This window comes from Nicotiana tomentosiformis, chromosome 8, assembly GCF_000390325.3.
Source record: "Nicotiana tomentosiformis chromosome 8, ASM39032v3, whole genome shotgun sequence".
Lineage (NCBI taxonomy): Eukaryota > Viridiplantae > Streptophyta > Magnoliopsida > Solanales > Solanaceae > Nicotiana > Nicotiana tomentosiformis.
This window is the reverse complement of record NC_090819.1, coordinates 136,891,132-136,963,220: the sequence shown is the minus strand read 5'-3', so window position 1 is coordinate 136,963,220 and position 72,089 is coordinate 136,891,132. Positions and strand designations below refer to the sequence as shown.

General features: G+C 39.3%; 3 protein-coding genes across 4 annotated transcripts; all 3 read left to right on the top strand.

Annotated features, from left to right (window-relative positions):
- The first annotated feature begins 24,234 nt into the window (after window positions 1-24,234).
- LOC104105377 (uncharacterized) lies at window positions 24,235-29,659 on the top strand. Of its 2 annotated transcripts, none has more exons than XM_009613661.4 (4): window positions 24,235-24,396; window positions 25,383-25,766; window positions 26,613-28,496; window positions 29,386-29,659. In XM_009613661.4, the coding sequence occupies exons 2-4, from the start codon at window positions 25,417-25,419 to the stop codon at window positions 29,489-29,491; spliced, it is 2,340 nt and encodes a 779-aa protein (XP_009611956.1). In that variant the 5' UTR covers window positions 24,235-24,396; window positions 25,383-25,416; the 3' UTR covers window positions 29,492-29,659. The 2 variants fall into 2 exon arrangements, with proteins under 2 accessions (XP_009611956.1, XP_033514358.1); XM_033658467.2 differs by having other exon boundaries at window positions 24,394-24,494.
- Window positions 29,660-43,039: 13,380 nt separating this feature from the next.
- On the top strand, window positions 43,040-43,498 carry LOC138898217 (uncharacterized). The gene has a single exon (XM_070184263.1). The coding sequence runs from the start codon at window positions 43,040-43,042 to the stop codon at window positions 43,496-43,498; it is 459 nt and encodes a 152-aa protein (XP_070040364.1).
- An 11,170-nt stretch (window positions 43,499-54,668) lies between these two features.
- Window positions 54,669-58,364, top strand: LOC138898216 (zinc finger BED domain-containing protein DAYSLEEPER-like). The gene is made up of 3 exons (XM_070184262.1): window positions 54,669-55,009; window positions 57,929-58,239; window positions 58,333-58,364. Exons 1-3 carry the CDS (start codon window positions 54,669-54,671, stop codon window positions 58,362-58,364), a joined length of 684 nt encoding a protein of 227 aa, XP_070040363.1.
- The last annotated feature ends 13,725 nt before the right edge of the window (window positions 58,365-72,089 follow it).

The following is a 72,089-nucleotide window of genomic DNA, read 5'->3' as shown; positions in this document are numbered from 1 at the left end:
ACGAAAAAACAACCTTGGCGAAGAGTACTTCTACCCGGAACTATGAACTGGATCCCCCTAGGCGAAAATGTTCTACGTGGGTTAAGCTACAAAAACAAAAACCTGGGCGAAGAGTACTTCTACCCGGAACTATGAGCTGGATCACCCTAGGCGAAAAAGCTCTACATGAGTTAAGCTACAAAAAATAACTTGGGCAAAGAGTACTTCTACCCGGAAATATGAGCTGGATCCCCCTAAGCGAAAAGGTTCTACCTGTGTTAAGCTACATAAAACATCCTGAGCGAAAAGTACTTCTACCCGGAACTATGAGCTGGATCCCCCTAGGTGAAAAAGTTCTACCTGGGTTAAGCTACGTAAAACAACTTGAGCGAAGAGTACTTCTACCCGGAACCATGAGCTGGATCCCCCTAGGCGAAAATCTTCTACCTGAGTTATGCTACAAAAAACAAGCCTGGGCGAAGAGTACTTCTACCCGGAACTATGAGTTGGATCCCCCTAGGCGAAAAAGCTCTACCTGGGTTAAGCTACAAAAATCAACCTGGGCGAAGAGTAATTCTACACGAAAATATGAGTTGGATCCCCCTAGGCAAAAATGTTCTACCTGGGTTAAGCTACGAAAAACAAGCCTGGGCGAAGAGTACTTCTACCCGGAAGCTGGTAGGCTAACTGACTTTATCTCAAGACAGAAATTTTGTGATGCTGGTAGGCAAACACAACACAACTAATTATCAGATGACTCAGAGGGATGCGAGAGAAGATACAATTTATATGTACTGTAGAATAATATCAAAATGGTAAAAACTCGACAAGTAACACATTAGGCCCAAATAAATCATAATATATACAAAAATTAATAAAGTCAATGTACAAGCTCGAATTCTTGAAGTCTCCAGCAGAGTCGCCAGAGCTGTCGCACCCCTTTTTCTACCCGCAAAATAATATTGTGTGGATTAAAGGGTTTTTCCAATTAAAGTGACAAAATTGAGTAGGGATTATTTTATTTACAGAGTCGCCACTTGGAATTGATTTTGTTGGTGTTTCAAGTCACCTTTTATTTGAATCCCTAATCAAAGAAAGATTTAAGTTTATTATTATTGGTCTGCCAAAATAAAGTTCGGGTAAGGTATTCTGTTAACCGGGGAGAAGGTGTAAGGCATTCCCCAAATTTCGTGGTTCTAGCACGGTCGCTTTTATTGACTAAAATTTGGCTTGAATTATTTTTGGATAAAGTGTGTATTATTTGCCTTAAGTTACTATTGTCTAGTGCTGCTTAATAATTAATAATTTTGGCCTAGGAGCGTGCAAGCACACAAAGTCCTTATTTGATTATATGTATTAAAACAAAGAACGTGTCGGTACACATGGTTTAAATACAATTAATATTGAAAAGTCAAGGAGCGGGAATGCACACATGACTACTTTATTAAAAACAAAATCGACCAAGGACCGTGTATGAACACATGGTCTACATCTCAAACGTGCCTAAAATTGCATATCGCTTAAATTAATTAAAAAGCGCTTCTTTTTTATTTATTACTTGTTCGACTGGAAAAAAAAATTTATTATTAAAAACAATTTTCACTAATGCAAGACATTAAACTCGGGTAAGCTTATGTTAAGCTTTCATAGTATTGGGCCACTTATTTTATTTAACAAAAGACAATTTATTGGTTTTAAAGAAAATACCCATCTTGCTTTCTATTGTCATTGGGCCTACAAATTTTAGCTTATTAGGCCCATGTTGCTTAAGAGCCTCGATGACCAAGACAACACAAAATAACAAGTATTCTTCTAAGCCCAAATTGCTTCTTACATTGATGGACAAACTAAAAATTATTATTTTTCATAAAAGAAACTTACATGCTAATTATTATCTTTTATCTTCTTAACCAACTATTTCTTAGGGACTAACATAATATTTTTACTCATCTACATCAATCATGGCACTAATCAAACTACACTCATTAACAACATAAAAACCACGACTCAATATAAAAACTACAAAAAACGGTAATACTTCAATGCTAAAGAGAAGAACTATATTAAGTATAACATTGTGTTGACTATAATTCAAAGCATCAAAACATATGAAGCTAGAAGTCTTTCTTAGATAATTATACATGAACCGTGAAAGTAACTCATGGAAAAGAGCCCAAACTAAACAAACATGGTTAAAAGTGGGATCTTTATCTTTTCCTTAAACTAAGTAATCTTAACAGAATACAATTCCAATCACATATATAAAGAAGAAAACGATAATTTAACTAATTTTTAACAGATTTACATGATGATAACACTAATATAACATTCATCTTGAAACAAAATCAGATCTAATATGTTCCATTAACCAAATCGGGATCAAATCCTTCTTATTATCATCAAGAATCTGCAATATAAGAATTTGAAAGTTACCTGATTTGTGGAATAATAAAATACAGCAGTGCAGCAACAAAAAACTCAGCAGCAAATACAGTAGAAACAGCAGCAACTCAAGTATTAAGACAACCCAGAAAAGTCAACAAAGATGCTTGAAACTGGTAGCTATCAACTTCACAAATTGCCTAAGGGGTCTTTCTATTTTTCTCGAGGTTTTTGCACTCAAATAATCCTCACAAAACTCTGAAATTTCAGCTTGTTATATGTATTAAGCTGCTGATTTTTCTGAAAGATATATATCTTTAAGCAACTCTCCAAGATGTGTCTCAGTATAAAATAGAGTGTGTAATAGAGTGTCCGTCTTTTTTCAATGAGTAAAGAGCCCTTTAAATAGGCCAATAAATCAGATTTTTTGGACAGATTTTGGTTCACCAAAAGTCTGTCCAAAAGACTGACTTTGTGTGCTAAACACTATTCAAAAGCTGTCAAAAAGTATTGTACTTGTCACCACACAATGACTTTTGAGTTTTGCACTCCAAAGTCTTTGCACAGTAAAAACAACCAAACTTGTACTATTCCTTCTTTAATTTCAGCTTTTATCAACATAAAAATTCAAATACTCAAATCCAATAAAAACAAATTCACTAAGCACTTGAAACTTCTATCATAAACTATCATGACTAAGCAAATAGCTATTTCAAAACTAATGAATAACTAATTATCAGTGATTAATAACTATGAACGACTAAGCTAACATAGATTAAATACAACTAATAATAAAAATATAAATAAATAAAAAAAATATCAAAAATTATGCTAGACATAAACTAAATACAATACAATTAAAATAAATAGACAATGGAAATGAGAATAGGGGTATACCAATTGAGGGTGTCCGGGGTCGTCGCCGGAATTTGGCCGGATTTTTAGTTGCCGGATTTTCGGGATGGAATTGATATCAATAGGTAGGTCTTGATGAGTTCTATCCGTTGATGTAGGTATTGTGGGGTGGTAGTGGCCGGAACTTCAACATTTTGGGCAAAAAAGTGTCGGCTAAAGTTTCCTAGATCTAAAATTCAAGGCGTTTGAGGGTTTTTTGAAGGATTTGGTTTGGAGATATGGAAAGCAGAGGTTGTAGAGATTACATGGTGTGAATTTGGGGGTGTTTGGAGGTTGGCCGCCACCGGTGGGTGATTTCCGGCGGCGGCGGAGAGAAGAGAGAAAGAGTTATGGGGTAAATGAGGGAATTTTTCAGATTTTTGAGGCTTTAAATACCTCTTGAGAGATCAAATGTGGACCATTAGATCAAGGGGTGATCAATGAGTGAGATTTGATCTTGGGTCACTTAATGAAACGACGTAGTTTTGAGGCAAAACTACGTCGTTTCGGACCCTTTCAAGGGCAGCCCCTTATCTTGCACTTTTGGCCACTTTCTCTTTCAAATTTGGCCCAATTTTTTTCTTATTCCTATTTATTAAACTAAATTTACACAAACAAATAAATTAATTAAGTAACTTATTCAAATGATCAATTAACTATATTAATTCACCAATTGAATAGTTGGTTAATTCCTAAAATACACAAATAAAGAACGAACTATTTTTTGGTATTTTTATGATAGGAAATATGCAATCAAAGACACAAAAATTAGAAAATATAATTAAAGCAACAAAATACTAATGACTTTAGGAGGTGTTAAAATAGTACAAAAATTAGGTATTCACATTAATTGAATCAGATTGTGTTATTTGGCTTACCTAGTGGGTGATGTTAGATGCCATCACAGCTAGTTAGATTTTGGATCGTGACAAGGTGGTATCAGAGCCCTAGGTTCATAGGTTCTACATGTCATGAGCAAGTGTCTAGTAGAGTCTTGCGGATCGGTATGATGACGTTTGTACTTATCTTCAAGAGACTATAAGGCATTTAGGATATGTAACGAGCCGACCGGTCGTTTCGAGTATTAGAGCTCTGTTTCCCCAATTACTGCTCAATATGTGCTTTACAGTTGTTATATAACTTACCGGGGTATTGGTTCGGGTCCGGTGAGGTCTTGGAATAAATTGGAATACTTAGTTCTAAAGTTTAAAACATAAGTTAAAAAGGTTGGATGGATGTCGACCTATGTATAAACGACCCCGAAATAGAATTTTGATGATTCCAATAGCTCTGCATGGTGATTTTGGACTTAGGAGCGTGTCCGGAAAATTATTTGGAGGTCCGTAGTTAAATTAGGCTTGAAATGGCTAAAAATAGAAATTTATATTTGGAAGTTTGACCTAGGAGTTGAATTTTTGATATCGGGGTCGAAATCCGATTATGGAAATTTGAATAAGTCTGTTATGTCATTTATGACTTGTGTGCAAAATTTGAAGTCAATCGGACTTGATTTGATAAGTTTCGGCATCGAATGTAGAAGTTGAAAATTCTTAAGTTCATTAAGCTTGAAATGGGGTATGATTCGTGATTTTAGCGTTGTTTGATGTGATTTGAGGCTTCGACTAAGTTCATATGATGTTTAAAGACTTGTTGGTATATTTGGTTGAGGTCCCAGGGGCCTCGAGTGTGTTTCGAATGTTTAACGGATCGAAATTGGACTTGTGTAATCTGCTGAAGTTTTTCAACTTCTAGTGTCATCGCACGTGCGGTGGGGTTGGCCGTATGTGTGGACGCGCATGTGCGAGTGGAAGATCGTAGAAGCGGATTTGGGCAGCCCAAGCAGGATTCGCAGGTGCGGAAGGATTTACGCAGAAGCGGCCTCGCTTCTGCGGTGGGAAGATGCGCAGGAGCGATGTGGTCGCAGGAGCATATCCGCAGGTGCGGTCCTCCTCTCGTAGAAGCGGACCCAGGGGACTTAAGTCAAGTCCGCACCTGCGATAGAAATTCTGCAGGTGCGGCGTTGCAGGTGCGACTAAGAGCCTGCATGTGCGAAATCGCTAGGCAGAAAAGGCTAAGTTCTAGGGTTTTATTCCATTTTTAATTTTGGGACTTTGAGAGCTCGAACTGAGGCGATAATTCAAGGAATTTTCAGAGAAAGCTATTGGGTAATGATTCTTAACTTATTTGTGGTTATACTTCATTAATCTATAGTTGATTTCATCACTTAATTAAGGAATTTGGTTGAGAAATTTGGGGAAGAAGTTGGAAAGTTCTTCAACTAAGTTTTGAGTTTTGATACGGATTTTGATATCAAATTTGGATAATTTTGGTATGGTTGGACTCGTAGTTGAATGAGCATTCATATTTTGTAACTTTTGTCGAGTTATGAGATGTGGGGCCCACAGGCGATTTTTGAGTTAAATTTTGGAATTTTGTTGGAAAATTTATATTTTCAAATGGAATTTATTCCTATAATTTTTATTGACTGAATCAAATTAATTATGACTAGATTTGAGCCGATCAGATTCAAAATATCGAGGGAAAGACATTCTACTTGACTGATTGAGCGTGATTCGAGGTAAGTAGCTTGTCTAACCCTGTGTGACTGTATGCGGGGGAAATCCCCTTAGGATTTGATACTATTGTAATATTTTGTGATATGTGAGCGACGTGTACGCGAGGTGACTAGTGTGTACACGAGCTAAAATTGGAAATATCGGTTATTGCTGAGTAGTCTTCTTTTAAATTCTTTAATTGAGTTGCTTTAGTATATGTAGTGATCATGTTTAGCCTAGTATCACATGTCTACGTGCCTTAACTCTTACTTGCAATATGTGAAACATGCTTAGCTGAATTACATGCTTCTTTGATTTGATTTAAATCTTTAACTGTAAGATTTTTGCTAAAAATTTATTGCTCCTCCGGCTATTTGCTGCATATTTAATTTGGAACTACGAGGCGGTTTCTCGGGGAGATCCACCCACACTGCATATTTATTTGGGACTACGAGGCGGTTCCTCAGAAGATCCTCATGTACTGCATATTTACTTTGGGACTACGAGGCGGTTCCTCGGGAGATCCCCCTGTACTGCATATTTACTTTTGGGACTACGAGGCGGTACCTTAGGAAATCCCCTTGCATATTTACTTTTGGGACTACCATATGGTATCTCGGGAGATATCCTATTGAGCATTTACTTTTGGGACTATGAGACGGTATCTCGAGAGCGCCCATGTTGTTTACCTGTTGTGTTTTTCTCTCTTCACTCATTTCATTATACTATTATATCCTCTATCATATTTTATTATTATTTCCAGTAGGGCCTGACCTGACCGCGTCACTACTCTACCGAGGATAGGCTTGACACTTACTGGGTACCGTTGTGGTGTACTCATGCTACTCTTCTGCACATCATTTTGTACAGAACCAGGTACTGCTTACTAGCCCGGATATCAGTGAGCTACCTGTGTGCGGAGACTTCAAGATACATCTTCCAGCGTCCGCAGACCTCGGAGTCCCCCTCTATCCTTATCATGTTGTTTTCCTTACTTTAATAGACTCTAATATATAGAGATAATTAGTATTTCTCTTAGAAGCTTGTGACTTGTTTCTACCGGGTTTTGGGAGATTTTTCTTCTTTGACTTGCAGTTTCCATTTATTACAGCTATTGAGGTTTGACTTTGATACTCTTATTATGTTATTCTGTAATTTGTTAGGCTTACCTAGTCTTAGAGACTAGGTGCCATAATGACATCCTACAGAGGGTGAATTGTATTCGTGACATGATAATTTCCCATCTTTCTTTCCTTATTGTACAGAATTGATTCAGCTTGAAGCATAACTCTTTGAATTTCTTCCACGCATTAGTTCGGGTGGTTTGAATGTGACAAGAAGTTTTTCCTTGAGATGTAAAAAAACAAAAAAACTCATGTCTTATGGTAAGTTCAGACCTAGGAAGATTAAGTGATTGCGTAGTAATTGTGGCTGCAAAAGGGTATAGCAAGATGCCAATTTGAAGCTATGCATATGGATTGTCTCCTGCGGAGTAACCTACATAGATGTGTCCCTTATAATACTGAGATGGGAGTTTCTTTTCTACTAGCGGGGTATACGTGTTGAGATTTGAATTTGATTCTGGTTGAGAAAGTTGATTTGACTGTCAAGAGAATGAATGCGAGATTAGCGGATGATTGAGTATTTTATGGTAGGTGTTGCATGAGCTTGAGAAGCATTTTCGTTGAACTGACAACAGTATTATGGCAGTAATAGAGTATGAGTATTGTGAGTTATCAAGTGTTTTAATCTATGGCTTTGAGCCAAGTGAGGGGGCCTGCTATTGACAATTCAATTTCATGGTTATATGTTAAATTTTAGTTTTGGTCTGAGACATACTTGTGGACCAGTTATGACTGCAGAGGTTGAGATCGAGGATGAATCGAGTAAGGAAATTCCTAGATACAGGTTACATTGCACTTAAATGAAAATATGAAGTATATGGAATGATTAAGTTGTTATTTTGAAGGATGTAGTGCGCACGAAGCATGAATTTGATTGGTCATGTTAAGGCATGGTTACTTCTTTGAGGGTTGATTGTGCTAAAGGAGCACGTGTCTTTCAGCCCGCTTTGGCGGAGCAATTTAGATTTGACCAGAGTGGATGACTTTCAAAAGGGTTCTAACTAATTCAAAATTTATATATAGCAATTGAGAATTTTTTCGAACTTGTGTACAGATAGAATCTGAGATTTACATTTGATGGTGTCGGGACTTGCGGTAACTCTGTATGACTATGGATTTTATGTTCCATTATAAGAAAGGAAAAAATAACAATTTTAAATCCACATAATATATTTTCATAGTGGGTGTTTCGGTTGTGGTATTATAGGGGTTAATTATGATGTGATGAAATTTTACAAATATTTTGGTGGAAATATTCTTGGGTTTGGTGACCTGCATTGCTTGGTCGAGTTAGAGGAATTCAGTTCTGATAGCTTGGTTATGTGCAAATTGATTGCAAAGTGTTCTTGGTGGTTTCTACCATGGTTTGAGCCGGATATTTTCTACCAGTGTGGGGAACATGTTGTGTATTATAATTTCCTCCTCGAAAGAAGCAAGAGAAAGGTTTCTAACTAACCGGGTATATAATTTGCTGGTGACTCAGAGTTTATAATGAGATACTCTTGCTTTTTACATGATAGATGTAGTGTATTGTGCGGGATTTAGATTTATATGTACAAGGTGGAAGTTCATTCTTGAAAGGAAGATCACGAATTTTGGACAGAATGGTCAGTTTTAGATATTTAGATGAATGTTATAACTGCTCGGTAATCCCTGAGAAAGGTGTGCATTTCAAAAGGCGCATTGTGTTTTGACTTACGGATGTTCATTGGTATTGCGGTACTTACCTGGTTGATAGACTACCGGTATTCAAAATTTTGCTATGTGGAACAGAAAAATTATAGAAGTATTCCTCACGAGGTGATCGTGAAAGATGTGTTAGTCATTCGATTGTTGAAGTTGGGATCAGTTATGATGATTTATTTATTCTATGAATGTGGAGACTGGGAGTTCTCAAAAGCATATTATTTCAGGGCTGCGGCCTGTTTGGGGAGAGTATTTTATTTAAACTCAGTGGAGGCACTAGTTACATAAATTATTTGTGATAGTTGCGCATTACGAGTACGTATATATATATGAGGTTTTGAGCCCATGTGTGGGTATCTTGGCAAGTATTCCTACTCGGGAAGAATGCTTAGGTTATGATATGCCTAGAGTTGACTGTTAGGCATAAAGTTATAACGTTTCTCATATTCGTGCCTTTGTTGAGAACTATCTGGGCTATAAATGAGGTTACAAAGAGGCTAATTCCCTGAATAAATTGGGTAGTTACTATTTCTGCGTTAACTTACCGATTTGAGTTGTGATAGCACACTTTGCACATGGCTACTCTATGGCGTGTTATTTATACCAGTCCAAGAGCATGTAAATCTTATTTCATTTATCATATATGTGTGTACTTATTTGATTTCTCTTGTATGATATGCTTGGACTGGAGGCCTGTGACCATGCCAGGCGGATTATGTTATTGGCACGTGAGTTGTCCGTGTGGATCCATATACTGATACTATAACATGTGAGTTGTCCGTGCGGGTTATGTTAATGTGAGCTCTAGAAGAGCTGGTTACCGTTATTAGATTCGTGTGTCTTGGTTTTATTATATATGATGAGCTTATAGCATTTCAATTGTGGTGGTGCTTGTTGAACTTGCAATACAGTTCTCTTCTTTGAGATATTTTTCCATTTTGGGTACACAGATTGCGCAGTTCTGGCTTGAGTTTTATTGGAGTGGCATGTCTGTGGGATAGTTATGTTTAATAATATATGGTCATTGGACCTAGAATGGGTACTATTGGATTTTATTACGGTGTATTGGGAGGATAATATTGAAAGTCATCTTAGAAAGTGATTATGGTTCTGGTTGGGGCGAAAGAACTCCATGACTTATTGATCTGATAAGGGGTTATGAAATTCCGTGTGTTTCTTACATTATCAACATTGTATGAAGGTTTTGGAATGAGGTTTTGTTTGATATAGGGATTAATACCAGTACCGGGTTGGTTTTGAATAGTTATTGTGATCAAGAATGGTGTTGCGAGTATGCGGGTTGTGTAGTATGTTATGCGATTATATCTGGGGTTATGGTCATGGATTGATACAACTTGTTCAGACTTATACAATGTGTAGATGTGAGATTCGTGTCTTGAAAAGAATTTTGGATGTTGGAAATTTGGGTTCTAAGTTTTACGAACTAAAGTTAAAGTAATGATCTTCAATTATGTTGTATTGTCAGGCCTATATGGAATAGGGTGGCGTGGGATCACCCCCGATTATGTGCATGGTATGGTGGAATAGTGATTTGCTATCTTGGAAACAACTCGTGACACGTTCGAGGACGAACGCATGTTTAAGTGGGGGAGAAGAGAACGACCCGACAAGTTGTTTTGGGAATTTACGCTCCTTTTTACTATTTGAAGTCTTGAATATCTTCATACGATGTATTATGACTTGTGTGAATTATCGGTTTTTGTTTTCAGGTATTTCAGAGTTGGTTTGGAAGAATAAAATTCAAGGTTTAAAGCTTAAATTGAAAAGGTTGACAGAATGTTGACTTATATGTAAACGACCCTGGAATCAAGTTTTGATGATTCCAATAGCTCCGTATGGTGATTTCAGACTTAGGAGCGTGTCCGAAAAATTATTTGGAGGCCCGTAGCTAAATTAGGCTTGAAATGGCTAAAATAGAAATTTAAGTTTGGAAGTTTGACCGGGGAGTTGACTTTTTGATATCGAGGGCGAAATCCGATTATGAAAATTGGAATAGGCCCGTTATGTCATTTATGACTTGTGTCCAAAATTTAAGGTCAATCGAACTTGATTTGATAGGTTTCGGTATCGAATGTAGAAGTTGGAATTTCTTAGTTTCATTAGGCTTGGGTGCAATTCGTATTTTTAGCGTTGTTTGATGTGATTTGAGGCCTTGACTAAGTTCGTATGATATTTTAGGACTTGTTGGTATATTTGGTTGGGGTCCCAGGGGCCTCGGGTGTGTTTCGGGTATGTTTCGGGTATATTTCGGATCATTTTGGGCTACTTTGGTTGCTGGTTTTCTAATGTCTGGTGTTGTTCTTCGCGTTCGCCAGGAGCCTCACGTGTTCGCGAAGAAGGATTTTGTTGCTGGGACTTTGTTCTTCGCGTTCGCGAAGAAGAAATTCTTGTTGTCCGTCGTCTGACTTTGGAAGCTTATATCTCACAATATATAATGCATCTAGAGATGATCCAACAATGAAAGTTGTAGCCCTTGGTATCTAATTTTCATAAACTTAAACTATTTGTCATTTGGAGTTGTGTACAAAACGTTATGGTGGATACACTACAGGATGTCTGGGAAGAGTTTGAAAATCTCTGTTGCACATGGCTAACTTTAGAAGCTTATATCTCGCAATGTATAAGGAATTAGGAGGTGATCAACAAATATATGTTATGTCCCTTGATGTTTAGTTTCGAGAAAGTCAAACCATTTATCATTTGGAGTTTTGTACAAAAGGTTATGACTATTATACTAGAGGCTGTTTGAGAAGAGTTTGGAAATGACTTTTGAGAATTTTGTTCATCGCGAATGCAATGGGAGGCTCGCGAACGAGAAGAAAGAAGTCAGGGTAGTGTTATAAGTCCTCTATTTCGGACCTTTGAGACATTATTTCGTATTTTTAGTTGGGAACCTCGGGATTTAGCGATTTTGGAGAGGAATTTCATCACAAAACTTGGGGTAAGCATTCTTGACTCACTTGTGATTATATTTCATGGATTAATCTTCATTTTCGGCGTTAGATTATTGATTTTTAAGAAGAAATCGGAAGAAATTCTATAATTTCACAAATCAAAATTTTGAGTTTTGAATACCGATTCAGAGTTGGATTTGAATGAAATTAGTAGGGCTGAACTCGTAATTGAATGTGTTATTGGATTTTGTGAGTTTCGTTGGATTCCGAGATGTGGGCCCCACTGTCGACTTTTCGAGCGGAGTTGGAAATTTTTATAAATTGTTAATTTGTAAGCATTGGAGTAAATTGTGATTTATTTGCACGTTATTTGAATAGATACAAATCATTTGCCTTGAATTGAGGAGATAGGAAGGCGTATGGAGGTTGATACGCAAGTAATGGAATTTCCGGAGTATTGTTTAGCTTGCTCGACATCTGATTCGGCTTGATCGAGGTTAGTAACATTTCTAAACTTGGTTCTGAGGGTATGAATCAATGAATTTTGTGTCATATAAATTATTTGGAGGTGACGCACATGCTAGGTGTCGGGCGTGTGGACGTGTACCATAGAAATTGTGACTTGAATAAATTCCGTGGAGTTGTAAAATTAAAGAATCATGTTATTATCCGCATATCCTCCACGTGCTAGAGAAATTGAGTTGAGACTCATATTAAAGATCGGGTTTAGGCTACGTGCCGATATTTTTGGGACCCATAGGGTCGTATTATTGTTGAATTTAATTATTTTTAAAATGTACATTTTATACTTAGTCATGTTCATAAATTGTGATGATATTTATGGGATCGGGGCTGCCCGCGTGCAGCAGGCCATATTGGCTTTATATATATTATTATTATATGAATTGGGGTTGCCCGCATACAACAGGTCATATCGGTTTTATTATTATATGGATCGGGGCTGCCCGCCTGCAGCAGGCCATATCGGCTTTATATCACGCTTGTGCTGAAGGAGCCCCTCCGGAGTCTGCACACCCCACAATGAGCGTAGATGATTTATATTGAGGGATGGATCTTCCCTGGACATGGATCTTGTCCGAAGCATTTATATTGAGGGGTGGATATTCCCTAGAAACATTTATATTGAGGGATGGATCTTCCTTGGACATGGATCTTGTCCGAAGTATTTATATTGAGGGATGGATCTTCCCTGGGCATGGATCTTGCCCGAATCATTTATATTGAGGGATGGATCTTCCCTGGACATGGATCTTGTCCAAATCATTTATATTTAGGGATGGATCTTCCCCTGGGCTGGATTAGCCTTATACAGTATTGAGTGACTGACTATCAGTCGATGTGTATATATTATATGAATCTTTCCTGAGTTGGATTGGCCATATACAGTATTGAGTGATTGAGTATTTTGAGATTTGAGTATACGAGGTTTCCACTGAAGTGCATCACATACAATATGTACATTGGCATATAGATATAGAGATGTCATATTTCTCATATCATTTAGAATTGAGCTATTTTACTTGTACTGAGTTTAACTTGAAAGTATGCCTACATTTCTGTACTGTTATTTTATATTGGACTATACATGTTGTGCTCGTCACTACTTTCAGCTCAAAGGTTAGTCTTGTTACATATTGAGTACATGGGGTCGGTTGTACTCATACTGCACTTCTGCACCTTGCGTGCAGATTTCAGATGTTGATGTAGCTGCGTACGGCGAAAGCTGGATCTGAAGATGTACCTGCGTCCTAGTTATTGTTGCCTCTTGTTCATGGTAGCTTTAGAATTCTTATCTGTTCATGTATAATTCAAACATATGACATATTTTTATTTCACACCACCTTTGTAAATTCTGAATCTTAGAAGCTCATGATTTGTAATACCAATCATTGGGGAGTGTATTAGAGTTAGTTAAATATTAATTAAATCGGATTGTGTTATTTGACTTACCTAGCAAGTGTGATTATGTGTCATCACGGTTAGTTAAATTTTGGGTCGTGACACCATCTTTAATTCCCTCTTATTAAAATTTCGAAAGTCACAAAGTAACTGACAACCGTTCTTAATTGATAACAATCGTTTTTAATTTTAATTAAGTGACACTTGTGCCGTTTGACTTGAAAGCTCAAAAGCCTCAGCAGTCTTTGCCTTGTTATTTTGAATATAAGAAACAAAGAGGAAAGTAACTCTATGCTTTGAGTATGGCAAAAAAAGAAAAGAAGAAGATAGGTTGGAGCCTCGGAGAAAGGGGAATTGAAGATAAGGAAAAGACTAATTTCTCTTGATTGACCAGGAGTTAAGATAATGGGAATGAAGTTTTAAACTTTTGGGATTTGTAGATATCCATTATCATTACGGTTTAACAAGATTGGTTACATAATCGTCTATTAAGAAGGTTAGAAACTTAATTTTTTTTTATGCTTGCCTTGATAGTATCACAGCTAACCTTTTCCCGTACTAGCAGATCCAAAAGCAAAAACGTTCTTTTTTACTAACTATTTATCTAGCATTTTACTTTATTCAATGTTATTTATTTATTTGAGATAGTCATTATTCTTTTTGCCTTACTTTTTATTTTATTTGGTGTGCAAGTAATTTTAGTTCAACTATCAATCTTTGGTTTCTTTTTAGAACGTAGCAATAAATTATTTTTCATACCGTGGATTATCATTTTGGATGTCTGAATTTGATCACCTAAATAGCATATATTCTATTACTCAAATTATATGTAGTTTCACTTATGTAATATAACTAATTTGATTTCAATTTCATCTTCTTAGGTTCTTAGGATATGTCAATTATTTTGAATGCGAAAATTTGCTCATCTAGATAGCAACGTCTCTTCCTTGAATTATATGTACTTTCACTAATATTATAAAATTAATTTGATTTAAATTCATCTTTTTCAGGTTTCTTAGGATATTTCAATCATCTTGAATGAGAGACTTTGATCATCTGAATATCACATATTCTCTCGCATGAATGAGCTTTTAACTTTGTATATGTACTTTCACTTATGTTATATAACAAGGAAGTGAATAAATATTCATCAGTGAAGGAAATTTATATTTTTGTTAATTTTTATTTTGTAACTCAAATACATCATCTACTAATATTTATGTAATGTTAAAAAATTTATATTTATTTTCTGATATGGAGGCACGCGCCAGAAACTAATCACAAAATAATAATAAGATGTGCTTTTGTGGATTATTTTCCGCATTAATGTGAAGTGTATCTACAAAAGATCTTGATATTATTTCATGTGCATACTAATAATTAATTAGTTGGTGTGTACGTATATGTAATATACATATACAGGGTCGGAGATTGAACTCAGTAACTTTTGTTCAAATTTTGTATTTGTCTTAAAAAAATATTAAATTATGTACAAATTGTTGATTAAGAACCCAGTAACTTAAAAGAATTAGAATACTGAACCCACAAGTTTTAAATTCTAGCTCCGCCTCTGTACATATAAATGACGTGTGAGGTTTGTTTCTCTTAAATATTATGTTTATTTAAAGAAGATAATTATGTAGCTCCAATTTTAATCCTACTAAATTCGATTCTATCATATTCACATGATGATTACTAATTTTTAATCCTAAAAATGGCTTGATCAACTAATCACGGGCACTTAATTAGGCGACAAGTTGCTTGATCCGTCGCCGCACATGCTACTCATTGTAGTCAAATGGTAAATTAAGATTTTTGAATGCAAAATATAAGTCTTTTTTTTTTCTTTCTCTTTTTTCTTAGAGTTTAGAATTGGATATTTGTTAACTTGCTGGATTTGGAATTGAGAACAACTTTCTTATTAGGTTCTCAAATTAAAATTAAAAAAGAATTAATGAGCTTTGTCTATTTTTGTGTTATCTGTGCTCTGACTTATCGAGTTAAAAGTCTAAATGGTAGTATTATCCTTTGTTTTAACTAAAAAGTGATGAAAATTGAAACATCAGTCTATTATTTCTTTCCTCGCTACTACCACCGTAGCACTAATGTTCTAGTGCTACAATTCATATACATTGTGGTGTTTAGGGTTGGTTAATTTAGGTGAGTACAACCAATAAAGTAATGATAGAGTGTTAAATATTTCTTTTTCTTAATCAAATATCTTTTATTCGACATCTGAATATGAAATCGTCTTTGTTAAAAACGCTATACCTCCATTATATGAGATTTCTTGTGCGAATTCAAATTTTATCGTCTTTGTTAACGTGATTTGCAATTCTGCAACTAAGGCATAATTTCACAATTAGATTTCAATTAGTGTCACATTATATTATCACCGTCGCTTACCAATTGTCCATGCAGGAGAAATCTATTACCCTTCGGTTCTGTTTTGTTTCCTTTTCACCAAATCAAAACTTCCCAAAATCAAGGTTCCATTTTCATTATTCTTGGTCTTCTTTGTGTCTTTTCTTAGCACAAGAAGTTGGGTAGAATAGGATGAGAAAGCATAGTGTAAAATATTTATGTTGTACGTTTGTAAAGGCCGTAATTGTATCACCATATATGAAATGTTTAATCTTATTTGACTTCAGAAACTAAAAATGTCTTGATATCTTCATTGGAAATAGTAGTATTTGTATACGGTCGAAATAGATTTCGGCCTTCGCACGTCTGCTCGAGTTCGAATGATAGCTGATCGAAGTGAGACTTCGAGATGGTTTCCAAAGACGGAGCGAACAAGCCTCGAACCCGAGGAGCCGGAGACCAACCAATATCGACCCCGAATCAAGTCAAGGGTCCAAGTCAAAATCGAACTTAAGCCAAAGACCGAGAGCTCGAGTTAGAATCAGGATCAAGTCGAGATCAAAAGCCCGAGAGCTCGAGTTAGAATCAGGATCAAGTCGAGATCAAAAGTCCGAGTCAGACCGGACTCACAGACATAAGTCGTTGCAATCCCACTAGGTGAGTGAATCTTGGCAAGAATCGAGGAAGATACAATTCATCATGGGTCTTTCACTATATATTTTGTTTTATTATAAATAAAATAGGATCCCTCTACTATAAAAGGGGGAATCTTTGTAAGCATAGAGTACCTCAGACACTGTAACAAAAGATCACTTCTCATATTGAAAGATATCTCTTTGTGCTTGTTTTACTTTATCTTATTCATTCTTTTTTGCTCACTATTCTCATTCTCATTGTCCGGAATCCGATTCTGGAAATTTGAACAGCTATGTTATTTCATTTATGACTTGTGTGCAAAATTTGAAGTCATTCCGAATTCATTTAATATATTTTGGCACGAGATTTGCAAATTGAAAGTTTAAAACTCAAAGTTCGAATCAGGGTGTGAATTGTAATTTCAGTGTTGTTTGACATGATTTTAGACCCCGAGTCAGTTTGTATTATGTTACGGGACTTATTGGTATATTCGAGCGGGGGTCCCGAGTGCCCCTAAAGTGAAACGGATCGAAATCGGAACAAGAATTGGACTTAAGAAAAATCTGAAATTTTTAGTTCTGGTGTAATCGCACCTGCGGAATTTTGACCGCAGGTGCGAGCTCGCAGAAGCGAGACCATCGCAGATGCAGTCTTCGCAGGTGTGGACCTTTTGCGTAGAAGCGGACGTCGCAGGTGCGGAACCTCGCCTGGCAGCCCTACTTCGCAAATGCGAGACCGCAGGTGCGAAAATATAGCCCGCAAATGCATAAATGCTGGGCAGAATACATAAAATCGAGTTTTAGCCATTTTTACTCATTTTTGAGTTTTAAGTCTCGAATTTGGGCGATTTCAAGGGGAATTTTCACGATATTGAACTGGGTAAGTGTTCTTTATCATATAGTGATTGTATTTCCCAAATCCATGTCTATATTCATCATTTATTTTGGATTTATATGGAAGAAATTGAAATTTTTGTAAAACTTTTCAAAAATGAAAAATTAAGATTTGAAGGTCCATTTGATATCAGAATTGGACAAATTTGATATGGTTGAACTCGTATCGGAACCGGTATTCGGAATTCGTGAGTTTTTCCGGGATTTGAGACGTGGGTCCCACTGACGAATATTTTAATAAATTTCGGATTTTTATCCGAAAAATTTATAAATTCAAATGGAATTAATTCCAATGATTAGTATTGAATATATTGAATTGTTTGTGAATAGATTTGAAGCTTTCAGAGGCAAATTTAAAGAGAAAAGCTGTGGTTGAATAATTGATTGGAATTTGCAAAGCGAGGTAAGTGTCGGGGTTAACCTTGACTTGAGAGAATAGAACCCTTAAATTATTTGTTATGTGAATTGCATGTAAACGACATATAGGCGAGGTGACGAGTGTCTATACGTCGTCAATTTAATTGTTTGACTGCTTACTTGAAAAATCATAAATTATTTTTAAATATAAATTAATTATTATAATAATTGTTTCTCACTTATTCTTTGCAAATATAAATTCTTGAATTCCTGCATTAATTGTTACATACTATTTGAATTATGTGCCTTAGTTGTTATTTGACATTTAGCATATTAAATATTAAACTGCCTATTTGCTCCTTGATTTCCATAATAATTTGCTATTTGTCATTGTTTACTTCATAATTAAACCATAATTATTGTTTGCTTGTTGTCTTGTAATTTTATATTAATTGTTACATTTATTGGAAAAAATGCTTCTATAAGAATTGGTAAATGAAAATGTTGGAGGAGCGGGTTACACGCCGCAACATGATTGATTATAATGAATATATTAGAGGATCGGGTTGCACGCCGCAACAGACTTATTAAAAGTCAATATTGGAGGATCGGGTTGCACGCCGCAACAGACTTATTAAGAGTCAATATTGGAGGATCGGGTTGCACGCCGTAACAGACTTGTTAAAATGAATATATTGTGAGAGCGGGTTGCACGCTGCAAATTGAATTGATGGAAATGATAATTGGTTATGACTGGTGAGTTGGCTTCAATTATTATAAATGAGTTACTTGATTTATTTCTATTATTGTTGTTGTATCTAATATTGCGTACAGGTAATGTAAGTGACCCGCCTTAGCCTTGTCACTACTTTGTCGAGGTTAGGCTCAACACTTACCAGTACATGGGATCGGTTGTACTGATACTATACTCTGCACTTCTTGTCCAGATTTTGGAGTTGGTCGAGCGGCGTGCCATAGTTTTGCTCGGATTTCAGCTACTCGGAGGAGACTTGAGGTATAACTGCATGGTGTCTGCAGTTCTGAAGTCCCCGTCTATTTTACTTTAGCTATGTGTTTATTTCCAGACAGCTTTACTTTATTCAGACCTTTAAGTGTGTTTATTCTAGAAACTCATGCACTTATGACACCAATTCTGGGATAGTATTTAGACATCGTTGTTTGATGGATTATTTCACTATATTTCAAACTTTGCTTCCGCATTTGTTTTCTTGTTATTAATACATTTAAAAATTGTTTTAAAATGGATAATATTATTCTAACGTTGGCTTGCCTAGCAAGTGAAATGTTAGGCGCCATCACGGTCCGAAAGTGAAAATTTTGGGTCGTGACAATGTGTCACATCTAAAACGATACTACTGCTAAGGTACGACCCTTCCATATTTATTTACATTTCAAAACTAACCCCTGCAGAAGTCCGAGCAGGAGCTAAGATGGATCCTTCGATACGAAGCCATAGATCTGAAAGCACGCATTGCACTCTTTTTCCCTTAGACCAGTTTTATCCCAAATGGATTTTTCGGCAAGGTTTTTAACGAGGCAACCAATGATCGTACTGCACTTACAATAGTATCTGAGGCCTCTTTACAATCGACCTCGAATACTAGGGGGGCATTAGCCCTCAAATATATCAAGTTTCGATGCAAGAAAGTTATTTCGCAACAACTGGGTTCCAATAGGAAAGGTTGTAAGAGCCAAATGGTAAAAAGGAACCATGCTCACATAGTTGACCCGAACCCAGGCGCGAAACATGAACACATGTATAGTGACTTGCAAAGAAACTTCTTTACCGACATCTTATATCCAAGAAAAATTCCTCTATTTGCAGATTTATTACGTAAACAAAATTAAGATAAATTCGACCATTAAGCCTACATGCTATTTTTAGTTCGAGTTCGAGCAAGCACTCACTCGACCATTACGCCTACCGGCTACATTACATCGAGTTCGAATCATTCACTCGACCACTAAGCCTACGGGCTACTTTTAGTTCGAGTTCGAGCAAGCACTCACTCGACCATTACGCCTACGGGCTACATTACATCGAGTTCGAATCATTCACTCGACTACTAAGCCTACGAGCTACTTTTAGTTCGAGTTCGAGCAAGTACTCACTCGACCATTATACCTACAAGCTATATTACATTGAGTTCGAATCATTCACTCGACTACTAAGCCTACGGGCTACTTTTAGTTCGAGTTCAAGCAAGCACTCACTCGACCATTATGCCTACGGGAGACATTACATCGAGTTCGAATCATTCACTCAACTACTAAGCCTACGAGCTACTTTTAGTTCGAGTTCGAGCAAGCACTCACTCGATCATTATGCCTACGGGCTACATTACATCGAGTTCGAATCATTCACTCGACTACTAAGCCTACGAGCTACTTTTAGTTCGAGTTCGAGCAAGCACGCACTCGACCATTACGCCTACGGGCTACATTACAACGAGCTCTAATAATTAACTCAACTAATAAGCCTAAAGGTTACATCACTTCAAGTTCTCGCTCGATTATAGAGGCTACGTGCTACATTACAACGAGCTCGAATCATTAACTCAACTAATAAGCCTAAAGGCTACATCACTTCAAGTTCTCGCTCGATTATAGAGGCTACGAAGTCCAAATTTGATTAAGTATGAATGTTTTCACAAAAAAGAAGCAAGTCGGAAAAATTATCTATATACAAATTAGTCTACATGCTTGATTACAACGTAAAAATTAAGGACTAAGCTTCCTGGTCATCCTCAGGATCTGTCTCTTCTCTATCAGGATCCCCCCGTTCTCGGATCCTCTCTCACTCCCATCATCATCATCATCATTGTCATCATCATCGCCATCGCCATCGAAAACCAGGGCTTCAACATCGGCTTCAAGTTCTTTGGCCCTTTTTATCTCTTCAGCGAGATCGAAACCACGAGCATGGATATCCTCAAGGGTTTAGCAAGTTCGGAAACCCAATGTGCTCGAGCATCGGCGATCTAGACTGCCTCTCTTTTTTGGACCTGGGCAGCCTCAACATCGGCCAGATAGACGGCCACGCGTGCATCCGCATCGGCCTTTGCCTTTTCGGCATCAGATTCAGCCTTTGCAAGTATAGAGGCCAACTGAGCCTCGAGCTCCTCTATTCTTCTTGCTTGAACCAGGCCCTTTTCATTCATTCTTTGAAGTTGGGTTTCAGCCGATGATAACTGGGCTCGAGCAGTTTCTTTCTCTGCAGTAAAGCGGTCCATACCTTCTTTTCACTGCAAAGACTCCGCTTTTATCACGTCGACCTCCTCACGAAGCTTCCCGATCATCTCAATTTTTTGCTGCAACTGTGAGACCGAAAATTTAGCCATCGTTCCGGTATCAAGCCCATAGGCTTTTAAAAGTATCATTACCTGCTCAAACAAGTTAGTTTGATCTCGATAAGCCTTGGCCAACTCAGATCGGAGGTCTTTTATTTCCTCTTCTCTCTGCCCTAAAAGAAGTGTTAGGGATTTCCTCTCATCAGTAAACCCATTGAAGGTCGTCCTCGTATCGACGCAACTCGTTTTGGGATCGAGAACATGTTTCTCGATGAACTGCCGCTGCCTATAAAAGAAACATGAAACGAAGTTAACGAAAAGTAAACATGAAGATAGTACCGACAAAATAATTTTAAGGCTTACCTGATTCAAAGCCTGTCGCACCCCATGAAAAAGATCCGGTTCATCACTAGTATTGGCAACGTCCCCGACACCAGTAAACAGGTCATGAAAGGGATCCTCTCCATTGTAAGGCCTGTCTAGATCGAGGTCCCCCAAAGCTTGAGTTTCCCGAATCACCCCTTCGGAAAAAAATGGGAAAGGTGGGTGAATCTTCGATTGATGCTGCCCCAAAAGATTCACTTGGAGCATTCTCTTCGATTCGAGGGCCTTTTCATACGTATCCCCCATCTGTTGGCTCCGATGAGATGAGTCTTCGATCTCCGATAATTCGGGGATTCTACCCAAAGTTTTCTCCAGTATATCCTCAGTTCGAGACAGAGCCTCATGAAGCATCATCGATCCAGCAGCCGGTGGGGCATCAGTGGTTCTCTTTGTTCGGGATGCCAGTGCGGACCCATCATTTTCTTCTTCTTCTTCTTCTTCTTCTTCTTCTTCATCATCTTCATCCCGTAGATGCAGAAATGATTCCCCGGTCAAAGGAATGGCATTCTTGTTCGGCTTACGAACCGTCCTCTTCTTCGGTTTTGGATCTTCGGGAATGATGGCTTATTTCCTTTTATTTCCCTTCACCGGCTTTGGGACAAAGGCCAAAGTTTCTTCCTCGTTGGACAAGGGCCTCAAAACCGCATCTTTACCTAGACATGCATATGGAAAATTTTGTTAAGATATTCAAAAAACTACCTCGTTCGAACTATCAAAGAGTACAAGAAAGGGGCTTACCATGATTTTTGGCCTCCCACCGACCCTTTGACAAATCGCTCCATGAGCGCTCGCGTATGTAGAGGTCGAAACAAGAATTCGTACCCAGTTCTTGAGATCGGAAACTGCTCCGGGCATCCAGGGAACCGCTACATCACAAAAAAAGAGTGTCGATGAGAAAAGAAATGAAAGAACAAAATAGAAGCAAAATCAGGATCATACTTACGTTTCATATTCCACTCCTCGAGAAAGGGCATCTTTTCGGTCAGAATCAGGTCTGAAGTCCTCACTCAAATGAACTTGCCCATTCAACCCTGATCCCTGTCCTTATCAAAACTCGAGAACATAGCCTTGGAAGCCCGACACTGAAGTTTTATTAACCCTCCTCGAAAAAGTCGAGGACAATACAATCGGATAAGATGGTCGAGGGTGAACGACATCCCCTCAATTTTGCTCACGAAATATCGGATCAGGATAACGATCCGCCAAAAAGAAGGATGGACCTGGCCTAGGGTTATTTGGTATTGACGACAAAATTCAATAATAACGAAATCGAGGGGACCTAACGTGAAAGGGTAAGTATACACATTTAAAAACTCTTTCACGTAAGAAGTGATATCTTCGTTAGAAGAAGGAATCATTATTTCTTTTTTTTTTTATCCCAATTTCAATCTTTCTTTAGTTGTTAGAGGTGCTTTTCGGTTATCGAACATATGTACCTCGATACTGGTTCATATCGGCCAGGGACCGATGAGCCTTTATCGACCTTAAAATCAGAAGTAAGGACACACACCCCAGGAACGTTCTCCTCAGGCAATGGTTCTGCCGGTGTATCATCGGCGGCACATTGTGAAGATGAAGCCTTCTCTTTCTGAGGAATGGTTTGTGATGTTTTCACCATTTTCGAATTCAAAGGTGAGAAATAAAGGAAAGTGACAATTTGGTAGAATTGAAGAGGGGCTTTTGCAAAAAGAAATCACAGATTTACGGATAAGTTAGAGAATACGAAAATGGACTTGAAAAATTTGAAAGATAAAAGATGTAAAAGTGATAAATGATAAAAGGAAGGGTTATTTATAGGTTCAAGCGATGACGGTTCAGTATTAGCGGTGGCCGACCACCACCTGACATGCATTAAATGCCTTGAAAGACTAAATCGACGGAACAACTATCACATGCGTCACACTCGAACCCCATTGAAATTCCAGGTTATAATCCGATCGTGCCGTTAAAAAATCATATCGTTTCTCACCACATTCTTTCTGAGAAACGAAGGGACTATTTGTATAAGGTCGAAATAGATTTCGCCCTTCGCACGTCTGCTCGAGTTCGAATGATAGTCGATCAAAATGAGACTTCGAGATGGTTTCCAAAGACGGAGCGAACAAGCCTCGAATCCGAGGGGCCGGAGACCAACCAACATCGACCCCGAATCAAGTCAAGGGTCCAAGTCAGAATCGAGCTTAAGCCAAAGACCGAGAGCTCGAGTTAGAATCGGGCTCAAGTCGAGATCAAAAGCCCAAGTTAGACTGGACTCATAGACATAAGCCGTTGCAATCCCACTATGTGAGGGAATCTTGGCAAGAATCGAGGAAGAGACAATTTATCACGGGTCCTCCACTATATGCTTTATTTTATTATAAATAAAGTAGGATCCCTCTACTATAAAAGGGGAATCCTTGTAAGCATAGGACACCTCAGACACTGTAACAAAAGATCACTTCTCAGATTGAAAGATATCTCCCTGTGCTTGTTTTACTTTATCTTATTCATTCTTTTTTTGCTCACTATTCTCATTTTCATAGTTAGGAATACACATTTCTATTTCTCTAAAGGTAAAGAAGCTATGTTGAACCTTTTCCTCCTTCCTAATTCTATGCGTTCTTCCACAATTTGTAGCGCACATCCTCAAAAAGTGATGAATATTAGATAAAATAAATAAATAAATAAATATTTGTACATAAAAATGTCTTTTAAGTAATTAAAAGTATAAAGGCAAAAAGGAAAAAAGAATAATTAGAAGGACAAAGGCGGTTTACGTGAGAGGGGAAAGTTTGACATTTTAGGGCAAGTTACAGGGCGAAAGTAGTCATTAAATCAATTAGGGTTAATTACGCTCGCCTCCCTCAAGTACAAAACTACATCCGATTCAGAGCCACAAAGTTGAATCTCTCTCTTCGCGGCCCTCCCTCTTTCTCTCATCTACCACTTTACCCTAATTTCTTATTCTTCAAAACTTTGCTGCAAAAATTGCCTCATCTTCCAACATCATCAGAAAGGTACTATTATCCACTTTTCCTCAATTGCCCCAAAGATTTGATTATTTGCACATTCTCCACCAATGAATTTTCTTCAATTCTATTTCGACCTGTACGAGGTTGTTTCAAACCCATGTTTTTTCCCCCTTCTTCTTTACAAGTGTCACTCTCATATTTTAAGCTTTTACGTGTTTTTACTTTCATGGGTGTTCCATATTTATTGACTTCTTTTGTTGCTAGCTTTAAGTTTTTATTGTTTAATTATGCCTTGGATAAAGCTTTGATTTTTTTTTTTTTTGAATTGGCAATGTAGATTGATTTGATTTTCAGGGTCCATTTAAACTTATTGATACAGATGATTCATATAGCTAATACCAACTTTTTTGTTGTAATTAAAGTCTTGTTTTCGATTTTTTGCTTCCCTTTTTTGCAGTTTCTGAATAAGTTGAGTTTGTTGCTAGCTTTAAATTTTCATTGTTTACTTATGGCTGTGGTAAATATTTGAGCTTTTTTCTTGAATTGGGAATGCATGTTGTCCCTTTGAACTTATTGTTATATATGATTAATTTAGCCAATACCAACTTTGTTGTTGTAATTGATCTCTTGTTTCTTTTTTGTTCTTTCATTTTTTGCTGTTTTTGAATTATTTGAGTTTGTTGCTAGCTGTAAACTTTCATTGTTTAACTATGCATGTGATAAAGATTTGAGCTTTTTCCTTGAATTTGGAATGTAGGTTGATTTTCAAGGTCCATTTAAACTTACATATGATTCGTATTGCTTATACAAAACGTTGTTATTGTAACTAAACTCTTGTTTTTTGAGTTTATGTTCTATTGCACTGATGGTGAAAAAATGATTCATATAATCTTGTCGCATAAAAGTTAATTGCAGGTAACTCTATATAATAAGATTAATTGGTAATGTAGAATAAATTGTAAGTAATCAATGTTATAGAATGATGGTCTAAAGGAATCATTATGACCGTCTTCTTTTTTTTTTTTTTGCAGTTTTTGAATTGGTTGTGGATTTTATGCTGGCCTAATGGCTTCGAAGAAAATAATTGCAATATGTCAATCTGGAGGAGAGTTTGTGACAAACAATGAGGATGGAACTTTGACATATACAGGTGGAGAGGCTTATGCTTTGGATGTTGATGACCAGACAGTTTTGGCTGACTTTAAGAAAGAAGTAGCAGAGAACTTTCAGTTTGCTACTGAAGGAATGACAATAAAATATTTTCTTCCTGGGAATAAGAAGACTCTCATTACTATATCTAAAGATAAGGACCTCAAACGTATGATTAATTTCTTCAAGGATGCTGATCAAGTTGAGATTTTTATAATTTATGATGAAGCTGTTGTGAGAAATGTGCCCAATGTCTCTGCTAGTAGGTACGTACTTTTCTTCTGTTTTAGTTCAGTTTATTTGTTTTTTTAAACTCATATGATGTAGACAAAAGAGGTCTAAATGGAGTGCAATGTATGTCGAGAATTGGTATAATCGGCTCAACTAGTTTGGGATTGAGGTGTAATAGTTGTGCTCAGTGGCAAAGCCAAAAAATTTAACATCGGTTATTCAAGAAAAATGCAAACTTGCACAATGAGTGAATACACTTAACTATCAAGGTATTCAACAATTCATATGTAAATACAGTCAAACCTCTTTATAATGATCATCGTTTGCCCCTACATTTTTTGGCTGCTATAGTGTAATGCTATTAAAGGGACCTTGAAGCAACTGCAAAGTTGTATCCGTGTGACCTATAAGTCACGGGTTCGACTTGTGAAAGCAGCCACTAATGCTTGCATTAGGGTAGACTGTCTACATCACACTCTTTGGAGTGCGACCCTTTCCCGGACCTTGTGTGAACTGAACGCGAGATGCCTTGTGCAATGGGCTGCCCTTTTTATAGTGTAATGCTATTTAGTGAATATATAATATAAGATAACATGAAAAATCAGTTCCAAAAAAACTTGGCCGTTATAGCGAAATGTTGTTATAAAGGATGACTGTTATAGAGAGGTCTGACAGTATATACCAAAAAGGAAATTTTTTACTCTATTTGTGTATAATTTTGCGACGAAGAGGATTCAGTTGAACCCACCACCAAAAGAACTACATAATAGAAACTTTCCAAGTGCTTTGTTACGCTGATTCTTTTAGATGTGAATGAGTTTGAAATGCATGCTTTCTCTTATTGGATTCTTAAAATGTTAATGGCTTGCTTGCTTGTGCAGGTCGACAACTGCGTCAGAGGCAGCGGTTACTCCTCCCACCCCTGCGGATATGATCCATTGTGATGATCTGCTTGGTGCAAATGCTTCCGTTGACACAACTCTCCTGTGTTCCTATCCCGGCAACAATGAGGAGAACACGGAGAGGCATCGCAGAGCAGCTACACAATGGGAGAACACAATAACTGGTGTGGGTCAAAGGTTCAATAGTTTTGCTGAATTTCGTGAAGCTCTGCATAAATACTCAATTGCCCATGGATTCACTTATAGGTATAAGAAAAATGATAGTCGCAGGGTAACTGCTAAATGCAAGGCTGAAGGTTGTTCTTGGTGCATATATGCGTCAAGGTTGCCTACGACTCAGCTAATATGCATTAAGAAAATGAATGCGAAGCATACATGTGATGGAGCTGCTGTTAAAGCTGGGTACCGATCAACGAGAGGATGGATGGGTAGTATAATAAAGGAAAAGTTGAAGGTTGCTCCGAACTACAAGCCCAAGGATATAGCAAAAGATATTGAGCGTGAATATGGCATTCAATTGAACTATTCTCAGGCAAGGCGTGCAAAAGAAAAGGCAAGAGAGCAGCTTCAGGGTTCTTTCAAAGAGGCATACAGTCAATTACCCTTATTCTGTGAGAAAATTAGAGAAACTAATCCTGGTAGTGTTGCTACAATTGCTACTAAGGAGGACTCGAGTTTCCATCGTCTGTTTATTGCATTTCATGCCTCAATATCTGGTTTTCAACAAGGTTGCTGCCCTCTTCTTTTCCTGGACAGCATTCTTCTCTATGCGAAGTATCAAGGAACACTTTTGGCGGCCGTAGGTGTAGATGGAAATGATGGCGTTTTTCCAGTAGCCTTTGCAGTTGTAGATGAAGAGACTGGCGACAACTGGCATTGGTTTCTTTCAGAGCTTAAATCTGCTGTCCCAACATCCTGTCCGATAACTTTTGTTTCTGATTCCCAAAGAGGTATAAGAGAGTCATTGCAAAATGTGTTTGGTGAGCAGTGTTACCATGGCTTTTGTCTGCGTTATCTTGCTGAAAAACTTAATAATGATTTAAAAGGGCAGTTTTCACATGAAGCCAGGCGCCTTATGATCCAAGATTTATACGCTGCCGCTTGTGCCTCAAAGCTTGAGTCTTTCGACCGCTGTGTTGAGAATTTGAAAGCTATCTCACCCGAAGTTTACAATTGGGTCACTAGAAGTGAGCCTGAACACTGGGCAAATGCATTTTTTGGAGGGGCAAGGTATGGCCACTTGACATCCAACTTCGGCCAGCTTTTTTATGATTGGGTAGCGGAGGTGAACGAGCTGCCAATAACTCAAATGGTTGATGCATTACGAGGTAAAATAATGGAATTGATATATACTAGGCGTGTTGATTCCAGTCAGTGGGTTACGCCATTGACCCCTGTGATGGAACAAAAACTTCAAAGTGAAACGTCACGAGCAAGGTCGCTTCAAGTGTTACCCTCACACGGGAGCACATTTGAAGTGCACGGTGAATCTGTTGAAGTAGTTGATATTGATCAGTGGGATTGTAGTTGCAGAGAGTGGCAGCTTAACGGGTTGCCATGTTGCCATGCTATTGCTGTTTTTGAATGCCTAGGGAGGAGCCCCTATGATCATTGCTCCAGATACTTCTCAACTGAGACTTACCATGTGACATATGCCGAATCAATTAACCCCATACCTAATCTCGAAAAACCAATAAAAGGTGAACCCGATATGGACCATGTGGCCATTGTTGTTACTCCTCCACCAACAAAACGTCCACCTGGCCGACCAAAGATGAAAAAGGTGGACACTTTTGACATAGTCAAACGTCAGATGCAGTGTAGCAAGTGTAAGGGTCTGGGCCACAATAAGAAGACATGCGGGTAGGTGCTCTGCCCTTTTCTCTGATTATGGAACTGAAAAACTTGCTTCTTTCAATCAGTAAAATATATTCTAGTATAGCTGTTTGTCTTGCTGATCAAATATATTCTCTCTTGTATTCATATATTATCTTTGCCTCATCTCTAGCACTTTGATTTCCTTGACGTTCAGCGATTTCTTACCAAATCCATATTAAAAAGCTCATTGACTGGGAAATACTTATCATACTATAAAAACACATGAAAGTGTGTAAAAATCTAGTACATTCTCATAAATGCACTACACTTAATTTAGTATTTTAATACATAGGCAACTCTCACTAGAACTATCCTTTAACTTCTTTGCTTTTCGGCCTAAGTGGTTGTCTCAAGCTCTATAAAAGGGCATCCCGGTGCACTAAGCTCCTGCTATGCGCGGGGTTCGGGGAAGGGCCGGACCACAAGGGTCTATAGTACGCAGCCTTACCCTGCATTTCTGCAAGAGGCTGTTCCCACGGCTTGAACCCGTGACTTCCTGGTCACATGGCAACAACTTTACCAGTTACTCCAAGGCTCCCCTTCTTGTCTCAAGCTCTATCTGCCAGTTAAATATTCAGACTTTGAGCTAGAGGTTTTATACTCAATTAATTTGAAGATCTAATCAGTTCTTGTTCTTGTGAATAATAATTCACAAGATGAGAGGATGAGTTAAATATTTGAATCACTGTGGAAGCCTGCAGCTTCCATACGGCGTAACTGTTCCCTTAAGTAGGTTTGAAGCATCCCGTAACAGAAGTTTTTGTTACGAAGCATGAAATTGTATTTCACTTGATTTCTTTTATGTGCTTGATTTTACTGTGTGCACGACTACTGGTGTCACTGACTGAACTGTACTTTTGTCATCTGGAAACAGGAAGGTGAATAATATCGATGAATCGGACCCTCTACTACTCACAGGCTTGGTAACCGGAGAACTTGAAGGGAATACAGGATCCTTGGACTCTTCTTCTCCAATGTAGTTAGAATTGGTATATATAGGTACATTTGATAGATATCCTTTGGGACAAGAGTTGATAGAAAGATTTTAGGTAGGTAGCATGGTGATTTTTTTTTTCTATTGTAGTTGGTTTTGTTAGTTAGAATTTATGAAGTTGTGCTCGCAAATTAATTGTGAGAAAGCTTATCCACATCCGATGTTCTTCCTGAAAAGTAATAGCAGGCCTTATACAGAAAGATTAATAAGCAACAATCTGAAAAGTAAACTATGAAGCATTCTCAAAAGCTATACCACAAAGTGGTTCTTCTTAGGCTTAATTCTGAACTTAGTAAGTTGATTGCTATCTATCTTCAGGGTAGCTCTCACTCTTTTCGGTAAGATATTAGCCTCCATAAATAAAGTAGATGTTTTTCTTTGTAAACTCCAGTTAGCAAGAATATCAGCTGTACAATTGGCCTCCCTGTAACAATGAGAAAAGTGAAAGTTGCCTTCCTACACAAGCTCAAAAATTTGCTCCAGCACGAATGATATTTGCTGTTATTGATTGCATTAATGATTACTTGAGAGTCGGATTCAATAATAACCTCCTTGTAACCTTTGTCCAGGCACCATTTAAGGCCCATGAGTATGGCTTTAGCTTCAGCCATATTGTTTGAGCAAAAACCAAAGAAGCTAGAGAAAGCTATCACAAGATTTCCTCTGTGATCTCTTAGAATTCCACCACTCTGCTAGCCTTGGGTTTCCTTTTAGTATTAATTAACAATGAACTTGACCATATTAAACTTAATTTGCTCATTGGAAATATAACAAAATACTCTTAGGTTCTTTACTCCAAGGGCAACTTTGAAAAAAAAGAAGTTAATTACTTCTTGATATCTGAAAAAATCAAATATTGTGCACCATAAAAAAAAGTCAAAAAAATCACTTAAGTGGACTGTAGGGAGTAACAAAAAGGTACAATTGTCTTCTGATTCTTACTTGGCCAAAATTTACATTGGAAATCCTTGAGTTGTCTAAATCCTCCTTGGGCTGAGGTAGGTTTATTAATTTTCCATTTAATGTTGGGATCTCTAAGGGAATAACCCTAGCACATTTCCTACTATTATGAATTAGTCATAAATCTCGTCTCATTAGTTTATGGGATCTTTACGAGAAATAGTCGGCCATATGCATTATTTACTTTTTCTAACCATATACATAGTCTATATATTTATTATATATAATTATACACATATAATACATAAATTATGCATATATTATATCTTCACCGACTATTTTCAGTTTAAGCAGTTGGGTGGGCGGCTCTTACTTTTCAAGTTTATATTGGGCTTATGATACTAATTAACTATCCACTTATCTAATACTCTCTTAGTTCAAATTTATTAACGTAATTTAACATTTATGAAGTGATGACTAAGGTTTGCTTTTATAATAGGTTGGAAGTTTGAGTCGTGTGAAGAGTAAGTGGACACATTGTTATTCCTCTTGAGTGAGTGGGAAGTAAAAAGAATCTAAAAGGAATTAGAGAAAGCACAATGTCTTAGTAGATTTGTTTGACCAAAAATGTAAATCTTGGTTCAACTAATTAAATTTATGCAAATAGGGGTTAATCTTAGTTAATAATAATATCCTAAAGACAAAATTCTCGGTATGGTGATAAATAACACGTATATCTATTCTAAAGGTTATGATGGTGCACAATAATGTCAATGTTCAAGGACCCAAAAAGAAGAAATATAGCATTAAATAGTGATGAATAACAATAAATAATATTTATGTAAATAAAACGTATGGGCCACCGGAGAAAGGATGAAATCAGTGGATGTTCTTTTTGACAATGATAAAATTAGTTTTTGAATATTCGAGTTATTCTTGGATCCGATTAAGAAATTTGGATAAGAATCTTAATAAAAAGGTTATTTTTGTATGTATGTAATAAGACCAAATTCTCTAAATAAAGTCAAAGTGTATTTTACAAATGAATATTTCATGTCCTCTATCATGGTGTCTCTTTCTATTTATAGGGAACACGTTCTTAGAACCTTGATAGTACAAGTGCAGAGAATATCTGCTAGAATATTCTCTTTAATGTCCTATCTTGAAACTAGCCGTTATAACTCTATCAAGGGTATTTGACCTCGGCCTCGATCCTTGATGACTCCTCGACCTCAGTCCTTGCTGGCTCTTCGACCGTGACCTTCATTTTTCATTAAACCACTTCGACATGTGGCGGCTTGAGAATGTTTTGCTAATGCTCCTAACTTAAGTATTCTAGATATAGATTTGACCCATACAGTTAGTCCCTCGCTTATTGAGGCCGACTTCACGGGTGGGTTTGATGAGCCGATCATATTGTTGGTGGTCGAGCTAATCAAGCAGACTACACGGGTTTTGGTTGTTGCGGCGAGCATACGACGTTGTCCTCCGTGGGCCGCACATTTCAAATGCTTCGAATTCCCCGGGTAATTTGCTGGAGTTATGTTCTCCATAGGTTAGGATGACGTCATGATGTCATGCGTCATTATGACGCATATTCCCGATGCGTCGCTTCGTTTCGCGCATGACCTTCGATTATCGTGCCGCTTCGGCTCTGGTGCCAATCATGATGAGCCGTTTTTGGTTTTTGTGCCATGAGTTTTATAAATAGAGATCCCTGAACCTGATTTTGGAGTTTAAACCCTCTAACGTTTCGAAGCTCCATACCTTTCTCTTGCTCTCTCCTTCTCCGAATTTCTTTTTTCTGTTTCATTGACCTATATTGTTCTTCATTCCCTCTCGCTTGTTACTCTCCTCCACTACGTTGAATCATGTCTAACGTATCTTCCGATGCTGGTGAGGGAAGTCGTGTTGCACCCTTGGCAGTGGTGTTCCCCTCCCATGGGGAGAGTGTTTCCGCCATTGTTGAGGATGAAACTTTCCCGTCGGTGGAGGAAATAATCCAGCGTAATCCCGAATCCAGGTCCGACCTTACCAAAGCAGCAGATGCCGTGTTTGGAGTCTTTAAATCAATGATGACGCCTAAGGAATTGGCGGAACTTAATGTCACATTCGGCCTTCCAAACCATGTTGAGCTGATCCCGGCTGAGGGAGACATAGTACATGTTGATCGTCCTGGATACTACTCTCTTTATGTATACCCCTTCCTCATCGGCTAATCTTTCCCCCTCCTCCCGCTAGTGGAGGAATTTTGTCGCCATTACGGAGTCTGCGCGGCTTAGATTGCATCGTATGTCTACAAGGTGATTATGATGCCGACCAAATTCGCCAAGCTGGCCGGGGTCAAGCTGATACTATGACACTTGATACATCTATTCGCCCCTGGCTTTTATAGGGGGCGATCTTGAACCTTCACCATCAAGTAGGCAAATGTTTGGTGGTGAAGATGGACGACAAAGCCAATCGTCAGTTCTGGCTTAACTTCTTCTTTGTCAGGACCAAGGACGTCGTGGCTAACGTCAATGGCTTCCCTGAAGCTTGGAACTACACTCGTAAGTGCCCTGTTTCTTTCTACGTTCGTTTTTTGTTTTGAATTTTGATGTTTTTACTTTTCTCTTTCGTAGACAACGACCAGCCTCCTCCTCTGGCCGTTCATATCTCTGACTGGATCGAGTGACTCCTCCCTCATATCGTAGGGATCCATGATTGGCCATGTTTTTTCAAGAAATTCAAGCCTGCTCTCCCTTCGGCTGGTAATTTCTTTTCTTTGATCGTGGCCGCTCCATTTCCTATTTTGTATGGATTCATTTTGTTAACTTGATGTTGTCTTTTTCTCAGGCAGGGGATCTTCTTGGAGGAGCCGGTCACCAGTGCCCTCTTTCCGAAGGACGGTTGTTGCATCTTCGGCTTCTACTTCCGTTGCGACTACTATGTCTTCGGTACCTGTCTCAAGCTCAGCTGCCATAGTTAGAGAGCCTGTCTGCATTCTATCTGCAACATCTGCTCCTTGACTCTTTTCACTTGTTGATGAGGACGACATCTCTCCCGATGAAGGTGGCCTAATGCCTCATAAGAGGAGAGCCGTGGATAGGGGGGAGAGAGGCCGGCAACTGTTGATGTGGGAGATTGTGGCTTTGTCTTTCGAGAAACGACCACAATGCATATTGGAGAGAGCCCTGAGGCAAGTCCCGAGGCCCCTCACTTGGAGGAAACGAGCATGCGTCTTTTGGGGGACACGGTCGAGGGCGTGGTGCATAATGACGACCTTGCACTTTAGAGGTGCGAGGAGGACTCATCTTCCGGGGTCGTGGCGGATGTCCCTTCTTCGACTGATGATAGAAGGATGGCCACCGCTGAGGAGGACGTTGGATCTGACTCCGACATGGACATGGACGAGTTGAGGATGATCGATGAGGGACTCACTCAACTTGAAGTGAGGTTGGAAGGGGGTTCAAGGACTATTGCGATCCGGATAGATCGTAACCTACTTGTAAACACCGAGGGAATTATCCCTGCCCTTGGTCCTCTTTGTTCTAAAATTAAGGGTACGACCCTCGAGATGATAAATGACAACACTTTGTCTAATAACATTGGTGGCCTTGCTCTCCGATTAAGTACAACTATCGTTCGTTCTTTTCTTTATGTTTTGCTTTCTTTCGTAAGCTCTAATTTCTTTTCTTCGTTTTGCAGACGATTATTTTGGAGATCGAGAGTGCTCGCCGGGAGAAGAAATGTAAAGATATTTACGTGAAGTTGAAAGAAAAGTACTTTAAATGTCTTGAAAAGTATCAGGAGCTCCAGTGTCGGCTCCACGAGAGCGACGATGTGCACCAGCTGGGGGAGGATTTTAAGGAGCGGGACGAGGAGTTAATGCGGGTCGTGGAGAAATGCAGCGTCTTGGAAGAGACATTGATGGGCAAAGAGGAGGAACTCAAGCTTAGCAGGGGCGTAGAAGCCAAATGCAGTGATCTCCAAGCCCAAGTGGTCCTGCTGCAAGGCCAACTCGAAGAATGTTAGTTTAGGGCGGAGGCTCTTAGTGGAGAGGTCGCCGAGAAGCAAGAGGAGTTAGAGAAGGCGGAGTCTGCTCGATCAGAAGCTATGAGGAGGGCGGAGTCCCTTGAAGTGGCGATCCAAACTCTTCGTTTTGAGCGAGAAAATGACTTTTCGATGGCAAGGCTTAAAGAAGAGCGGGTTGATGAAAGGATTGGGGAGTTGGAGGAAGAGAACTCTGACCTTTATGATTGGGTTGCTGCTCTGGAGGCCGAGAAGGCCAAACTACTTGAATGACCTTCTTCATTTGTGGTTTCTGGCTTCCCCAACATTCCTTGTGAGTTGTACGAAGAGTGGATTCATGCCGAAGTCCGATTGGATGTGCTTCGTGAGTTGCATGTAGCAGGCTCCATTTCTGCCGTAGACTTCGATGATGCTTGTGTCAAGGCTCGCAAGGCTCGGATTGCTTGTGGCTATGATCCGACTACTCCTCTTCTTGGTGAGGAAGATGAGGGCAATGAGGATGCTATACATCGCCTTGAGGACAAGGCCTGGTATAATTCCATATACCTTTCGGGAGAAAACTGGATAGGGCACTGAGGGTTAGACCTTTGAGGGTGTTGCGGGCCGTGAAGGTAGTGATCAACAATAGTTCTTTTTTGCTTTTTCTGAAGTTTTTGTGTATTTTTCCTGGCGTCTTTACGAGCCTTTGTAAGAAACCTTTGTTTATAATATCAGAGTTGGCTTTTGCTTTTATTTGCACCTTTCTTATTTGCTGTGGTTTGTTTCTGTATTTTGCTGTTTTTCTCCTTTATGTTTTTTTTGTTGTCCTTGTATATATCAAAGTTTATCGGAATGAGGCCGAGGATTAATATGCGTTATTCAAACTTGGTCGAATCTTTACTTCCTTAAATCGTGGCCGAGGGCCGGTAGGTGTTGTTCGTACTTGGTCGAACTTATCTTTTATTAATCTCGACTGAGGGCCGATGGGTGTTGTTCGAACTTATCCTTTTATTAATCTCGTTCGAGGGCCGGTAGGTATTATTCGAGCGGGGTTGAATGTGACCTTGTCTTAGTCGTGGACGGGGGTCGATAGGCGTTATTCAAGCGGAATTAAACATAACCTTTTCATAATCGTGGCCGAGGGCCGATAGGTGTTGTTCGAGTGGGGTCGAACATAACCTTTTTGTAGTCGTGGCCGAGGGCCGATAGGTATTGTTCGAGCGTGGTCGAACATAGCCTTTTATTAAATCGTGGCCGAGGGCTGATAGGTGTTGTTCGAGCGTGGTCGAACATAACCTTTTGTTAAATCATAGCCGAGGGCCGATATGTGTTATTTGAGTGTGGTCGGATATAACTTTTTGTTAAATCATTGTCGAGGGACGATAGGTGTTATTTGAGCGTGGTCGAACATAACCTTTTATTAAATCATGGCCGAGGGCTGATGGGTGTTGTTTGAGCGTGGTAACATAATCTTTTATTAAATCGTGGCCAAGGGCCGATAGGCGTTGTTCGAGCGTGGTCGAACATAACCTTAACTCAAAAAATGGTGTCCTGATAAATGTAAGATTCTTATTACTTTAACGTTGTTGCTTTGGTTACATACTTGGAGAGAGTTGCAGATTTTAGGTGTTGACTGGCATCCCTGTCCCAGTCTACATAGTCCTTTCATTGTTCGACTTTGAGAGTATCGAGGAGTCATGCAATGAAAGAGTAAAATCCCTCCATCCCTTGCGTATTTCGACTCGATGTGTTCCATTTGTCGCCTCGTTAAAAACCTCCTTGAGAAAACCCAAATGGGAAAAAACTCAAGTGAGGGAAAAAAAGTACGACTTGGGGGACACTCTTTCTCTTAGAAGTTGAAGTATTTGAGGTGGCTGATGTTCCAATTGTTTGGTAATTGCTTTCCTTCCATTGTTTCTAATTGGAATGAACCCTTGTTTGCTTTGACTGTGATTTTGTACGGACTGTCCCAGTTTGTTCCCAGCTTGCCTTTCCATGGGTCTTTGCTCGCTTGAGTTTTGGCTTTGAGCACGTAGTTCCTGACTTTAAGCGGCCAAACCTTTGATTTCTTGTTGTAATAGAGTTCTACTTGCTGTTTTTGGGCGACCATTCTTATGTATGCCATATCTCTTTGTTCTTCGATTTCGTCGAGTTCCTGCCTTCTACTCTCATCATTACTCGTATCGCTTTCGTGAGAGTACTTAGACTGGGTTCTCCGACTTCTACTGGTATTACTTCCTCGGTCCCATAGACCAAAGAGTAGGGCGTCTCTCTTGTGCTCGTCTTCAGAGTTGTTCGATACTCCCATAATACTTCTGGCAGTATTTCCGGCCACAGTCCCTTGGCGTCTTCGAGCTTTTTCTTCATGATGTTTAGTATGGATTTGTTGGAAGACTCTGCTTGTCCGTTACTCGCTGGGTGATATGGAGTTGAGTGTATCCTCTTGATATGCCATTTCTCAAAGAATTTAGCAGTTTTCTTTCTTGTGAACTGGGGTCCGTTGTCACAGCTAATCTCCTTGGGTAGGTCGAATCGACATATGATGTTTCTCCATATAAAGGTGATTACCTCTTGTTCCCGTATTTGGGCGAACACTCATGCTTTCACCCATTTAGATAAATAGTCAGTTAAAACCAAAAGGAATCGTACATCGCCCTGCTGGGAGGGGGCCCATGATGTCCATTCCCCATTTGATAAACGACCATGAGGAGGTGACCGAGTGGAGGTGCTCGCCTACTTGGTGAATCATCGGGGCGTAATTTTGGCATTGTTCGCATTTCCTCACGAATTCTGAGGCATCCTTTTTTATGGTGGGCAAATAGTATCCTGCCCGTATGAGTCATCTGACGAGTGCTCGATTGCCGGAGTAAGCACCGCAATGGACTTCATGGACTTCTTCGAGGACACGTTGAGTCTGGTTTGGGCCCAAGCATTTTTCTAGAGGGTCACCGTAAGTCCTTGTAAAGGTCGCTATGGATGAGACTGTATCCGGCTGCTTGCATTCTTAGTTTCTTGGCTTCTTTTTCGTTGTGTGGGAGTGTGCTATTCTGTAAATAGGCAATAATACAATTGCGTCAATCCCAAGTTAAACTTACAGTTCTTTACCTCGATTTGGTCTAGTGATGAGTTGAGGAGGTGGACTACACTTTTATCCCCGGTCGTGATGCTTTTGGTAGCTGCAAACAGTTTGGCGAGGCCATCCGCTTCAGCATTCTGTGCACGTGGGATCTGTTCGAGCTGACATTCGTCGAACTCAGGCAGTAGCTTATAGATCTCTGTCTGATATATTTGCAACCTTTGTTCCTTAATTTGGAAAGTTCCTGTGACTTGGTTGACTACAAGCTGGGAATCACAACGGAGTTTCATCCGCTTCGCCCCATACTTGAGTGCTAGCATCAACCCTGCAATTACAACCTCATATTCGGTCTCGTTATTAGTCATATCTGGGCACCTTTTGGACTGGCGAATTACTTCGCCCGTGGGGACCTCGAGTACAAGTCCCAGTCCGGATCCTGATGCGTTGGATGCGCCATCGGTGTATAGGACCCAGAGGTCTTGTGTTTGGATGGAAGCTTGGACGACTTCCTTTTTGTCTTCAGGCATTATCTTTGCACTGAAGTCTGTGATAAAGTCGACGAGCACCTGTGACTTTATTGTTGTTCGTGGCTGGTATGTGATATCGTGCTCGCTTAGCTCGATGGCCCACTTGGCCAGCCTCCCCGATATCTCGGGTTTACGCAAAATGCTCCTCAGGGAAAAAGTTGTAATGACCAACATAGTGTGGCACTAGAAATAGGGTCTAAGCTTTCGTCAAGCTACGACCAATGCCAGAGCCAGGTTTTCGAGGTGCAGGTAACTCGTCTCGGTGTCGACGAGTGTTTTGGTAATACAATAGATGGGAGATTGCATACCTTTGTTTTCGCGGATCAGGACTGCAATTACCGCTATTCCAGATATGGCTAGATAGACGAGGAGGTGTTCCCCAGGTTCGGGCTTTGAAATCAGAGGTGGTGATGATAGGTACGCCTTTAGTTCTTGCAAAGATTGGACACACTAGGGGGTCCATTCGAGACCGTTGTCCTTTTTGAGCATTCCAAAAAATTTATGACATATATCAGCGAGATGAATCTCGATAGGGTGGCGATTAGAGCAGTCAACCTTTGGACTTGCTTCTTGGTAGTCAAGAGTTTCGGTATCCCCTTGATAGCTTTGATTTGGTCTGGGTTGACCTCAATCCCCCGTTGTGACACCAAAAAACCCAAGAACTTTCTGGAAGGTATGCCAAACGCGCATTTCTCCGGGTTTAGTTTCATTCCGTACCGTCTTAGTATGTCGAAAGCTTCCTTCAAATGATCGATATGACCCTATACCTTTGCGGACTTGACCAACATATCATCTATATATACTTCTATAGTCTTGCCGAGCTGGTCTTTTAACATCTTCGTGACCAATCTTTGATATGTAGCCCCCGCGTTCTTCAGCCCAAACGACATGACCCTATAACAATACGTTCCTTGGTGGGTGATGAACATGGTTTTTTCCTCCATAAGTATTTGGTTATAGCTTGAGTACGCGTCCAAGAAACTCAATAACTCGTGCCCGGCCATTGCGTGGATGAGTTGGTCGATGTGCGGTAACAGGAACGAATCCTTCGGACATGCTTTGTTCAAGTCTGTGAAATTCACGCATATCCGCCATTTACCATTTTTCTTTTTGACCATCACCATGTTGGTGATCCACTTGGGGTACTTCGACCCCCTGATAGAGCCATTTTCTAATAGTTTCTCCACCTCCTCGCGGACGACATTGTTGCGGGGTTGAATTTATGCTTGACCTGCCTTACTGGGGGTTAGAATGGGTCGACGATTAATTTGTGTGTGGCGACCTCCCTGGGGATGCCTCACATGTCTGCATGGTTGAAGGCAATCAAATCTGCATTGGTTATTAAGAATTGACTGAATGTACCTGGTTCCTGGAGTTTGTAGCCGATGTATGCCTTTTTGCTACAGTCATTGAGGTCCAATTGAACTGGGTCGAGGTCTTCTATGGTCGAATCCGCAGCCTCGACCATATCAGGATCCACGATGACGTCCCTGGTCTCTTCTTGCGTCGACCTCAACCCTGTTGATTGCTATGCCTCTTTTTCCTTGTCCTTTTTCTGTTGGGTTGTCGTGGTGTCTAAGGCAATGCGGTAGCACTCCCGGGACGTACATTGTTCTCCGCATATGTTGAATATTCCACATGGTGTTGGGAATTTAATTACTTGGTATAGGCTGGAGGGGATGGCTCTCATGGGATGTATCCACAGTCATCCCACTATGGCATTGTACGCGGTGGCCTGGTCCATGATGTGGAATGTCGTCTCTAGTGTCATGCCGCTGGCCAAGATGGGGAGTGTAATTTCTCCTGATGTCCGCAGAAGTGCGGACTGCACATAATATGTGCGGCCGTAGAACATGGTCGCACTAACAAGAATTCAAAAAGTTCAGAGAATGTGAAAAATGACCAAGATTGAAACCTTGCCCGAAGTGCGGACCACACATAAATTGTGCAACCGCAGAAGCTGAAGTGCAGCCGCAGATCAGATTGTGCGGCTGCAGAATTTATCCCTGACTCAAGCAATGTGCGGACCGCACATGGAATTGTGCGGCCGCAGAACCTCCCGAAGGGTATTTTTGTCAGCGAATTTTAGGCCATTATAAATAGAAGGGAATCACTTTTTAGTTCAAGTTTTGACGTTTTCTTAGCTGTAGCTGTTGTAGTTTATCATTTTGGGTAATGTGTGATCATTTTGGGACAAAAACATCATAGTTTATCATTTTAATTTTATATTATGGATTTAATTAGTATTTGTTCTTTGTTTTCTTCATTTTCTACTATGAGTAGCTAGATATTTACTAGGGTTGTGACCCAACCCTAGTGTATAAACCTTATGGCTATTTAATTTAATGCTTTTTTATGATTGAGTGTTTGTTATTTAGCCTTGTTCATGCTTTAAATATAGAATTAATGGTTGTAAATATTGATTCATGCATTTTTGACTTAGTCTTTACTCGAGAAAGAGGGACTTAGTCTAGGAAAACTTAACTAACAAGAAATTGGGCTAGTTAAGGATTTGACTAGCCTAATTAAAGGGTTTGAACTAGAGATAGGGAAACCCGACTTGAGCTCATATAACTATTTAGCTTGATATCCATTTGGGCTTGAGAAAGCCAAATTGGAGAAAATCAATCTATGACTGAGAGGTATTGAGTGGGTAACTTAGAGTTGAGAGCTATAATACACCCCAATCAATAAAATAAGTGCTAACATAAGTAACCCATTAGGCGAACACCTAGGCGAAGGTTACATCCCTAGGCTTTTTACCTATTTGAAAACAACAAAAAATAATTAGTCAATCTCTAGTTTTATTTCTCTAATTGAGCATTGATAATGTAGTTTATTGAAGTAATTTGCAAAACCAACGTGATTGAAGTGTATTTAAGTTATTTTGTCTTCACGCATCAAGTATACATTCTAACACCCATTGTTAGCTCCTTAAGGAAATCGACCCCGACTCATAGTTGGGTACTATTCTTCCAACGACCTCTTCCACTCATTGTTGAGTGAGGATTGGGAGTGGATCAGTTTTTGGCATCGTTGCCGGGGAGCTACAACGGTGTTAGCTATATATTTTAATGTGCTTTTCGAATGTCTTCTTTCCCTTCCATGTTACTAACGTGTTTCAGAAATCTTAGGTACAATCATGGAAAACAACAAGCTCGAAAATATGCCTTTGGGGGACTTGGACGACAAGGAGGAACAACTCAATGAGGTACCTCAAGTGCCACAACGAAGAGGCCGGGGACCGCAAGATAATGTGCCCGTTCCACCCCCACCTCCACCACACCTACCACAAGCAGATCCACACCGCATATTTCCCAATGAAAGTTATGCTAGTGCAATAGTCCCTCCCCGTATTAGCGTAGAAAACCTTCAAATCACCAATGTGATGCTCACTTTGCTTGAGCAACGAAGTTTCTTTACCGGTGCTCCAACTTAAAATGCTTACAAACATTTGAAAGGCTTTGTGGATACATGTTGGGGGAGCAAGCAAACTAATGTTTTTGAGGATGCATTGTGGCTAAGGATTTTTCCCTTCTCTCTACGGGGGCAAGCTTTAGATTGGTTGGAACGATTAACACTTGCGATGAGTTGGCGGCCAAGTTCATTGCTAAGTTTTTCTCTCCCTGACACATGGCTACACTTCAAGATGAAATCTATGAATTCAAATAAGCCGAATGAACCACTACACAAAATATGGGAGCGCTATAGAACAATGGTTAAGGAATGTCCCAACAATAATATGATGGAAAACATGTTGCAACAAACATTTTATCATGGGATTAACACAACCAACCAATGTGTAGTGAATCAACTAGCCGATGGGAACTTTATGACTACGCCTTATGCGGAGGCGTGTGAAATCTTAGATGAGATGGCGAAAACGTCGTCGTCCTGGCAATCCCGGGACAATGTCCCACAAGGTGATCCGAATATGATCCACCTCCATAAAGAATTTCAAGAACATGGGCAAGCCATTGCCGAATTGACCACTACTATGACTCAACTAGCAAAGGCTCAACTAAATCAAGTGCAAGCCCCTAATCAAGTTCATGCTATGGAGGGAGTGAATGTTTTGGTGAACAAAGAAGGGGACTAAGGGTCCATAGGTGCAAACTCGAGTGGAGAACTATGTGCAAGATGATGGCAGTTTTGATCAAGATGATTCTTATAATGAGCAAGAGGAGAAAGTACAATATATGAACAATTTTCAAGGGCAAAGAAACAACTTCCAAGGACTAAACCAACAACAATGGAGACCACAAAACAATCATGGCAATTGGAATTCTAACAATCAAGGGAATTGGCATTACAAAAATAATCAAGAAAATTGGAGTGGAAACAACCAAGGAAATTGGGAAGGCAACAACCAAGGTGGTTAGGGTAACAATCAAGGCAACCAGAGGTCGGGTTTTTAAAGGCCCCCAATGTATCAATAACCGAGCAACCCACCTCCTTATCTTTACCATGGTTTAAGTTCTTCAAACAATGAGATAGGACGTATTGAGAATATGTTCAAAACAATGATGGAAAAGAATGCCGATTCGGATGCCCAACTTGCCTCACATAACACATCAATCTGCAACCTAGAAGTTCAAATAGGGGAAATCTCTCAAGCTCTAAATTCTCATCCTAAGGTTGCACTACCAAGTGATACGGTGGTAAACCCAAAGGGTGGTAACAATACGGGTCATGCTATGGCGGGTATCACAAGAAGTGGAAGTGGCGGGAATGCACCCACCTCAAGTGGAAGGCAAATTGTTGATGATGACCAAGTAATGCAAGAAGAAGAGATCCCGGACAATGTTATGCAACCAAATGAGGAAGTTCGGATTTATATTAATGATAGTGCGGAAGAGACTAAAGAGGAGGTGAACCCGTCTAGGGAACACACATTGACATACCAGAGCCAGTAGTGCAAAAGGCAAAGGCATCATTGACTAAGCCTCCACCTCCATACCCTCAATGTCTTGCCAAGCTAAATGCCGGGAGTCAATTCAAGAAATTCATTCAAATGATGAAGAGTCTTTCAATCAATATGCCATTGGTAGAAGCTTTGGAACAAATGCCAGGTTTTGCAAAGTTTATGAAAGATATTGTGATAAAGAAGCAGTCAATGAATTTTGAGACTATTAAAGTCATTCATCAAGTAAGTACGATTATTTATTCAATGGCTCCTAAGTTGGAGGATCTCGGTGCTTTCATGATTCCTTGTGCAATTGAAAGTGCCGAGTTTGCTAAAGCTCTGTGTGATCTTAGGGCAAGCATAAATTTGATGCCCTATTCGGTTTTCAAGACTTTGGGGATTGGGAAACCAAGACCCACTTCTATGAGATTGCAAATGGCCGATCGTACCATGAAAAGGTTGTTGGGTGTGATTGACAATGTTTTTGTCTGGGTTGATAAATTCATTTTTCCGATGAATTTTGTCATTCTAAATTGTGAAGTTGATTATGAAGTGCCAATTATTCTTTGGACTTTTCCTTGCTACGGGTAAGGCTCTTTGTGATGTTGAAGCCGGAGAACTCATTTTCCAGGTTGGTGATGAAAAGTGGTATTCCATATGTGTAATTCCATGCGGCAACCAAATAGTAATGAGGTGTGTTCTTTTGTAGATTTAGTGACTGATGTCATTGTTGATGATATAAGTGCTACTATCAATGTTGGTAATATGTTGGAGGTTGTCTTGCTCAACTTTGATGATGACGAGGTGAATGGTTTCATGGAATGTGTGAACTCTTTGCAAAGAATGGGGTCGTACAACTATGCACCCCGAAAATTGTCTTTAGATCTTTTAAATAGGAAGACTCCTCCTACAAATACTTATATTGAAGATCCATCTACCTTAGAGTTGAAGCCAATGCCTCCACACCTTCGGTATGAATTTCTTAGCTCTCGTTCTACATTACTGGTTATTCTTTCCTTTTGTTTGACTAACGTACATGTAGATTCCACATTGGCAGTGTTACAAAAGAGGAAGAAGGCTATTGGGTGGACCATGGCGGATATTCAGGGTATAAGCCCCGCCTTTTGCATGCATAAGATCAAGTTGGAGAATGGCTCTAAACCATCTATTGAACATTAAAGAAGACTTAATGAGGCTATGCAAGAAGTTATCAAGAAGGAGATTATCAAGTGGTTAGATGCCGGGGTTGTCTACCCCATCTTCGATAGTTCATAGACTTCTCCGGTTCAATGTGTCCCAAAGAAGGGGGGAATGATGGTGGTCACCAATGATAAGAATGAATTGATTCCTTCTAGAACAGTGGCCGGTTGGAGGGTGTGTATGGATTATCGCAAGCTCAACAAAGTAACAAGGAACGATCACTTTCCACTTCCTTTATTAGATCAAATGCTTGATAGATTGGCCGATCGTGCTTTCTATTGCTTTCTTGATGGGTACTCAGACTACAAACAAATTCTCATTGCTTCGGAAGATCAAGAGAAAATAACCTTTACATGTACCTATGGTACTTTTACTTTCAAGCGGATGCCATTTGGTTTGTACAACACACCGACGACGTTTCAACGCTATATGAGGGCTATTTTCATGGACATGGTGGAGAACTACCTTGAAGTTTTCATGGATGACTTCTTGGTGGTTGGGGATTCTTTTGATGATTGTCTTGCAAATTTGGACTAAGTGTTGGCTAGATGTGAAGAAACCAACTTGGTGCTCAATTGGGAGAAATGTCATTTCATGGTCGAGGAAGGTATTGACCTTGGCCATAAAATCTGAAGAAATGGAATTGAAGTTGACAAGGAAAAGATTGAGGTGATTTCTAAGATTTCACCCCCAACTTCGGTGAAGGGTTTTGAGGAGTTTCCTAGGCCATGCGAGTTTTTTACCGGCGCTTTATCAAAGATTTCTCTAAAGTGGTGAACCCGTTGTGCAAGATCCTTGAGAAGGATACCAAGTTCAATTTCAATGACGATTATATGAGAGCTTTTGAATTATTGAAGCTCAAGTTTACAACTACTCCCATCATCACCAATCCAAATTGGAGTGTGCCTTTTAAACTCATGTGCGATGCAAGTGACATAGCGGTTGGGACTGCTTTGGGGCAACATATCAACAAAATTTTCCATCCGGTCTACTATGCTAGTAAGATCATGAATAGTGTCCAAGTCAACTACACCGTTACAAAGAAAGATCTCCTTGCTATTGTGTTTGCAATTGAGAAGTTTCGCCCGTACTTGATGGGTGCAAAAGTTGTTGTCCACACGAACCATGCGACGTTTTGATATATTATGAGCAAAAAGGACTCCAAAGCTCAGTTGATGAGATGGGTACTCTTGTTACAAGAATTTGATATTGACATCCAAGATAGAAAAGGTAGTAAAAAAGAAGCGGCAGACCACTTGTCTTGTTTGAAGGAGGAGGGGATGCCGCATGATGGCCTTGAAATCAATGACTTTTTCCCCTATGAGAAACTTTTAGCAATTTCAATGAAAGAGGTGCCATGGTTCGCGAAATTAGAAAAGTTTCTTGTGTGTGGAATCATTCCGGATGAGTTCTCTTCAAGCCAAAGGAAGAAGCTCAAAAGCGATTGTCAAGATTATTATTGGGATGAACTATATCTTTTCTGAATTTGTACGGATGGGGTGATTAGGAGGTGTATACGGAAGAAGAGCAAGGTGATATTCTTGGGGCTTGTCATTCTTCGCCATATGGTGGCCATTATAGTAGAGCAAGAACGACAACCAAAGTGGTTAGTTGTGGTTTCTATTGGCATACTCTTTACAAGGATGCTAGTGAGTTGGTGAAAAGATATGATGAATGTCAACGGGCCGGTGGAATCTCAAAGAAAAATGAAATGCTTCTCACAACCATCTTGTAGATTGATATTTTTGCTGTTTGGTGCATTGACTTCATGAGCCCTTTTGTGAGTCCTTGTGGAAACACCTACATCTTAGTCGCAGTGGATTATGTGTCCAAATGGGTTGAGGCCGTCACTTTACCCAACAATGAGGCGAGAAGTGTAGTGGCCTTCTTGAAGAAGAATATTTTTACAAGATTTGATACTCCACGTGCAATCATAAGTGATGGGGGGTCACACTTCTACAACAAAGCTTTTGACACTTTACTTAGCAAGTATGGTGCTACTCACAAAGTCACGACTCCCTATCACTCACAAGCTAGTGGGCAAGTGAAAGTCTCCAACCGGTAGATAAAGAGTATCTTGTCTAAAATGGTGACTGCTAATCGGACGGATTGGTCCAAGAAGCTTGATGATGCATTATGGGCTTATCGGACGGCTTACAAAACACCTACCAAAATGTCTCCATACAGGTTGGTGCTTGAAAAAGCTTGTCATCTTCCGGTTGAACTAGAGCACAAGGCAATGTGGGCTCTAAAAAAGTTGAATCTTGATTGAGATGTAGCCGCTAACTTTAGGGTTGCACATTTGAATGAATTGGATGAGTTCCGGTACCATGCATATGCGAGTTCGTCCTTGTACAAAGAAAAAATGAAATATCTTCATGACAAATATATTTGGAACAAAGATTTCAAGGTGGGCGATCTTGTATTGTTGTTTAACTCAAGGTTGAGAATGTTTCCCGGGAAGCTAAAATACAAGTGGAGTGGTCCATTTGAAATTGTTGGTGTGATACCTTTTGGTGCATTAGACTTGACGAAAAAAAATAATGAAATATTCCTATTCAATGGTCACGGGGTGAAGCACTACTTGGGAAAGTTTGAATATAGCCACGTGGTGGCAGTCATTTACTTCATTTGAGAGTATTTTGCGTCGTGCCGCGACGTTAAATCGGGCACTTCTTGGTAGGAAACCCATGTTCTTTTCCTTTTTCTTTTGTAGTTAGGTGTTATTTATGTTCTAACTTGATTTGAAGTATGCTACAGGGTTGAGTGTGACTTGAAAGAAGGGTGAACTACAGGGTTGAGTGATACCCTCAAATGCATTAGACTTGACAAACAAAAATAATGAAATATTCTGATTCAATGGTCACGGGGTGAAGTACTACTTGGGCAAGTTTGGAGATAGCCTCGTGGTGACGGTCATTTACTTCATTTGAGGGCATTTTGCGTCGTGCCACGATGTTAAATGAGGCGCTTCTTAGTAGGAAACCCATGTTCTTTTCATTTTTCTTTTGTAGTTAGGTGTTATTTATGTTCTAACTTGATTTGAAGTATGCTACAGGGTTGAGTGTGACTTACAAGAAGGGTGAACTAAAAAATGGCTAAGTGTTTGAGGATCTGCGGAGCGCACTTTATTGGTGAGGACCGCACATTTCTGTGTGCGACAACAGGACAACATTTGTGGCTGCACATTTGTCATGCGGACCGCATAATTGGAATCTTGCAAAAGTATAAAAATGTTAACTCTCTGAAGTTTAAGTCTGTCAGTGCGGAGGCTAATGTGCGACCGCAAGTGAAAATATGTGGCCGCACCCAAAAATGTGCGGACCGCACATTAAGAGCAGAGACGGCTGCCTTAGGTGATAGAATGCGGACTGCAAATGAAAATCTGTGGCCGTATTCGACCCTTTTCCTTCTTAGGATTTTTAGTATAAATAGGAAACGTGAGTTCATTTTACACTTTTCCCTCTCCTAAAAATCACTGTTACTATGCAACTTTCTTGAGCGATTTTCACCGTCCCCACACACAACCACTTGTGCCTATACACCCAGTGCACTCTCTCTATCTCGTATGCTTCATTTCATGTTAAATTTTTGTGTTAGTTTAATTTTTAAAATTTTAGTTTCTTTTTAGGCCATTTGTTATTAGTGTTCATCCATGTGTCTATGTAGGGTAGATTTGAACTAGGTAATTGATAATACATGCTCTAATGGGATTGGGTTGGTGAAATTTCATATTTATACCATGTTTCTATACCGAATTGTACAATTAATTGCAAAATTTAAGTAGAAAAAGATTGCATGTACGTAATGTTTGAAATCTACGACCGCACTTGAAATTGTGCGGTCCATTTTTGGTGCTTTGAACAAATTGTTAAAGGCTAGTGCTTCTGTGGACGCAATCAAAATGTGTGGACCGCAGAATTTTAAGAGCGACCGCACTTAGCCATCAGAGGTTTATCCTTTTTGAGACCCCTATGTGCGGACCACACTTAAATTGTGCGGATAGAAAATTTCTCCTGTGGCCGCAAAACAGGCTCTGCACTGTCTTCAGAGAGGGCTTTCTAGGCCTCTGATATTCTTTGACAGAAGTGTGGCCGCACTTGTAATTGTGCGGTCCGCACTTCTAGTCTACGGCCGTACATTAAAAAATTGTGGAATGTAGACCCCAGTTTCAGCAGCCTATTATTCTTGTCATAATCCCACTGTGTCCACATTGTTCTTCCATGCCTATATAAGTCTTAAATATGTTGAATGATGACTTGCAACTAGCAATCTTCTTTGCTTTGATACAGACAATGATTCGATTGCGAGGCCAACACTACAAAAGGAAGAGGTGAATCTTCTAGGGGTCGAGGTAGAGGTACCTTGCCCCTTGGCCATCCCAAAACAATCAGGAAGAAGGCCACAACAGGCATAGGGAGAGGTACAAACCTCTCAGAGTCTAGTTCCTATGTTTCGTCTAGGGAAGCTTCAGAGAGCAACTCAACCTCTATTCAGGAGTAGTAGACAGCCACACAGTCTAGGCCACATGGCGATTTTGGCTTAGGGATGAGGCCTCTTAATCTCACAACACGTCCGAGGGGTCGGAAAGTGCTAGCTAGACCTCTCAGCCAGCAGCTGCCCCAAACACAAAGGCACAATCTGTACAGGATATCCCGATGATGGTAGATGGGGAGATGGTACATCCACGGGTGTGGAGAGATCAAAGAAAAAGGAGATATGGGAGGATAGGTTCGTCAACTTGGCTGCCTTCACTGATTTCCGTATGTGGTGGCCGAAGAGATCCTTGACACTTGAGCGGCAGTTTCTATTGAAGGATTTGGATAAATACAACCTAGAGGTGGTGAGGCGGTTCAGAGCATGAAAGGGTTGGATGTGGTTTACTGAGAGAGTAGAGGATGCCAAGGAGTACCTCATCTGAGAGTTCTACGTAAAGGTTTCTCGCATCAAGAAGGGGATGAAAGTGACTAAAGTACGCAACCTCAATGTGAGGTTTGATCAGCATATACTAAACGCGTACTTAGGGTTTGAGGACTTGGAGCCGAAGGAGTATCTGGAGAAGTGTGCAGTGAAAGAAGAAGTCTGACCTTGGCTAGCAGAGATCTTAGCATCACTAGGGCCACCACCACCATGGATCACTGTTGGGGTTCCCATTCAGCGGAACATATTGAGCTTCGAGGCGAAAGGATATAAGACTTTTGTTTGCAGCAGACTTGATCCATGCCAGATTGAGACTCATCTGCCTCTTCCTCGGGCTGTTCTTGTGGCTTTTATCATGGCCGGGTACCCAATTAATGTGGGTTCCATGATGTCGGCCAATATTTCATTGGTAGCACAACAGACTAGCTCAGCCTATCTTTATCCCAACACTATCACAGAGTACCTCACTGATGCAAAGGTAGAGCCAAGATCATATGACACCAAGGTGAAGCCGAAGAAGCAATTTGACTGGTATTTATTGATGGATACGAGAAACCCAAAGAAGAGAGCTCAACCTTCTACCACCACATGCCAGTCTGATAAGCCGATAGTGGTAATTGCTGAGACATGTGACATTCCATCCACCTCTATTGAACCTAGGGCTGGGCGTCAGTCGGTTCGGTCGGTTAGTATAAATATACGGTTCGGTTTATCGGTTTTCGGTTTATAATATTAATAACCAAATCAAACCAAAGTATTTACGATTCGGTACAATTTTTTCAAGGTTCGGTTCGGTTATTTCCGATTTTGTTTTTCGGTTATTAACGGTGCAAGATTTTTATGTATCAATCATTCAATTGAGTCAATTGGTGCTCATTAATACAAGGCAGAGCCTAACTTACTGATCCAAAATACCAAATTCAAAAGGAATATCAATAGGTGTTTAAAGAATCAGATTACTTGCCTTGGAAAAGGACAGGAACCTTGAATTTAAGAACTAGCTAAGATGATAAATGAATAAGAAAGACCATATAAAATACATGTTACAAACTTATCCGTATTCCTGGAATAAAAAGGAGTAAATGTAGCAGAATGTTTGTTATGTACAATTCATATAGTGAACTGAACTCTACGTAATTTGTTATTCATTCCATGTGCCTTACCACAGACTTTGTAAGAATTCCATTCCTTTCTTATTCATATAGTCAACTCTATCATTCCATTACAACCACCAGATTACAAAAAGTACGAAGGCTGATCGCAAGAGCAGAGCAGTTAGGCTCTAGTACCCTCTAATTACAGGCTGCGAGGGACTGCCGTAAAACAATAACTAAAATAAGTCTGGAAAACTAATATGTTATACAAAAAACAATAATATGCAAACCCAGCAAGAGATAACCAAAATAAGTCTAGGAAAGATGACCAAAAATCGAAAATAACACCAAGGCGAGTGGCGGAAGAGGAAGAAGGCATCACAGTAGGCGCAACAACAGCAGGCGACGAACGACAGTCGGCACAACATGCACAGCAGCAGCAGCCAACAAGAGAAGGAAGGAAGTCAGGACTCAAGAACCCCAATTAGAACTAAGACAATTTATAATTTCTAAGGAAGTAGGGCTAGGAAGTAACGTAAGTAAACTTGGGTAAATTGGGCTTCAGATTTATGGATGGTATTGGGTAAATTGGGTTAAAAAGAAGGTGGCCAGGTGGGTGAGCCTATATGTTCAAAAGTGATAACCCAAATCCAATAATTAATATCTTATATTTCTCAATTCTCATACCCAAAACTTCGGTTCGAAACACCAAAATCGTTAACCGCACCGAATACCGAATTTAATTATATATAAACCGCACACCGACCAAATAACCAATTAAACCGATACCGAAAAACCAAAATTTACGGTTCGGCCGGTTTTTTCAGTTCGACTGGTATTATGCCCACCCCTAGTTGAACCCTCTTCCAGTGTTGTTGCTATGCCTCCGCCATTATCCTCCACTCCTACCATAACCCCCAGGGCAGCCCCTGCTCTAGCTCTGAGATCAATGCCCATACCTACAACTATATTATTTGCTTTGCGAGTCTCCTAGACATTGGCGAGTCTCAACAACTGGATGCAGATATCTACTTCAAAGCTGTCTGACATATCTAGTAATGTTGCAGCACAGTCATCTACACATGCACCACAGGACTCCTCTGATCTTGATGATAAGTTGCATAAGATTCTGGATAACCAAAAAATGATCATGGACACGCTGGTACAACACGGGTTGGTTATTGAGGAGTTTGCCAAAGAAGTGAAGAAGATGAGGAAGTCCCAGGAAAGCAAGAAATCGGTTGACAAGCTCAGGAAGGAGGTGACCAGACTTGCGACAGCTGGGGATCTACCTTTTGATATGTTACTTGACCTGCACCAGTCCGTCCTAGATCCATCGACACCATTTGCACTCGTTGCACCAGCTGGCCAGTCTGAGGAGCCAGACCTTGTTGCTGACACTGCTGAGGCAGTGCGTGCGATGACTACCACTCCCCCCACGCCAAGATATGATGATGATGAGATATAATTGGATGACCCAACATGAGATTATGTTGCTGGGGACACTGAGATGTCCAAAGATCCTTAGGGAGTTTTCTTCACCATCTCTCTCCTTTCACTCTTATTTTGTTAAGCATTGGGTACAATGCTTACTTTTATTCCGGGGAGTGAAGTTTATTTGATTTGACATTGACACATTTCGGATACATTTGGGACTGTAATAATTTGATGATTCTGTTACTTTTTCTTATTTGTAGTTTATTTATCTTTAGTAGTTATTGTTCATTAGCTTCTTTATTTTTCCACTTTAGTTATTGTTTTGTTTGTAGCTTCTTTTATGTTTTTGTAAATAATAAGCCTTTGGTTTTCTTAATACCACGGTTCTTTCCAAAGGTAGTTTTTGTATGAACCGGGTGACTCGTCCCAACGATGGATGACCTGAAAACCTTCTGAAGGGAATGAGTCCATTTTTGTGTTTAGGTAATAATAATAATAATAATAATAATAATAATAATAGTAGTAGTAGTAGTAGTAGTAGTAGTAGTAGTAGTAGTAGTAGTAATGAATAAAAAGCCTAATTAAGTCATTCTCGAAAAAGAGTTATTCATGCTTCATCTGGTACCAACACACTTAACTACGTACTTATGGTTTGAAATAAGGTTTTTGAAAGAAAATAGCTCTAGTTAGTGACTTTGAGACTCTTGGGTTGACTTTGGTAATCATCGAGTGGTTTATTGGACCATAGTGATCTTTAACTTGAGTGTGGTTTTTGTAGGCTCTCGACTCTATCCTCTTTTGCGGTCTAGTTGCGTGATGGGTAAGGTGATTTGTTGCTAGTCCAAGTATCCGTACGATTGGTCTAGAACTTGCCCCGAATGTGCTTCAAGGAGAAATCTTAAGTTTTACTTGGTTTGAGAAATTATTGTAGGGTTTCCTTGGCCCGTTTTAGCTTTTATTTCCAACCAATGTCGTTATCCCTAGTCAACCCCCTTTGAGCCTATAGCCTTTCTCATTTGATAACCATATTATGTGCCTTTACCCATTTTGTCGTGATCCTCTCTCGGCACTCGGACCTTCCTTAACACTCTTGTGAAATAAGTGGCTTAAGGCATAAGTTTTGGGGGAGAGTTGAGGAATCTAAAAGAGGTATCAAGGCACAGAAAGAGAAAAGAAATGATCTTTATGAAAAGAGAAGGCAAGAAAAGAAAAAGAACAAAAAGAAAAATGCAAAACAAAAAAGAATAAATGGAAGGGTTGATGGAGTCAAAAAGAGGTAATGATCCCTAACATGAGCATCAAGGGAGAAAAAGAATGAAATGAACAAGAAAGGGTGATGTAAAGTCTCTCTATCCCCCAATAAAAAGAGAATGCCTCTAAGAATTGGTAATTGTGAGCCAAGAAATAAAATTTGGAGTGCTTAAGGAAAGGTGTAACCACTTGCTCATATGGTATCCTACCCTAACCCAAAAGCCTTCATTACAACTCGAAAGAAGTCTTACTTGATTTCGAACTGAGTGAGCTTACATTAGTGGTGATCTACATGAGGGGCAAGCCTATGGTACTTGAAGCCGTACTTGTGACATTCTCTTGTGAGAGAAGAGTGAACCTTTCATGAATCTTAAGATTGAGTGCTAACGTTTGAAGTGAGATTTGCAAATGAAAGGTAGAGGAGGAAGAGTTTGGAGTCCACCATGGTCTACATGATGGAACAAGAGTCCTTGATGAGTAAAGTCAATTCTTGAAGCTCAAATGTCACATTAGAACTATATGTGCATGATATTTGACTTGTCACCTTCTTGATAATGCATGAGTAGTGTGGGTAATTATTGCTCCCGGTTGAGCATGAATGGCTCACCATTGACATGCTATAATGACCTTTCACTCTAAGGTAGGGGTGTTCAAAACCAAATCGAAACCGAAAACCGAACCGCAAAAGTGGCTTAATGGCTTATTGATATCGAGTTATCGGATTAACGGGTGGGGAACGAACTGAAATTTTATTATTAATGGATTATCGATTTGGGGGCGGATTATTTAATTTTCTTATCGAATAAACCGTTAATAATTTTTATATTTATATATTTTTATCCATATATATATTAAATATCCCTTCCACTTATCCACTATTTGAAACATTAAAATCTAAATTCCTAATTTCTAATTTCCCTTAGATATCAGAACCCAGCCCTCTCGCCTCTCCCTCTCACATCACCTCTCCCTCTCAGACTCTCTACTTTCTGAAGGTCGAGGCAATAATCAACACAACAACACTACAACAACAACAACCCGGCCGCTCTCGCCTTCCATTCTCTTCTCTAATCTTTTCCTCGTTTCCTCCATACGTCACCTCTAATCTCAGAACCCAGTCACCAGTTATGGCCATAGCCAGAGCAACAGAAAGTAAAGTGGATATGATTTATATATAAAGACTAAATATTGGTACAAGATATGACTCTTTTCCTTAGTACCTAATTTGAAGGTCATTAATACATGTAATAGTCAAATATAGAAGAAGGTGAGTATTGTACCATTATTATTATAAACATATTTATAAACAATAACTGCTACAATTTTAGCTTCTCTGATGTGTTGCATAGATGTATTTATTATTTACTCCATTGAGCGTAGAGTATGCTATCTGTAGTCAGATTCAATGTGTAAATATGATGTTCAAATCCTTGGTCAGTTGCAATTCATGTAATAAAGTTTCATTGGGGGTAATAGAAGTATAAGTAAAGTATTTATAAAAATCCAGTATCCAACTACCTATACGGTTTCTAAATGTCAAAATTATTCTGGGGATTAAAAGAGGGATTTCTTGGCAGAAGAATGCCATTTTCCTTGTCATACTTTGTCTGAAAATAAATTTACTTTCTAATTCGATTTCGATTCAGTTCTAAATGAAAAATACTTCTTCGTCATCAAAAAGGTTGTAGCTTTTTTATCATTCGTATTCATTCATTTTCTTTTCTTGTTGTAGTGACTCATTGCATGGCTGAAAATTTGGATCACGTTATGTTACATCAAATAGTCATTTTCTTAAAATTTGAGTGGTTGTTGTTTATTTGAAGCAATTGACAGCAAATGAAGATACAATTTTAAGTGAAATGACGAAGAAGATGAAAGAAAAGTTTGATAAGTATTGGGGTGATCCAGTAAAAATGAACAAGATAATTTTCATCTCATGTATTTTGGATCCACGTTACAAGCTCGAATCAGTTGGATATGTACTTGTAAAGATGTTTGGTGAAGATCCGGGGGCAACTATACAAGTAGAAGTGAAGAAGTACATGACTTCATTATTTAGTGAGTATGTAAAGTTCAACTCAAAAGGTGTCGCGCTTGCCTCATCTTCAGATTGTTCTTCATTGAACACATCTACTTCCGGGCTTTCTGTCACGACCCAAAATCCATTAAAGGTCGTGATGGCGCCGGACACCGCTGTCAGGTAAGCCAAAAATAAATACTTAATTAGGTTCTCATTTTAATGTTTTTGAAATCATAATTTCCTTCAATTAAATAGTAAAAGATGGAATTTACAGAATAAATAATAATATTTTAACAATTTCAATACAGGACAACCTAAATCACCCCAAAACCCGATGTCACAAGTGCATGAGCCTCAACTAGGAACATAAAATAAAATACAACATCTGTCCATAATACAAGTTGGACAGGAAAAATATAAATACGTTGAAGGAGACTCTACTGGTTGCTAGTCGTTGTATAAAGTGCAGCTCACCTAAGTCCCCGCTATAACAGCGCCTCTGCGCTCACGAGGCCACTATGTATATATGTACCAGCACAAAAATGTACAGCAGATGTAGTATGAGTACGTAAATCAACGCGTACCCAGTAAGTATTCCGCCTAACCTCGAAGAAGTAGTGACGAGGGGTCGACTTCGACACTTACTATGGCTATAAATAAAATATCAATGATATAATTAAGCATGGATTTTATATAAAATGGTTGCAAGCTCAATATTTTTAAGTAAGTAAGCAGTTTTTTTATAATTAAGAAATCTCCAAATTTATTTTCTATTATTTAATAATTTATCTCAGGACAAGGAGGCAATATCATTTATTGTAATTTCCAAAGCAATCAATTAAATCATGCGCATTCATACTGAGGTCGCACGGCCCACTCCAACATAATATTTAAACTGGCACTGTCGAGGGTCAAACGGCGCGAACCATAGATGCATCTATTTAATCTGTCGAGGCGTTCGGCCTGCTCCACAAAAGATAAACACATTCAACAGTCAATCAAGAATTCTTTAAGGAGCAATTATCCAAGGAAATATCAATTCTCATTTAACGGTCAAGGAAAATGAAGTTTAACCTTTTAAAAATTTATTTACCAAGTTTAATATGATTTAAGTAATTTAAATTAACAGTAAGGTTGCAAATATCGTAAGTATAGCATGATTTGGGTCCTAGACTACCCAGACTTAGTATAATAGTAGCTACGCACGGACTCTCGTCATCTCGTGCGTACATAGCCCCCACAAATAGAAGCACATATCGTATTATTTCACCTATGGGGTTATTTCCCTCTTACAAGGTTAGAGAGGAGACTTAACTCGCTCCGAAATTCCATAATCGGCTCCCAAGTCCTTCCAACAACTCAAACAGATGCCCAACGCTCCGAAACTAGTCAACAAATGTGAAAACCCATAAATATATACTCTAATACTCATTATCATTCAATTTAAACAAATTTCCAACTCCGCTCGAAAAGTTGATAAAATCACCCTTGGGCCCGCGTGCCCGAATTCCAAATAATTTCGAAGATAAACTTTACCCATGATACCACGAACTCAAATACATAATGTATTCCAAATTCCATGCCCAATTTCGTGGTCAAAATCCAAAAATATTCATTTCTAAGTTTCCTACCAAAATCCCAAATTTCTATAAATTTTCAAGTCTAAATCCATATATAATCCCAGTGTTCAACTTGAAATAGGTGGGAATCACTTACCTTGACATGGATGACGAAAATCTCCCTTCCAAGAGCACCAAAAATCTCCTAACCAAAAGAAAAGTGGAGGAAAAAATGGCCAAATCCCGTCTTTTAAAAACCTCATTGCCGAGGTGATTTTCGCACCTGTGGTGCCTTGGACGCATCTGCGGTCCCGAACCTGCGAAAAAACCCTCGCATGTGCGCATTTACTTTACCTGGCCAAGCTCCGCATCTACGGACAAAAGGAGCCGCTTCTGTGAGCCATCCGCTTCTGCGACTACTGCTCTCGCACCTGCAGTCATGCATGTGCGCCAAAACTTCTGCACCTGCGGTGGCTGGCCCTTCCTCACTCTTTCGCTTCTGCGGCTCATAGCTCGCACCTGCAAGCTCACACCTGCGGCTACCTCTGCGCAGGTGAGGTTACACCAGAAGCTGGAAGCTTCAGTTGTTCTCCCCAAGTCCAAACTCGATCCGTTTACCGTCCTGAATCCACTCGAGGCCCTCGGGACATCAATCAAATATACCAACATATTCAAAAACACATTAAGAACTTAGTCGAGGCCTCAAATCACGCCCAATAATATCGAAACTATGAATCACCCTCCAATTCAAACTTAATGAACTTTGAAATTCAAAACTTCTACAATCGATGCCCAAACCTATCAAATCACGTCTGATTGACTTCAAATTTTGCACACAAGTCATAATTGACATTACGGACCTACTCCAACTTCCCGAATAGGAATCCGACCCCGATATCAAAAAGTCTACTTCAGGTCACATTTCTCAAAAATCTTCAAATTTCTAACTTTCATCAAATGACCCAGATATGACCTACGGACCTCCAAATCCACTTTCGGACGCGCTCCTAAGACCGGACTCATCATACAAATCTATTCCCAGACTCGGAATCCCAAATGGACGTCGATATAATTGAAATGCACTTCAACTCAAATTTAGGAAATTCTTCCAAAATGCCAACTTCCATAATGGGCGCAGAAACGCTCCCGGGTCATCCAAAACCTGCTCCGGGCTTACGTCCAAGTCCAAAATCATCATACAAACATGTTGGAACCTTCAAATCCTGATTCCAGGGTGGTTTACTCAAAAATTAAACTTTAGTCAATTCATCCAACTTAAGGCTTCTGAAATTAGAATTCTCTTTCCAAATCAACTCCGACCTTCCCAAAAATTAATGCCGACCACGCGTACAAGTCATAATACCCGAAATGAATCTACTCACGGCCTTAAACAGCCGAATGACATGCTAGAACTCAAAATGATCTGTCGGGTCGTTACACTTTCTAGTTGTCAAGTAAGCACCCAAAATACAGGACTTTTAGAATCACTCATGCAAGATCTAAAAAAATATAAAACTGTGAGTGGAGATGTGGATACTAGAACAAAGTTAGATAAATACTTTGGTGAAGAAACTGAGGACGACACTAAAAAATTTGATGCTCTTCTCTGGTGGAAATTGAACTTAGCTAGATTTTCTGTTCTTACGGAGATGGCTCGTGATGTATTAGCTTTTCCGGATTTAAGTGTGGCATCCGAATGTGCGTTTAGTATGGGAGGACGTCTTCTTGATTCATTAACTCCTAAATTGGTGCAAGCTCTAGAATGTCTTCAAGATTGGCTTCGAAATAAAAAATTAAAACAACCTGTTAATGTTGAGAAAAAGCTTGATAAAATCGAACAGCTTGAACAAGGTAATAATATTGTTACTATATTTGTTGTATATTAGTGTTGTGGATATGCTTATATTTATCGCATGACTCATTATTATAATTTTTTTTCTTCAGATTTAGCTAGCGCTGGAAAGACCCTTCCGTAATTGACGTGTAGTATTAATATATCTGGTAATAATTTGAATTGTAATATAGTGTTAATAAATCTGTTAATATATTTATCGCATGACTCATGTGTGTTAGTGCTTAGTTCCAAGTTCTAGCCGAATTAGTTTATGAGGTAGCCTGGCTTTATATTGTGATTGCCACTTTTCTGTAACAGTATTGACTTGTAAATTATATTTTGTCTAGTTGGCTATGCTTAACAATATTTTGTCTACAAGTTGAATATTCGAGCAAACTTTCTGGAACAGTATTTTGTTATTTATTTTTGTGCTAAAGTCTAGGGTGTGATACAGTATTTTTGTATTTATTTGGTAACAGTATGGACTTGTATTTCTAGAACAATATGGATATTCGAACTGCTGCATCAATTGAATCTGCCGCTCCTCAACTCATTCCTCCTCTCATCTTTGCAAGTTGTTTGAACTTTGAAGGTGCAAAAATTGAAGCACTGTTAGCTGCAACATTTATATTTTGGATGTCTCCAATTATTCTAGATTTTATGTCTAAATTTCCTTTTTATCTCTAGTTTTATTGTGGACTCATTTTGACGGATATAATTGCCATGTTAGAAAGTGTTAATTGTTATGTTAGCTGAACAATGTGCAGACTGCATTACTGTTGAAGAATTTTTATTTTTTTCTGTTGCTCAAATCTACAACATTCCAACAATCTCCTTCTTTGCATATTATAAATATATAGGTAAATGGGATCCTAATGCCACCAGATGGACCAAATTGTTGGCCAAAAGAAGATAGCAATGGCTTGTATTTTATGACTTTCACTGGCACTGGTACAATTGAAGGTAACAGTGAAAAATGGTGGAAATTTATAACATGCAAAGTAAATTGGCTTTTTGCTGGTATTTACTAGTAACAGTGTAACACCAAAGACTAAAATATACCTCTGTAATACAGATTTAAATAGGTCGATAAATCGTCCGATAATAGCCAAACCGATCCAATCCGCCCAAAATCTTATCGGGTGGCTAGCGTATTAATATATTTAAAAGTCGATAACCGATAAGCCGAATTGTTAAGAGGAAATAACCGCCTGATCCGCCCGATAAGCAGCCCTAATCGGAGGAGGTGGAAAATAATCTATTTGATCGAGGACAAGCAAAGACTTAAGTTTGGGGGAGTTGATAAGTATGGATTTTGACAACTTATTAGTACCTTTTTTACTTTTATTTTAGTCCGAAAGTGTTGATTTATGTTCCCAAAACTAATGAAAGTATAAAAATTGCAGGAATGTTGGAGATGTGGGCTCAAACGAAGAAATCCTACTAAAAAAGAGTGTTCCGACTCACAAGGCAAGAAGGGGCACAACAGAACAGAAGTGCGGTCCAACATTTAAGATTATTAAACAATTAAACATTATAAGTACAATTCAATAAGAGAAACCATTTAAGATTTAAAAAGGATAAACGAGATTTTTGCAATAATAGCACGTGTACGTACACGTCACCTCACGTACACGGTGTCCACACACGAAATAGTATCGAAATATCCTAAGGGGAAAGGTTAGGCAAGCCACTTACCTCGAACCAAGCTCAATCAATCGGTCACAATGCCTTTCCCACGAATATCCGGCTCTGAATGGCCCAAATCTAGCCAAAAGCAATTACTTATCATAAATACAACCATAATAGACTCATCTAATTAATAAAATAAATATTTTAACAAAAAATCCAAAATTAACTCAAAAATCGCCTGTGGGGCCCACGTCTCGAAATTGGGTAAAAGTCACAAAATACGAACACCCATTCACTCACGAGTTTACTCGTACCAAAATTGCTCAAATCTGATACCAAAATCTCGATCAAAACCCCAACATTTGGCCTAACAACGTTTCTCAAATTTTCACCCCAAATCCGAAATTTTACGATGAATTCAAGCATAGATTAGTGGAATATAACCATAAATGAGTTAAGAATCGTTACCCAATCGATATATTTGAAAATCCCTAAATCCTTCGTCTAAAATCCGAGCTCCCAACTTAAGTTTTTGATAAAAATGGCATAACCTCCGTTTTTGGAACTTTAATACTGCCCAGACGCGTCCTTCTTCGCGAACGCGGCCACACCCTCGCGTTCGCGAAATACAATTTACTTCGGCCCAAAAATCCTCTATCGCAAATGCGATGCACATGTCGTGAACGCGAAGACCACTCAGCTTGACCCTTCATGAACGCGGGATCTCCATCGCGAACGCGAAGCACGATAAGCAGGTGGCTAGGTTCATAGGTTCTAAAAGTCATGAGCAAGTGTCTAGTAGAGTTTTGCGGATCGATATGATGACATCCATACCTATCTCTGATAGGCTACATGACATTTAGGATATACTTCCCATCTTTCATTCGTTATCGTGCGACATTGATTCATCTTGAGTCATAACTCTTTGAATTCCTTCCACGCATTCGTATGCACATGTGAGCTCTCGGTATCAGCTGTTCATTGTCGTTTTGTGATTCTATGAATGAGGTTTGAGATGTGTATTCTTTGTTTTGGTGATGGGCCACTCTAGAGGACTTGAGGCCATGGTTAGACCGCAGCTTGAGCTCGGTAGCTTCAGTGGTAACTTGTACATTTGGACTCATATGTCCGGTAATATCCCTACAAGAGGAATTTGTGGCTCGATAAGCAGTGAATGGCTATGTGGTGAGTATGATGTGACTGCGAGATGTGTTCGGATCATTCGAATGTGACGAGAAGAGTTTACTTGAGAGGTAGTAAGGACTATGGGGTGTTTGATTTCTGTCTTGATTTGGCATATGATCTCGAGTTATGGGTGTGTTGAGGGAATCTCTCATGTTGTTTAGTTGTGGAGTAAAGTAGATTCTCATGTCTTGTTGATGAGTTCAAAATCAAGAACATTAAGTAATTACGTAGTAGTCGTGACTATGGAAGGGTATAGAGAGATGTCAGTTTGAGGCAGAGCAGGTAGGTTATCTCTTGCGAGGTATCCTGAGGTTGTGTGGTCCTTATGATGTTTTGTAGAGAGTTCTCTTTTACTAGTGAATGATATATGTTGCAATTTGAGTTTGGATTGCTTGTGGAAGTCGGCTTGACTATTACAAGGGTGAATGTGAGATTTGCAGACGATTTGAGGTATTATATGATTTGTGTTACATGGGCTTGCGAAGGATTTAGTTGAATTTCAGTGTGGGATTCAAGTAGTAATAGAGTATGGGCACTATGAGTTGTGTGTTTTGATCCATGGCTTTGAGCGAAGTGGGGAAGTCTACTATTGACAAGTTAATTGCACGATTATGTGTTGTATTGATTTCGGTTTGAGGTATACTGATGAATCAGCTATGACTGCAGGAGCTGAGATCGAGGATGACTCGGGTAAAGGAGTTTATGGATACAACTTATATTATTCTCTATGTGTATATGGGAATCATAAAATAATTGAGTGGTTATGCGCGAAGGATATAGGGTACATAGAGTAGGAATTTGCTCGATTGCTTAGGAGTGTGGACTACTCCCTTAGGTGTTGGTGTACTAATGGGGCACAGGTCGTTCAGTCCGTTTGGTCGGTTCAATTAAGAGTTGAGTAGAGTGGATGACTCCCGAGAATGGTTCTAATGGATTCAAGATTTATATGTAGCGATTTGGAATTTTTAAGATTTATATATGGCTAGAAACTGGGAGTTACACTGGATGGTGTCGAGACTTGTGGCATTTTATATCATTGTGGATTGTGCATTTCAGTATCATGAAGGTGAAGTAAAATAGTTTTAGGTTCACATAAGGTCTCTTTTGAGTGGGTGTCTCGGTTGTGGTGCCTTGGGGTGCTTAAGAAGGGAGTCAACGGCTTATGGGCCTTAGGGCGTTATGGTTTTATACTAGGGTCTCTTATGTGGTGAATTTTGGTTAGGGATCATGGTGTTCTAGCAAGGACAAGTAACAATTTGAAGGCAATTTGGAAATGACTTGGAGAAATAGGGCAGCTTGGTATTAGGTTGGGTTAGCACAGTAATGGCTAGTCTCTATAGGTGTTTTGTGGCAATGCTCTTGGGTTTTGAAAACCTGCGTGGCTGGGTTGAGTTAGAGAGATTCAGTTCAGATAGCTTGATTATGTACAGATAGGTTTCGAAGAGTTCTCAATGGTTTTTACCAAGGTTCGAGGGGGATATTTCCTGCTGGCGTAAGGAGCATGTGGTGTATAGTGAATTTCTCTTGGATGAAATCAAATGGAAGGTCCTTGGCTAATTGAGTATGTAGTTGCTTTTGACTCAGAGCGGACTGTGAAGTTCTCGTATTTTCATATGATGACATGGTATATGCGGTGTGTTGTGTGGGATTGAGATTTACGTGAGCGGGATCACAGTTCCATTTGGAAGCATAGACGGTTTCAGATGACTAAGTAAATGATATTACTAATCGGTATGGCCTGATAAGAGTATAAATTTCAGAAGGGGCAATGTGTTTTGATTTATGGATACTTCATTGGTATTGCAACACTCTTTTAGTTGATCGACTGCTGATATTCAAATTTTGCTATGTGGCACGGAAGAATTTTAGATGTATTCCTCGTGGGATGATCGTGTATAAGATATGTGTTAGACATTCGGGCGCTGGAGATGGAATCAGATATGGTGTTTCGTGTGTTTTATGGATTTGGAGGCTGGGAGTTCTCAGGAGCAGATTATTTCATGGTTTTGGACTGTGAAGCTGTGGCCGAAGCTAGCCAGATAATAGTATGTGTTATGATTCAGTCATTGTGGATTTTCTAAGGGTTATTTATCTATTTGTGGGTGACCAGAGTCGATTTGGGGGTCCATTGGTAGGCCCAATTAGGATGTGTATTCTACACCGAGACGGATTGGTTGGCTCCGTATTGCTATTGTTGAGGGATGTTCCATTCGGTTGTTGTTGAGCTTATTAGTGTTCTGAGATGATCTGTGAGTTACTCTTCTATGCTACGAGAAGTTGTGATTCGTTGGTTATATGCACATATGGTGCGGTTCTATTGGGGCCTTATAGCGGAATGTGGGCGAGATGAGTAATTGGGTATTGCATGGTTGATGGCATATGGGTTATGTTCTTTCGGGTTTTGCGTGGCATTGTGTCATCTGCTTCTCCGTGGTTATGGTAATGCACTTTCAGTACTTGATGTCGGATTGCGTGTGGTTATTGATTTTGAGCATGGTGGCTGAGGTATTTCATATGGATTAGTGTTTGGATGGGGTCGCGCATTGTAGCGGAGTTATGTTGAGATATGATCCTTCATGTTAGATTCGTGTGTTTTGGTTCTACGATGTGTGTTAGGTTCTTAGCATTGCGTTGTTGTGGTACTTGTTGAGCTTGCGGGACAGTTCTCCCGTCTGAGTTAGTTTTCCATGATTGAGTACATTTGGAATGTTGCTTATTAGTGCACGGATTGCACGAGTTGTGGCTTTAGATTGTATGGGTGTGTTATGCCACTAGAGTAGTCGTGTTGGGTGAGATGAGGTCATTGGGCCTAGAATGGATACTATCAGAATAGATTACAACATGGTTGGAAGGATAATATCGGAAGTCGGCTTAGAAATTTGCTATAGTCTTGTCGAAGGAGATGGAGTACCATGACTTGTTGATCTGATGAATGGTTATGAGCTCTGCATGTTTCTTTCATCATTGGTAGTGTACGAAGGTTTTAGAATGGAGTCTTGTTTGATATGAGGTTATTACCGGCATTGGGTTGTTTTGAGCAACTACTATGATTAGAAATTATTGCTTCGAGCATTTGATCTATATGGTATTTGAGTTTTGAGTATTTGAGTTATGGTTACGGCTTTTGGTACAACTTGTTTAGACTTATACAGTGTGTAGATACGAGATTCTGATCTTATAGAAATTCCGGATGTTGGAAATTAGATTCTAAGGCTTAAGGGCTAAGTTGAATTAAGAAACTATATTTATGTTGTGTTGTCGAGACTATATGGGATAGGGTGACATGAGATCACCCCCGGATATGTGCATGGGAAGGTTACACGGAGAGTTGATGGCTTTTGGAACAACTCTTGGAACGTTCGAGGACAAACACATGTATAAGTTGGGAAGGATGTAACGACCCGACCAGTCGTTTTAAGCATTTACACTTCGCTCGGTTGTTTGAGGGCACGAGTAGCTCCGTATGATGTATTATGACTTATGTCAATCGTCGGTTTTAGTTTTTAGGTTATTCAGAATTGATTTGAAAGAATGATTCTCAGCTAGAAGCTTTAAATTTGAAAGGGTTGACCAAGTTTGACTTTTTAGCATTTGACCTCGGATTGGAATTTTGATGGTTCCATTAGCTCCGTTGGGTGATTTTGGACTTAGGAGAGCATCCGGATTGTGATTTGGAGGTCCGTGGTTGAATTGGATTCGAAATGACGAAAGTGGAAATTTTGGAAATGTTGACCGGGAGTGGACTTTTTTATATCGGGGTCGGATTTCGATTTCGGAAGTTATAGCAGGTCCGTAATGTCGAATGTGACTTGTGTACAAAATTTGAGGTCAATCGGACGTGATTTTATAGGTTTCAGCATCAGTTGTGGAAGTGTGAAGTTTCAAAGTTCATTGAATTCGAATTGAGGTGTGATTCGTCGTTCCGATGTTGTTATGTGTCTTTTGAGGCCTCGAGTAGGTCCGTGTTATGTTATGACACTTGTTGGCATGTTTGGACGGGGTCCCGAGGGGGTCGGACGTGTTTCAGATTGATTTCGGATCATTTTTCTTCATTTTGGTACTGTTGTGTTCTATTGTTTTTCTGGTGTCTTAGTTCTTCATCACATGCATGTGGCTAGTGTCGCGAACACGTAGTGTATTTTGATGGAAACAACAAATTGTTCTTCGTGATCGGGAAGTATGTCCCGCGTTCGTGTAGAGTTGGGGCAAGTCCTCTTCGCGTTCGCGTATGGAGGATCGCGTTCGCGAAGTGTTGAGGTTGGCAACTGGGAATTTGAGCATTCGATCGCGCAAGGTCAGTCGCGTTCGTGAAGCTTTGGCAGCGGTGTTCATCGCATTTGCATGGGGTGTATCGTGAACTCGTAGAGTCTTTTGTGGCAGTGTGAGTTTTATTCATCGCGAACGCGATGGATTTCCCGCGTTCGAGAAAGAGGAGGCCTGGACAGATTATAAAGTACTCTATTTTGAGGGTTTCGGCCATTTTTAAATTTTTTGAGCTATGGAGCTCGGATTGAGGTGATTCTTGAAGTAATTTTCACCATATGAATTGGGGTAAGTGTTCTCTACTCGGTTTTGGTTGTATTCCATGAATATATCTTCGATTTTAGGTTTTGGTTGATGAATTTTAAAGAGGAAATTAGGAGTTTTGACCTAAAGTTTCATAATATGAATACTTGAGTTTTGAACATTGAATTGGGGTCGGATTTGAGTGAAACTAGTATGGTTGGATTCGTAATTGAATGGGTTGTTGGATTTTATAAATTATGTCGGGTTCCGAGGTGCGGCCCCGGGTTGGGCTTTTGGCCGTTTTTGGATTTTTGATTCAAGATTTGATCTTTTCGATCGGGATTGGTTCCTTTAGCATTGTTTGATGCATTTGAGTTGTTTTTGGTTAGTTACGAGCCGTTCGGAGGTCGGGATGCACGCTGCAGCGGGTTTTGTATAGCGCTGATTGATTGAGTGTGCTGAGCATAATGAGAGAGAATGCAAGACAGTGAGAATGAGTACCCTGAGAGTGTGAGTACATGAGCTCATCATCGAGATGCATTGCATTTGACATGCGTACTTGTGATACATGCATAGAGGTGCATTTACTTCTGCTACCCAGTTGTGGGGACATTTATGATTTTACCTGTATCTTGACATGTAGGCATAGAGAAGTATTTTATTCATGCTATCAGAAAATGAAACATCTTACTTATTGTTGAAAGGACTTTGGGAAAAATCACAGTTTTCAAACTCACTCGTATTTTGTTTTTTTCGATAAAAGATTTGGGTTTTCACTAAGATACTTGAAAAGAAATGTCTATTTTTCTGAAACTGTGAACGAACTGAGCATTTTATTTCTGATATACCTCTTTTATTACTTGTACTATGTTATTATGAACTGTTGTGGAATATTGGTGTTGGACCCGACCTTCGTGTTAGCTTGTCACTACTTTCAACCTAAGGTTAGGTTTGTTACTTATTAAGTACATGGGGTCGATCGTACTCATACTACATGTCACGCCCCAAACTCGGGGAGCGCGACCGGCGCTCAACCGAGAGAACCCGGTCGAGCAAGCCTGTTAGATTTTCTTCTACCCAAACTTATCCATGAATAAAGAGGAGATGTACTCCATTAATTAAACACTGCAAAGATTTTATTAACAACTTCCTTTTCATTATCATTAGTAGCTTCTTTCAGAATTTTCAAAATATTACTAGTTTATAAAATTAATGAAAAACATAATTTCCAAGTACCAACATTTCTAGTTCAATTCCCAACATCAACCATAACCTATAACCTGTCTACGGAGCCTCTAAGTACAATAGAAGAGTAATATGGAAATGCCGGCAACAAGGCCCTGGCTATACCTCAAAACATAGTATATGAGAAACAAAAGATACATAACCCTGAAATGAAGTGGGGCTCACCAAATTAGCTGAAAAGAGTGTACTGCTATCACTGATCAATGCCGCCTGTTGAAGAACCACCTACATCCATTAAAGATGCAGCGCCCCCGGCAAAAGGGACGTTAGTACCGTCGAATAACACTAGTATGTATAGCTAAAAATCCTCTTTCAAAATAGAATGCCCATATAAGAAAAGGCAACACATAGAAACAGTAAGTCACAATCAACGATATCCAAACGTCCAGTTAAAACATAATAATTTTCAAAATACGAACTTCATATATAATTTTGGTTGGGAGATCATTAGCACCAATATACCACCGTCTTTGTTAGCACGGAGTCCGATCACGCCCGATCGGCTAGGCCATCTCCCCACGAACAATGTGGTTTGACATGTGATGCGAAAGAAAGTTGTTACCAAGAGTAGTACCACCATATGCGCAATATGGCGTCTGATCTCCACCCGATCAGCTAGGCCGCCTTCCCACATATGCCATGTGGGTTGACTTTTCCAATCCACAAAGGTTCCAATTTCATCCCAATTAAGGGGAATAATATCACAATTTCCAAAGGTTCCAATTTCATCCCAAATAAGGGGAATAATCACAATCCACCCCTACACTGGCACGTGTAGTTTCAAGTGTGGGCCTTATGACCCACCCTTCCTCGATTTTGCTAATGATACTCCCAAAAATAGTTTTGATTTGATTTGCAAACAAAAATATCATATATACAATTGTACTCACCTCAACATCTTTCACATTTTATAAATTCTCACTAGTATTTTCAGTCATTCAAAACGACAATATTTCCTTGGCTCATTAGGCCATTCACAAGATTCTTTATTCCTGGCACGATGGCCGTATTTCATATTCCACACTTTCACCTCTTTCAATTTCAAATATCACCATCAAATATCAACATGTAGAATATTTCAGAAATCATACACTTCAAATCCATTTGAAACGGAAACTTCAAACATGAATGGTTTCTTCCCAAAGAATGAGGCATACCAACCAACAATGTAAACACACATGAAAATCATAAACAATCAATACACCATTTATTCTTACAATGCTCTTCCCTAGCAATGACAATGTACCAGTTCAACACATGAGTATATAGAACTCAAATCACACTGGATATATTTATAAAGCAAAGAATTAGTTAAAGCAACCACTAATGGGCATAAATTGAGTACAAAAGCTTTTAGGTAATTCTATCTTCGAAGTCATTTTTAAACAATTGAGTCGATACTCATTTCATATTCTTTATCGCATCTTCTCAAATTATTTGCACTACTAGACACAATCATAACTTAAATTCTTGTCATGTTGGCCACACTCTATATCCCCAGTTAACTTATTTCACTTCCAACCATCTTTATAGATTATCAACAATAAGACATTTCCAAATCAAGACTTTAGGTACACATATGAGCAATTAAGAGTCTTAAGAATATGGAGATTTTCTCACACAATTTGGCATACTATCTTTCATTGAAATACGACTCAAAGCCATAACCTTTTAATACGCAACCCATACTTTGAAACTTACGAAAATATTATGGAATTCAATTCCAAGAGAGAAAGTTTAGCCAACATACCTTGCTTTGAGCTTTCCTTAAATTACTACAACGTTCCGAAAATTCTAGCAATCCCAATCTATTTTGTGACATAACAAAAATTGAACCATTATTAGGAAGATATTCATGATCTCAGCTCATTTGAGCATTTTATCAAACACTAGGTGTGCAAATCTAACTACAAGGTTCTTCTACAAGATTTCCTTCACTCCACAACCCAATCTTTACTTATTTGAGCTCAACAATCTTCCCACAAACCTTATTAGTACAAGCATGTATAAATAATGCTCTTATACCCAATAATCATACTCCAAATCAACCATCTTTTACCCAAATTCGAAATTAAAAACTAGGGTATGGAACCTTACCTCTTAGATGAAGAACTTGTGGGGTTTCCTTGTTAATCTTCCAAGATTTGAGCAAGACTTGATGAATAATTAGCCTAGGGTTTTCCTCTCTATCTAAAACACTCTCCCTTCTCTCTAAAATATCAGTATTTTGCTCAAAAATGTCCCAAAACGTGTATTTAACGAAGTAGGGTCGGGTTTTAAAAACTCAAAAATGGAGCTCCGGAACAGGTTCTGCGGTCGCATATGAAACCGCATAATGGATATATGGACCGCATATCGGTCGCATAATTACAAACCAAAACGATCAAAAATCTGTCCGTGTATGCGGTCACTATGCGGTCTGCATAACTGTTATGCGATCGCATAATGCACCGCATAACAGTTATGCGGTCGCATAGCCGACCACATAATTTCCCCCAGACTGGCCCTTCTCCTTCTCACTTCTGCGGCTATTATGCGGCCCGCAGAATGATTATGCAGTCGCATAATGGACCGCATAAACGCGCTTTTCCGCCAAAGATTCACTTGCAAAATTTACGGGGCTTTACACATAAATACTTCAAAAAATTTCGGTGTGTTACACTACACTTCTGCACCTCGCGTGTAGATGTTGGCTGCTGATGTTGTTGTGATTGATGGGAGCTGGATTGAAGATGTACCTACGTCTCGGTTGTAGCTGCCTCTTGTTCGCGGTAGCTTTAGATCTGTAAAACTATGTTTATGTACTATTCAAACAGACTATGTATTTATTTCATTTTCGCTTTGTAAACTCTATTATTAGAAGCTCATGATTTATACTACGAGTTCTTGGGAAATGTATAAGATTCAGATAATTTCTTTGATTAATGTTCCTATTAAATATTATTGCAATTGGATAGTTATTAGTTAGCTTACCTAGCAGGTTGGGTTAGGTGCCATCACGACTAGTGGATTTTTTATCGTGATACAAACATATATACATCATTAAATATAGGATCAGCATTTTTACATTTACCTACACAAATATCGACAAAATATAATAGATAAAATCAATTCCTATAGATATTTTATATATATGAAATTTTCGTAACTTTCAAAACAATATAATTCTTAAATTAAAAAATAACATCTAAAATTTCAAATAAATTATTTAAAAAATTTAAAAGTTAAATATGTAAATATAAAATTCACAGGTAAATTCTCAAGTATTATATATCCAATTAAAAAAACAACAATAAAATTTCAACCTAAATCTTAGAACAAATCCCCAATCAAAATTGTATCATGAAATACTCAAGAAACAATCTTCGCCTAAAACCACACAAATTTGTGTGTCAAGCAGGCCGAGGTCCGGGACTCACCGGAACGAGAAAGTTATGCCTCCCTTATTATCTGCTCACAATATTTGTGTGTCACCTAAAGAAATAGTCTATGCTCTTGAGAAACTTGGAACAAAGGTAAAGTGGCCGCCAAAGATGATGTCTGATCCGAGCACCAGAAAATCTGATGCCCTCTGTGAGTTCCACCAGGAACGTGGGCACATAATAGAAGATTGTTGTCACACCCCATACCTGAAGGGATGTGGCCGGCACCCGGTACCATACTCGGTCCGAGCGTACCACTCTGTAACTGTGAACTCTAGAGGAATAACCCTCAACCTAGGCCGATGAGGCCATATTCTGAATCATCTGAAAATATCGTCTGTCTCATCTAAGGGGTAAACATACCCAAAAACTCATATAGTGTTATACAAACTATACAGAACTTGTCTACAAGCCTCTAGAGATAGTTGAACTGTATCATGGTCGGGACAGGGCCTCGACCTACCCATCAAACCTGTATATATATAAAACGGACTCCAAGGTCTAGACCTGGTAACTCCGGGGAAGTGGAGCTTACCAACCAAGCTGATATTTGGCTCTGTCTACTGGGAAGGTCTATCCAGCTGTCTATCAGGACCTGCAGGCATGAAATGCAGCGTCCCCAGCAAAGGGACGTCAGTACAAATAATTTACTAAGTATGTAAGGCAATAGAATAACTGAAAGCTAAAACTGAACTGATGATATAATAACTGAATGTAACTGGGAGTCAAAAATAATATGAAGATATGCTTACCTATTGATACTGACTCAACTCTCGCCATATAGTATGTAAAATAGTTGTCCGGCCCTATAAGGCTCGGTATGTGTAACTGCCCTGCCGTAGTAGGCTCGCTCATAGGCGCTCGGCCATACTAGGCTCTGTATCTCAGCCATTCTGGGCTCGCTCATAGGCGCTCGGCCACAGTAGGCTCTGTATATAACTTACCATCTGATCAGAGGTTGCCCAATAGGGGCTTGCCCACCGATTATAGCTCGATGGTGGTAAAAATACTGTAACACTGTATATATATACACTCTATGCTCTATTGGCTGAAATAAGCCAATACTAAACTGAATATGAAGTCCCGATAAGGGAGAATACTATAACTTCTGAGTCTAGGATAATGTGAATAAATTCAGGAATACAAACTTCTCTTTATGCTTCGTTATCAAACTCATGTAGTTACGAGATCATGCCAAAATGAAGAAAGGTTTAGCCTTAACATACCTTATCACAATCTTTCCAATCACCAAGTTGAACTCACCTCTTTGCACCTTAATATACAAGAATGATAATAATGCTATCGTTAAGTTACGAAAGGTACAACTAACGCACAACGAACGATAAGCTTATTTTGTATTAAAACGGACAACATCTCCCCTATAATCCTTACTTCCTCCAAATTCAAGATAACACCAACAACACCAAAAACAATAATACCAACATATATATATCATTTTCCAACCTTATGTACATCACACAATACTACAAAACAGCCCAACATAACCCAATCTCTTCATACACAAAACGACCATTGTAGTAGTGTCAACAACCCAAAATTGTTACGATGAACCACTAGCCCAACATCTTGAATTTATGTGGTGTTTATCCACACCCTTCCTACTCCAAAACTTCACAAAACAGTAGTAAAACATGCTTCCCAACAGCACCACAAAACAGTCTATAAAACAGTCCACAAAACAGTCCGCTACAAGTGAATAACTCAAACTCACGGCTTCCGATCACCGTCCCGTGAGTTCTTACAAGTATAGAACGACTTACCATGAATTTACAGAAGAAAAAATGGATGAAAGAGAGCAGTAAACTCATCTTATTTGTTGGATAACTCAGCTCCTATCTTGGTTCTTCAAACTCTAG

Coding starts and splice junctions, on each gene's coding strand:
- LOC138898216 (XM_070184262.1), top strand. CDS start 54,669: ATGACGAAGAAGATGAAAGAAAAGTTTGATAAGTATTGGGGTGATCCA. Junction 55,010..57,928: donor GCGCCGGACACCGCTGTCAG/GTAAGCCAAAAA, acceptor TGTGGATACTAG/AACAAAGTTAGATAAATACT. Junction 58,240..58,332: donor AATCGAACAGCTTGAACAAG/GTAATAATATTG, acceptor TTTTTTCTTCAG/ATTTAGCTAGCGCTGGAAAG.
- LOC138898217 (XM_070184263.1), top strand. CDS start 43,040: ATGCCATTGGTAGAAGCTTTGGAACAAATGCCAGGTTTTGCAAAGTTT.
- LOC104105377 (XM_009613661.4), top strand. CDS start 25,417: ATGGCTTCGAAGAAAATAATTGCAATATGTCAATCTGGAGGAGAGTTT. Junction 25,767..26,612: donor CCCAATGTCTCTGCTAGTAG/GTACGTACTTTT, acceptor TTGCTTGTGCAG/GTCGACAACTGCGTCAGAGG. Junction 28,497..29,385: donor CACAATAAGAAGACATGCGG/GTAGGTGCTCTG, acceptor ATCTGGAAACAG/GAAGGTGAATAATATCGATG.